We start from the raw sequence: 72,089 nt of genomic DNA, 5'->3' as shown, positions 1-72,089 counted from the left end.
ACAAATATGTCCTTTAGCTAAACGCTGAGACTAGATGAGTTTCCCGAAGAGCATAACTACGTCGAGATCATGCTTTCCAATTGCTTCATTTAGATGTTTGGGGTCCATATAGGACACAGACTTATGATAAGAAATAATATTTTGTCACAATTGTGGATGACTATAGCAGGTACACTTGGGTCTGTTTGATTCAATATAAAACAGAAGTGTTGGTTGTGCTGAAAAATTTCCTTGTTATGATTCACACACAATTTGATGCCAAAGTCCAAACCTTGAGAACTGATAATGGAACAGAATTCCTTAACTCTCAATGCAAGGAATTGTTCACTTCTCTTGGTATCATTCATCAGAGAAGTTGTGCATACACACCCCAACAGAATGGGGTGGTAGAAAGGAAACATAGACATATTCTAGAGGTAGCTAGGGCCTTGAGGTTTCAAGCATCCATACCTATTAGATTTTGGGGAGAGTGTATCAGGACTGCTGTTTATCTCATAAACAAACTACCAACTGCTGTATTGAAAGGAAAATCACCATATGAACTACTCTATAACAAGGTAGCAAAGATAGATCATTTAAGAGTTTTTGGGTGCTTGGTATTTGCCTCAGAGTTGCCTAGATCAGACAAATTTGCCCCAAGAGCCAAGCAAGCTGTTTTAATGGGATATTCAGAAACACAAAAGGGTTATAGGTTATTTGACCTTCACACCAAGTCCTTTTTTATAAGCAGAGATGTTACATTTAGAGAATCTGAGTTTCCTTTCAACACTGATCCTATGGAAACTGATGATATGTTTCTTCCTATCATACCTGTGACTCCTGTCCTCAATCCCTCACCAAAGACATGTCCACCTTGACCCTTCTACTCCTGAGCATTCTGTTGCTGCTGACTCACCTAATGTTGCAGACTCATCTCCTCCTCCTTCTCCCTCAGCTGACTTAGATCAAGAGATTGACATGTCTAATCTTATACCAGCAGAGATTGAGAACAATCACATCCCTCCTATTCCAGAACCACCACCTGCTGCCATTGAACCACCTCAACCAATCCTTCAAGAGCCTTTGTCAAATCCTAGAAAGACATCCAGAGTCATCAAACCTCCAGTCTGGCATAGTGACTATATCACTCTCACAACCCAAAAGTGCTCATACGCTATGGCACATAGTCTCTCATATGTAGGTTTGTCCCATGCTTGCCAAGCTTACTTGAGTGCTGTTTCTTCATCCATAGAACCAACCAGTTTCAAGGAAGCTTCTCAACATCAGCATTGGATTGATGCCATGAAGGCTGAAGTAGATGCCTTAGAACAGAATCACATCTGGGAGGTAGTACCTCTACCACCTGATAAGAAGGCAATAGGCTCCAAATGGGTAGATAGGATTAAATACAAGGCCAATGGTGATGTTGAGAGATATAAGGCAAGATTGGTTGCCAAAGGATACAATCAACAGGCCGGGCTTGACTACCATGATACCTTTTTCCCAGTGGCCAAGATGGTCACTGTGAGGACTGTTATTGTTGTGGCTGCTTCTCATTCTTGGCCCTTGTATCAGATGGATGTCAATAATTCCTTTCTCCAAGGTGATCTGGAAGAAGAGGTCTATATGGAGTTGCCTCAGGGTTTCCAGAGGCAGGGGGAGTATGTATGCAAGCTGACCAAGTCCCTCTATGGTTTGAAACAAGCATCAAGGCAATGGAACCTTAAACTCACAGAGGCACTACTTCATGCTGGCTATTCTCAAAGTGCTTATGACCATTCCTTATTTACTAAGAAGGAAGGGACAGAGATTGCAATCATCCTAGTGTATGTGGATGATTTACTCTTAACTGGGAACATCAGCAGATTACTAATGAAGGCAAAGGCATCATTGAACCAAAACTTTAAAATGAAGGATCTTGGAGACCTCAAGTATTTTCTTGGAATTGAAGTGCTCAGGTCCAACCAAGGAATCCTACTAAATCAGAGGAAATATGCACTTGAACTAATTTCAGATACTGGACTAAGTGGTTCTAAACCAGTCAACACCCCACTAGAAGTTAATGTGGTGACAACGGTTTACTGTGATGAACATGAAGGCAAGATCCCGATGACCCTTTGTACCCGGACACTACCGCATATCAAAGACTTATTGGGAGATTACGTATCCGACCATTACAAGGCCGACATCGGCTTTGCGTGCGGGTGTTGAACGAATTCATGAAACAACCAAAATTGTCACATTGGGAAACGCCTTGAGGGCCGGTAAGATACATCAAGGTCGCCGGATCGGGAATACTATTGTCAAGCAATTCAACCACACAACTTACGACTTACGCGACTCGGATTGGGCATCTTGTCCCCAACACAAGATCGATCCTGTGGATACGTGATCGAAGCTAGGAGACTCATTAATCTCTTGGAAATCCAAGAAACAAGAACAAACGTAGAAGTTGGTCGAATATAGAAGCATAGGCAGGGCGCTTTCGAAAGTTATTTGGATCATAGTGAGTGTTGAGGGAATTGAATGAGGGCGATGGTGACACACAGCGACCCGCATTTGTGATAGCAAAGCAAAGAATTCAAATTGCTCGCTAATCCCATATTTCATGAGAGGACCAAGCATATAGACATAGACTGCCATTTTGTCAGGGAAAAGGTCGAGAATGGTCTCATTCAGCCTTCCTATGTCAACACCAAAGTTCATCTTGCTGACTTGCTTACAAAAGGGATTGGAACTACTCAACACCACCTTCTCCTATCCAAGCTAGGTGTGTTAGATGTCTTCTCACCCTCCATCTTGAGGGGGAGTATTGAAAGGCAAGAACACAAGAATAGAAGTGGTAGTTATGCTCAATTGAAAGTTAGTTAGATGGAGGGAAAGTTAGTTGGTTAGTTAAAGAGGAAGTAGAGGCTCGGCATATGGTAATGACACCGTACACAACAGTACACACTTGAGTGGAACTAGTATGATTGTATAAAAGGATCTAGTTGATCACATGTTTTGTATGAGAAAATAATAATAACTCCTTCACCATTTCTACGACTTAGTCACTGTTCCTCTCTATTAATCAACATGAGTTCATCATGATGCAACATATGTAATGCTGCATCGATCACAAGCATTAGTGCATCTAATCCATTACTTTTCAAGAGTCTAGATCCTTATGGAGTGGTAGAAGACTATAGCTAAGAAAGGCTATGGAGGAATCTAGATACCGAAAAAGAATTCTACAGAAGGCCTAAATGTCGAAGGACTTGTATATATAGGGGGTCATTCGTTTATAACTTGTCATTGAAGCAATCAAGCTCTCTATAGTATTAAAAAGCTTCCTTTGGGAATCTCTTATGTTGTATCTAGTGTTCCCTTAGCGGTTCTTGGTATCTTAGATTTACTTAACACAGCAAAATCGTACGCAAGTTGTACACAATTGTGTGTGAGTTGTCAATTTGCGCACAATGCGCTTAATTCAAGACTAGGGACATGACATTAGTCCTCATTTATTGGCACTTAACAAATGTTTGAATTTTAGTTGTTCAAATTTCAGTAATTAAATGCATTCCTTTGTTAGATATAAAATTTAATCATTTAGCTCTCAACTATTAAGTGCGTTTATTTTATAGGATGAAAATCATTTTCACCCCCTAATTTTGCTTTAAAAATCAAACACCCCCTTCAACTTTGAACAATAGACATTCTCCCCACTTTATCCTATGTAATGTCTATTTCGCCCTTGTTACAATCCTCCACTTATGATATATATATATATATATATATATATATATATATATATATATATATATTATTCTTTATTGTCTATATAAATAAATAAGTTTTGTTAGTCATTAAAGGAATATTTTCTAAAATTATAATTTAAAATTCATTTACAATATATGCAAAATATTTTTAAAGATTTGTCTTTTTTTTTTTTTTTTTTTGTATTATTTGCACTGGAATATATTTATAAAGTTATTATTATTTGTTATTTTCACTTGTATAAATAGATATTAGAGTTTGATTGTTATTATTATTATTATTATTAAAATTAATTTTTTTATTCTGCTAATTTATTTCATTGTAGAACATTATTAACTTATATACTCAATTAGTATTTCTCACTTTTTTCTTTGCCCAAAAGATAACATTTATTTATTTTATAGGAAATTTGATACATAGATTAAAAAAAATCATGATTTTAAAGAAGCAAAAAATGAAGATAAAAGTTAATAACGTAAGGGTAAATTGGGCATTTATAAAAGTCAATTAGGATAAAGGGGGAAAATTGTCTATTGTTCAAAGTTGAGGGGGGAACTTGATTTTTAAAGCAAAGTTGGGGGGTGAAAATATAACCACTTAATGAGTAATCTAAACAAAGTCAATATCATAAGATGTTATTTATTCAGAGATTTATGCAAATATAACTTTTACGACGACTTCATTCACTTTTATCTCTAACTGTCACCCACCATTATCAACTACCATCCACCACCCACAGCCACTAACGCCACCGTCAATCACCACAATCGAGCGTTACCATTATTAGCTACAATTTACAATCATCACTACCCACCACCATTACCAAAATAGCCCCCAATCACTACGGACAATCACCGGTACATTCCTATCACTATATATCAACAACGTACCACGATCATTAACTATCACCAATTATCCATGCCAATCATCACCAACGTCCATCAACCACGACTGTCAATCACTATTGCAATCACCATCACCACTAGTTACTACAACACCCACGATAATCAACCAACAACAACACCACTAGCAACTACCACAACCGCGATCATCAACCAACGCCACCAACCCAAGTTGTCACCTACATATTCAAATGTCTTAATCATATTATATATTTTAATATTCAAATATGTATTCAAATTTAAACATCCTAATTATAAAAACACAAAGGGGCCTCAAATCTACACGAAGCCCATCCAGGACACGTTCAAATCTAAAACTGTCTACTATCACCCTCTTAAGATATACTTCCTCTGCTTCAATTTGTTTGTCTTATTTTTCTTTTTAGTTCGTTTCAAAGAAAAATATCTTTTTTTTTTTGACAACTCTTTAATTCTAACTTTTCGCATGACATGTTTAAGACCACAAGATTAAATGACATTTTGATACATTCTATATATTTTTAATTTAACCGCGAGATTCAAAAATTTTCTTTACTTTTTAAATTCTGTGACAAGTAAAATCCAAACAAACAAATTGAAACTGAGGGATTAATCATTTCTTGCGTTATGCCACAAGAAGATAAATCTTTTGAAAAATGTCAGCTTGAAAAGACAGAGTATATTTTAGTTTTTAGAGCTGCATATATTATTCGATATACTTGGACCTAGCTTCAATGATATACCGAAACCAAGGGGTATCTTACATTCTTAGGAGTTAGGACCACATTCCTCATTTTGATGGTCACACGACTTTAAAGATTGACCCGAACAAATTCAATTCGTATCCACGTCTATTTAAAAAGAAAAGAAAAGGAAAAGGGTCAAAAATACCCCTCTATTTTATTTTAATGGTTAAAAATATCCCTCGTTATAATTTTGGGTCATTTATGCCCCTGCCGTTATGAAAGTTAACAGATATATATGTCCTTCATATGACGAAAATCCCCAAATTGATTCAAATAACTGATTTCATAAAAAATAACTCCCTCCCCTATTTTATCTGTCCCGACCCGCCTCGTAAAGCAGCCATCTCCGGTGAACCACGTAAACAATGAACTACCACGGAGAAGGAGCCAGTGTTGTTGATTTACATTGCCGGTGAAGATGACAAGCGGCACCGTCTTCTTAAGTTTTACATTTCCGTCAAATTAAGAGCATATTTATTTATTAACTTTCATAACGAAAAGGGCATAAATGACCCAAAATTATAACGAGTGATATTTTTAATCATTAAAACAAAGTAGAGGGATATTTTGACCCTTTTCCCTTAAAAAAAAAAAAAAGTGGTACTTCACATTTTAAGATAATGAAAGGACCCAACTTAGCATCATATATTAGTGATTAGTAGTTGATCCAGGCGAAATATGCAATGTTGATATCATCAAACGAGTGAGATTATTTTAAGACGGACTCTATAAATAGTACTGTCATAGACTAATGATTTAACTCTATGCCATCTTTACGTTCATTTTGACCATGAAGCACTACTCTCAAATTATTTTTCATGATTATTAAAAATAGTTATTCCAAATTATTTGTCATGATTATTAAAAATAATTATCTCAAATTATTTATCTTTTTAGGAGTTCAAGACACAATGAATTATATTTTCCACATTTTATCCCTAGTACAATTTTGTTATTAATCGAGATCACACATAAATAAACATTTAATGAAGAGAGATTATAACTTAGACATAAATAAGAATAAAATCAGTTAAATACCATTCCTAATTAATATTTCTTAAGAGCATGTAAAATAAAAAAATGATAAATAATTTGAAACGGAGGGAGTATATTAAATTGGAGACAGGTACCGTTAGTTGTCATTTTCGGCTTAGAGCCTTAATTAAACAATTAATTACGGAATGCTCAGCGCTCACGCCCGAATCACCTTATAATATTCGGAGGATCCACAATGGATAATCATATTATACAGAGCAATCACTACTTTTAAACTTTTGTGGACTAATTAAAGTTACTTTTTAAGTAATATAAGCAACGGCAAGAGTATCTTAAACATGTACTTAGCAGATTATTTTATGGAGCATTACATAAAACTGCTACTACTGTACAACTTAGATAATCACATTCCTTTTGGTGATGGATGGACTTCTGTTCTAATTAATTAAAGTATGTGTACATTATAAATAATACTACTCCTCGTGTTAGTTGGAAATCCCAAATTATCCAAATATGAAGTCATATATTAGTGTGTCTTTATCAGGTCTATCTTTATCTTATTATAACCAATAATGTTGTGGATAATAATGTTGCGGATACACCGTACATATGCTAATCACGGCAAGGCCCCACCAAACAAATCAAACAATTTTGCATCCAAATAAATCATTTGCTCTGTCATTAAGCAGTTCCAACTATGCTTACATAATCAAATTAGAAGAATTATTAAATTTTAGACGAGCTGACTCTAAAAAACCAACACAAAAATTTAAGCAGTTCTAAATATGATTACATATAATCAATTTAGAAGAATTATTAAATTTTAGAATAGCTGACTCTAAAAAACCAACAAGAAAATTTAAGTCGGTTCTCAGGCCCAAAACACGCAGTGGCAGATACTCTTTCCGTCCACTTTTACTTGTACGCTATGCTAGAATTAGATGTCTATTTTACTTGTCCATTTTAGAAAATTAAGAGATAATTTATGGGTTAGTGCCTAATTTATCCTTATTATTAACTATAGTTATTTCCTAATGTATTTTTCAAAATATTAAATTTATTACATTCAAACGGTGATACAATAAAATATCATTTTATTAATCACTTCTTAAGAGTTGTGCTAAGCCAAATATGGATAAAAATAGACAGAGGGAGTATTTGTTTTTCAAAAGTCAAAACACATCAAAATCTTTCTTTTTTGATTGATTTTTTAACCAATCAACACATGAGACTTGTATTAACACCTTATCGACACATGAGATTTGTATTAACACCTTATCATCACTCCTTAATTAGAAGTAACACAACAAAGTTACTAATATAATGCAAAGTTCCCACATCCTTTTCACATTTTCTCAAAATAATTACTATATCAAGTGCTCATTATTTAGACTCGGTATCATAAGTTCAACCACTTCTGCTTAATTAAACATTTTGTACCGTCGTTAATTATGCGAAGAAAAAATCCAAAAAAAATTATTTCTTCACAAATTTGAAAGTCCATTTTGGCCAAAAATGTAAAAGATCCCAATTTGTAAGAGACGAGAAGAAAGTAGTAGTAGTAGTTGATGATAAGCTGCTTGATTGAAACAGGTGGGGAAATGTGTTTATATGATAGTGAGAGAACTGTGTCCTATGCAATAGTGTCAAAAAACAATTTCGTCTTTTTCCTTCATTTTTATTCGAAGATTAAAAGCATAGGAAAGAGGAAGAGAAGGACCTTATCTCTCTCTTGCAAAAGGACATTTAACAATAAAGGCAAAAACCAAGAAAGAAAGAAAGGAAAGAACAGAAAGAGGAAAGTACTCATACCCAAAAAATCGCCCACCTTACTCCATTTTCAACCCCAACCAACATCAAATCACCTAAGTTGCTACAGATAAAAGTACCTTAAAAAGAGTTACCAAAAAAAGCTGTCTTTTTTTCAATCATTTGGAGTTTCAGTTTTTTGTGTGAGCTTTTGATTTGGTAGATTTAATTTATGGACAGTGTTATTAAGCTCAAGTGTTACGGTGAGTTTGGGAATTGTTGTTGCTGCTGTGGCCGTACCTGACGACTGTGGCGTCGATTTGAATTTATTTATCTTTCTTGGTAATTTAAGCACAATGAATCACTCTGTTCCTGATTTTGATATGGATGATGACTACTCTATTCCTACTTCTTCTGGTCTTACCAGACCTAAGAAATCTGCAATGTAAGCATCCCGCACTTATTCATATTCCTTTTTTATTTGAACAAAGGCTTTAATTTTCTGATTTGTCTATTTCCTCTGTTTCTTAACGAAATAGATGAACGAGTTTAATTTTTTTGTTTTTTCGCAGGGCGGAAGAGGAAATCATGGAACTACTATGGCAAAACGGTCAAGTAGTTATGCAGAGTCAAAATCAAAGATCTCTGAAGAAAAGTACTCACATAGGCAACCGTGTTGGAGGTGGTGCTGGTGGTGATGCGGTTATTCCTTCCGATGGAAGAGAGATCCGACATGTAGAGGAAACTACTACTACTCCAGTACAACATTTATTTATGCAGGAAGATGAGATGGCTTCATGGCTACACTATGATGATTCTTCCTTTGAACGTGATCTCTACGCTGATCTCCTTTATTCTACCCCGAGTTCCACTGTAACCGCTGCTGCACCGCCGCAGCAGCAGATCCATCCTCCTCCTCCTCCACCGCCAGCAGCACCGATCGCAACGGCTGCTCCTCGGCCGCCTATACCTCCTTCTAGAAGGTTCCAGAACTTTGGACACTTCTCGAGATTGCCTAGAACAAGGTTAGAACCTGCAAATTCTAGCAAAAGAGATGCAACGGTTGTGGATTCAAATGAAACTCCGATTACAGTAGGGCAGGAATCTAGAGTTTCACATATAGCCGATAATGTAGTACCAGCTCCCGCCGGAAATGTAACTGCGACTACATCAACTGCAATTAGCGAACCCGTGCCGACATGTGAGGTTTCGGTGACGTCATCACCAGGTGGCTCGGGAAATAGTGTAAGTGGAAGTGCTGAACCACCACCGCCACCAGCGCCGCCGCATAAGGAGGCAGATATGGCGGCGGCAGGGGATGATCGGAAACGTAAAGGAAGAGAAACGGATGACGGGGAAGGAGGTCAGAATGAGGTGAGCAGTTAATTTTTCCTTTTTTAGTAATTCCCAATTCCTGAGCAGTTAATTGTTGTTTTCTTCTTTTAGTAATTCCCAATTCCTGAAACGTTACCGTCCCATATTAGAGTTAAATAACTTATCTTCTCAATGTCATATTCTAATCCACAGGAAAACGTAATTTATTTTTATTAGAAACCGTTAATTTAATAAACTTCATATTGCATGATTAATTTTTTAATTTATGTGTTTTTTACTAAAGTGACACTTATTTATAGGATGGAGGGAGTAACTTAAATTTTTAAAAAACTACACGAAAAATATTACAAGTTGCAATTATGCTCATATCAATATGGTCAAAATATTGGTCAAAATTTATATAGTTTGACTTTTAAAAAAAGAAAGTGAACGAGTAATATGAGACGGAGAGAGGGGTTAAATATTACTTCCTCTATTTTAATTTAAGTGTTTTAGTTTGACTGATTATAAAATTTAAGTAAAATAAAGAGTTTAAATCTTGTGGTACTGAATTAATATATGAAATGTATGAATATTATAGTTAAGTAAACTTAAATGTGGTAAATTTAAATTGTCAATTTATTAAAGATATTTTTTTTTTTTAAAACAGATTAAAAAAAAAAGTAAGGCGGGGAATAAAGAATATTTTTCATTTTTTCTAATAATGAGGTGAGCAAGTTAATTGTTGTTTTCTTCTTTTGTAATTCCCAATTACTCGCGCTTGTCTGTCATGCGCTGTCGTTTTTTCGTGACTCGCAAGAATATCTAATTACGGTGCATTTTAGTGTTACGAGGGATATTTTTCCTGGCACGTCACTAATTTGTGCTGTGACGTGGCTACGAGCCGGCATTTGTGGCTGTGATTCGGTTTGGTTTCAGGACAAGTGTGAGATGACTAACCACAAAAAAGAAATGCTTTTATACTATTTTAGTTATGAGGTGAAAAAAAAAAAAAAAGAGCATCAACTAGCGATCGATACTTATTCCATCGATTTTTAAAATAATTATTTCAATTATTTGTTATTTTAAAAGTTCATATAAATAACTTTTTATTTTATTTTTATTTTTACTAGTAATTATTCCTGAATACCACAAACAGGTCAATTGATGAAATGATACATAAATAAAAGAAATATTCAATAAAGAGAGATTGTATTCTAAGATATAAATAAAAACAGACAGGCCAGTGGATTAAGCTTCAGCTATGTACAGGATCAGAAAAGAGATGGACCACAAGAATTTGTTGTATGCTTTTTAAGTTATAAATAAGAATAAAATAATTAAAAATTCCTCCTAATTATAATTTGCGTAAAAGAGAATCACTAGAAATAATTTGAATAGAGGGAGTAATAAGAACACTCTAGATCCTTCAGCAAGGTTTTTTTCTTATATGGACTATTTGACTGTTTCACTTTGTCCCATTGTCCTGTTTTAACCATGCAACAGGGCTTAAGGGCGGTTGTATGTGATCTCCTTGGGAATGTTTTCCTGAAATCAGCATAAATCCTATAATTGTGCTGAGTTCTCTGACAGTTTGGCAACTCAACAGCTGCAAATTAAAATCATAGTGTTATATGAGGATGAATATTCGTGTTTGGTTGAAATAAAAAAAATAATCTTTTATTTCGATTGTTTCATCTTATGTCGTGGATAAAGAAGTAAATCAGAAAGTATCTTAGAACTCATAATTTTGAACCTGTCATGTTATTTTCATGGATATAAAATTATTTTATTAATAATAAGAAAGTTAAATTAAATAATGTTAAAATGTTTCAAATATAGAAATGTATCATTCTCGTTTAAAGCGGCTAATTTCATTTAAGAAAATAAAATAAATGGACCTTTTAAGATCTGATTTTTACTTCTTGTTTTTCCTCCGGCGTTGCAAATACTTACTAGTAATTCTAAAGAATAAAATTGAAGAGTTAGTTTGACAAGCATGGAATGGATTCTGGATGGTCTTTCCCAAAACGGAAAGAAATGATATGCTGGCTGGTTACCTGAAGTGACTTATTAGAAGAATTTTCAGCAGTATTAAGATGATGCTCCTTTTTTATTTTTTTCAATGTTTAAAGACTAAAAATAATTTATTTACCCAAAAAATTATGATGTGTAAGCAAGGGAAGACGTGAATTGCTTAACTATTTGCCTTCAAATTCCGTGTTTGCTATTGCATACTGGATACGAGTTCTCGCTATCCAAATTAATAAAGAAGCATCTCATATTCTGAACTCTCTTAGTACATTGTATTGCATTCCCTAAAGGACCTGAATATGATTGAATAACTCTTTGAACAAGATATATACCTCAGTACCATAATGTTTCATCAGATGAGACCCACCTCATAGTTCCTTGCTACTTTGCCTGACCCTAGTTTGTATACAGGCACACCTTCCAAGTTGCACCAGGTCAACCTGTAAGTTACTTCAATATCTATTTGTTCCTCTGACATGATCACTAATCTGTTTCAAGTAGATTTTTTCTCGATGTATTAGTCACATTGAATCTCTCACTTTCCTCCCTTTTGCTTCAGTGTGATAATTAGCAGCTTCCGTGACATAGCACTTGATTGGACTTTAGAGAATAATACAAGGAGTAGGGTGAAAATGAAGTTGATTTCTTTTTGCCATAAAAAAAGAAAAGAAAAACAAAGTGTATTAAACAGAGGAATTGCAGTGCATTTAAGACTAAATATTCTCTAAGGTTATCGATGAGTGTGAGCATGGAAAACTCATGAGTATTTAGAAAATGTCATGGTTTTTTGATGTACATATGTAATAACTACCAGAAGGTGGTAGACAGAAGTTTTCAAAGTGGTGGTGCTTAAGGGACACCGGCAATTGCTGTCCCACTTTTACCTTCCCTTCTCACCAGAATGGTATATGCGATCTTACTTTTTGGTAGATCATGTGAACTTTTATCTGGTAAACTGTTAAACTCGACTGTGATGTCTTGTCTTCCGGGATAAAGAAAAGAAACACTGAAAGTTGAGAGCAAATTCTTCCTTTCTGTTGAGTTTTCCACATCATATATAATTGCATAACCTCTGAAGCAGTCCCGATGTTATCACGATTCTTATCTTTTATCATTTGAGATTCTGCTCCAGATCATTCTGATGACCCATATTTTACTGTTAATGCTTCATTAACTTATGTCTCGTTTGCCCTAGGATGCTGAATTTGAGTCTCCTGATACAAAAAAGCAAGCACGTGGTTCAACATCTACAAAGCGATCTCGTGCTGCAGAGGTCCATAATCTTTCAGAAAGGGTATGCATTGTGAATTGTTGATTTTTAAGGTTTTGATAATTTAACTGCTTTTTTTCTCTTATGACTGTTTAATCAATATGGTAATGCTGCAATCACCACAGAGACGTAGAGACAGAATAAATGAGAAGATGAGGGCTCTGCAGGAACTCATACCACGCTGTAACAAGGTTTTGGCCTCTTCTTTGAATTTCTACAATGTATACAACATATAGTTTACTGTTGTATTTAAGTTAATCTTTTGTTGAATTTCAGACAGACAAAGCTTCAATGCTAGATGAGGCAATTGAGTATTTGAAATCCCTGCAATTGCAAGTACAGGTATATAGTTAACATCTTTTTCTTGTATTGCCTCTTGACACCTTCCAACACTTTTTGTTCAATTTCTTTATAGTGAAGGAATTTGATAGTCCTTTCTGAAGTGGGAATAATCTATTGCAGTCCTATAAAATATTTTCCGCTTAAACACCATAAAATTGGATAATTTTACCTCTAAAGAAGCTCATTTTCTTAATGCTTGCAATTTAAATATGATAATAGAAAGTCAAGATATTACTAGAAATATTTAAAGCTTCTTTGATGTGAAAATAACATTTTAACGCTGTCTGAAGTCACTGCAGGTCATTGCTTTATTTTAAAGTTTACGTATGATCAAATCCTGTTTTTTCTTTTAGTAAGTTATGAGAATGTCAACAACATTGTCTATTCGAACTATAGCTTTTCTTTTGGCACGCATAACACACTTTTTCTCATTTAAAGCATTAATAGGAAGTAGTAATTGTAACTAGATTATTCAGAGCGCCAATTGGGTCGATCAGAATATCCTTATTTCACAGCTCTACACATTCTCAAGTAAAGTACAGTCTGACAAAGTCAAATAGGGCAATCTATGGGATCTAAGAAATATAGAATCTGACTTACCAGTTTTTGTAATTCATGCATTTGGATATTGTCTAAATTTTTGAACTTGCATGTTAGTCAAGTATTTTCTACTTTTATTGTCCTATGGAACACAAATCATCTTGTCGTCACTTCACAGCCAGATTCTCGTAAAAGTGAAAGCAATATCACGTGGCTTCCTATGCATCAAATTACATTATGTTTTTCATATATTTTATATATATGTACAAATACCTGCACAGTATGAAATTATTATTTTCTTTGTGGTATAACATGTTCAAATGAAGTTGTGACCGCTGCTTGGGGTTCGATTGGACTTGTATAATCATAACTCTGGTGCTATACTCTCATTTGTGCTATTGATTCAAACCTTGTAATGTACACAGTATAATTATGTTCACTACATATCGGCAAACTATTCAGTTTCCAACAATTTACCGCTAAAATATTACATTTGCCCTCTGTTGAAGGAGGAACTATAAAGTTGTAATCGATGAAAATGGAAGCCGTTTTACAAATGAACAACAAATCCTCAATGCTTTATTTGCTAAAGTTTTCAGTGTCTAGACTTATTAAGTTAATTCTACAACCGTGTTGTTATTATCATGGTCTTCTTCATCTTTTATCTATCAGATTGACCAAAGTTTAATGCTGCCTTACTAAGGGCCGGAACTGGGCCACTCTAGGCATTCAGCGTTTCTTCCCTAAAAACCGCTTGGCAGAACTCTTTTGGGCTCCATTAGTGTATATTCTTTCCCAGTTCCATTATTGATCAAAGAAGATGTAAATTTAGTCTTTTCATTTGTAGAAATTATAAGTACTGCTAATCAAATTCTACTGTATGGAGTTAAGCGGGTAATTTATTTGTAGCACACTCTTGATTCAAATTCCATGGAGGTGCTCAATTGTTATTATCAAATTTTAGTGGGACATGAATGGAAAATATAACTTCATCTCTGGAACAAGAAACCAATATTACCTTAGCGTATTTGAATATATAGATAAAATAGATCAATGCACATCTTCAGTGTTACAGCGTGAATACTAAAGGTTTACTCATCATATTCTCACTGCCTTCGACCTCCTCTTCCAAAAGTGGCATTCCGTGCTTGTCTCTAAAAATAAAGGCCATTATTCACTTTATTGACCTGTGTCTTCAGCTCGGAGTTGGTATGTGGTTTACATATGTTCAGCGTCATTGAAGTTTTGATGAGTATCTTTTATTAGAATTTCTCAACTTATTTCCGGTTGTGTAATATGCATGCTGAGCTTAGTTGTTGATATAGCCTGTTTGTTCTAATCTTAAATAGGATATGTATTCACACAGCAGAATGTAGTTTGATCATATCTGCTTGTCTGCAGATGATGTCCATGGGGTGCGGCATGGTCCCAATGATGTATCCTGGAATGCAGCAGTACATGCCGCCTATGGGAATGGGCATGGGTATGGGGATGGGTATGGAGATGGGCATGAACAGGCCAATGGTGCCATATTCACCTCTATTACCAGGTGCAGCGATGCAGAATGCAGCTGCAGCAGCACAAATAGGTCCTAGATTTGCTATGCCGCCATTTCATTTGCCACCAGTTCCAGTACCAGATCCATCAAGAATGCAAGCTTCAAGTCAGCCAGATCCAATGCTAAATCCACTTGTCGCACATAATCCGAACCAGCCTAGACTTCCGAATTTTAATGATCCATATCAGCAGTTTTTTGGTCTCCACCAGGCGCAAGTCGCATTACAGCAGGCAAGTGCTTCCTCTTCTAGCTGATCCTTAACTCATATCACAGTGACTATATCAATGTAGAGACCACCATGAACAAGTCTTCTTGTTGCTTATCGTGATGACTATGTCCATGTACAGACCGCTGGCTACAAGTTCACTCTTTGCATCGTGTGTTGAGGATTTACTTTCACCTTAGTCATTGGTCAATTACACTTCATAGAAGATTTTGTTGATAGATTGAATTTCTGCTTCAAAAGAAACAGATACTCTTGCCTGCTTCTTTAACTTGCCAAATCGAGTTTTACTTAAAATGAGTCTGTAGGAGGATGGATGCAGTTTGAAACAGTCCACCAACCCTATTTTTCCTTTCGACGTGCTCATGTTTTCTCTAATGATCTGTCATTTTTAAAACTTAGCTTTTAAATGCAGAATCAGGCAGTAGAACAGCCCAGTAACAATAAATCTGGCAGCAGCAAAGAAGTTGGAAACTCAGGGAATCATCAATCTGGTAAGCTTACCATTCAGATCTTATAGTTTATATGCCATAATGTAGTGGCTCTTATACAACAACTGGAGAGAGAAATTAAATAAATGCCCAATAAAAAGTGCATTGTATGCGGTTGTTGATATGTTCTAATACATGTGTCTGACAACATTATTAGAATAAGAAAGCATAGAATTCCTTACACATGTCGTTAATAATTTTTTGCAATTGGACATTGGCATGTTTGTGCAAGTGGGACATGCAATATTTGAATGGGCATAAAATAGAAACCTCATTGACTTTATATTTATTTGCAGGTTGATTACCTGGAGGCCGGAACGTTAGTAGCTCCCCAGAAACTAAATTTTGTAGTGTAAGAGGAACATCAAGTGCAGTCTAAACCGGCTGGCTGATACAAATACAGCACCACTAACTTGTAATTATTACTATAGAGTCCAATTTTGCTTTTTACATATTGTGGGCCTGAAATCTCATTTCCATTTTGGTATGTATGGATATAATTTGAGGCCAGTGTTTAACGGCATAAGTGATCTTGAGGGGTTTCAAAACATCTCCCAGGCTTATGATTCTTCATCAATCCATATTCATGATAATTCTCACTCCGATGCACCAAAATGAGGTGCACATCAGCTGCGTTGCTTGGTATCTTTCTGTAATATTCTGTGCAAATCAGTATAGACGCTATCCCATCAATTCACTGTAGCAAGTCTTGACAAGTGACTACTCCAGTTTGTCACTCACATCCATTTTGTAGTGGCTAGTAGCTATAACGCAATACTAGCAAAAGAGCTTAATGTTGGGAATTTATGAGTGGGTGTGAATGGGAAGTGGGCCATTGCACCTTTTCATGGAAAAGGTTTCGCGCTCTTCACTTTTTTACTTTGTTGGTTATAAATACTCAGTCATTTCCATCAGATTTTATGGACTAAAAATTCTCCCATCTTCTCTGCATTATTTTTCCAGAAACAAAAATATCGTAGTGTTGTGTGATTTGTTATCACCGTTTGAGTTAGCTGAAGTTTTGCAATTTGCATTGCCACTATTGCAAAATAGTTTTTCGTTCTATCATGGGAGAAATTAGTTCATTAACCTTGGCAATTGTGAGGGGATTAAATTTTTTAAGGTCACATGAGAAACTTGCGGGTTCAGAAATTTTCTATTTCATCTAATTTCTGTCAACATTTTTCTAGTTTTACAAAACAGAAACTGATTTTAGATAATTACTGGAAAGTTACTGACTTTAGTAAATTACTATTTTTAGTAAAGTTCTGGTCAATTACTAAATAACATGCTCAAGTGTCTTGATTGGATGTTCTCCATAAATATGGTATGTGTTGATTCGTCTAGCTTCCCGACTCCTAGTCCAAAATATTTGTGACATATTCTAAAATCTATTTTTTGAATTGTGCGTTTGAGCATTAATATCGTGTTATGTGATGGGATTTCTAAATTATAATATTAAAGAGGCTGATTATATGTGAATAGAGTAATACATTATAACATCATTCCTTCATATTGTGAGCATGTTTTAGAGAGTTATATTATTAATAAATTTATTAATAACGGAACGGAACTTTACGTTTTTTTTTTTTTTTTTTTCGCTTTCTGTTTTATGAATTCTTAAAACAGAAACTAGTTTTGTTAAATTATTGCTTTAAACACTTGGGAATAACACTTAATAGACCAATGTAGAGAAGATTACTGCCACAAATAGCGGTAACTTTGATGACAGAAAGTGGAAAGAGAATATTCAGCAGTAGTGTTATATCATCATATACTATGAAATTATGGATTAAATTATCGGCCATTTGTAGGCAAAACAAGAAATGAATTAGCACTACTAATTTATACAACCTGTTTCTCCATGTAGAAGAATGTCTTACCATCTGTATGACAGACTTTAATATTTATTATTTTACTTAGTTATATCATTTATTCAACAATTGTTGTATAAAATCTCCATATAGTAGCTAATACCATACTGAGTGTGGTTGGAGTTCTACCCCAACTCAGATAGCTTTTGAACAATTGGAATATATTCCTTTTTTATAGCATTGTCTGCTGCAGCATTCATGTTCCTGAAAAAGTCTTCATTGACTAATAAAAATACTCATAAAAACTGCGGTCTTATAAAATTAGGAAGTACAGAAAGTAGGCGCCATGGTGGTTGTATGAAGTGGATATCCTTTTCTTCGGACAAGGTGAAACGGAAGGATGAGTCGACTTGGACGGTACATAAAGCACTATTGTCCCAGCATTTCAGCTTTTCTCCTTTTTATTAGGCAATAATCTCCGGGCAACTTCCAAATCCGCTTTTGGAGTCAAGATCCTCAGTAGCACCATATTTGGGATTAGTATTCGTTACGATCATCTTGGTATTCTTGAACTTGGAAGAGAAAAGATGAGAGGTAGAAATTGTTCCACGAAGCGTGCTATATTTGTAATATCAAATTTGTAATGCCAAATGCCATTCCTAAAAATTAATAATTAAGACAAGAAAAAAGCGATAAGTAATAATGTCAACTCAAAATTTCGCTTGTTCTTGAATTAACGGACTAACTTGTTGGTTGAACTTGATCACGAATTCGGAGCTAGGCTTGGTCACAAATGCGGATGTATGAAAGATTTGCGCATCACCACCCGATGAAAGCTTTTTTATCTGCAGAAGACTTCTTGATATGTGAAAGACTTGCAGATCACCACTGGAGAGGAAGAATTCTTGATATGCAGAAGACTTGAGGATCACTATTGAAGGAAAAACTTCTTGATATGCAGAAGACTTATGGATCAGCAATCGGGTTGAAGGCTGCTTTCAAGAAGTTATGGATTCTCAAATTCTGAATGACTTTCAAGAGTTACGTAATCCCTTATTTATAATTGTAGAGGATAGGTGATAAGAATCGGGTTACTTGAACAAAACAAGATTATAATGCGGAAGCGAAAATATGAAGATTAAAGACCAGAATGTAAAGATAGGCGAAATTCAAGAATAAAATCCCCAAATTTCAGGATTAAGTGATAAGAACCCTAATTGGTCTTAGTATTCAAAATTAGCGGATTAAGACTAATTAACACACTAATAGAGTCAATTCAAGAACTTATATCAAAAGTGATCTAGACTCCTATTTCGAAGAAATTAGAGACAATAATTAGTATAAGACTAATTACCTTCTTTAATTTACGAATAAGAACCAAAGATATCAAGTACGAATTAATCTTACCTCTTAAAAGAATCGTTCTTATAAGGTTGCAAGATAAATCTAAAGTAGCCACACACAAAGGTGTAAAGAAGAGAAACTCTCAATAATAATAATATTTGTCTAATGAAAATAACAAAATCCACCCCTATATATAGGGGAAACTTATCCCAAATAGAATGGGATTAGAATCTACTTTAATGAAAATAATTAAATACTAGAACCTAATAAGGATTAAACTAGGAAAGCATGTAAAATAATTGCCAAAACTATTCCCTATCAAAATAGGAAAAGTTGCCTAATTTGGGGCACTTCAAACGTGAGTTTGTTTTATTTTTGGGCGAATTTCGGCCCTTTCATGGTCTGATTTTCAGCTATTTGGGCTTCCCCTTGGGCTCCATGTGGGCCCCAATCTTCCTCCTCTTGGGCTTGGACTTGGACCATAAAGTATGTGTAGCATTTAGCCCATTCCTTTTCACAATTCTTAAACTCGTTCTTAGGCTTTTCTTCCATGATAAGTATCTTCTTGATTTCCAATTGAAGTCCAGCAACCTTGGCTTGCATCTCCTTAACTTGTGACCTTGACGACGATCTTCTTAGGGCTTCTATAGCGCCATCCTTGCCCATGGAGCTATCATCCCCCTCTTCTTGAAAAGAATTCGTCCTCAAATTTAACCCTTCATCAAACAAGGACAAGTCAGCAACATTAAAAGTAGCACTTACTTGATACTCACCAGGCAGGTCCAACTTGTAAGCATTGTCTCCAATTCGCTCAAGAACTTTGAAGGGTCCAACGCCTCTAGCATGCAATTTAGACTTCCTTTTAGAAGGAAGCCTTTCTTTCCCTATGTGAACCCAAACTGAGTCCCCAGGCTCAAAGATGACTTGTTTTCGCCCTTTGTTTCTTCTCAAAGCAACTTGCTCCTTCCTCCTTTCGATGGCCAGTCTAGTTTGCTCATGTATTTTTTTCATCATCTCAGCTTTATTTGTTCCATCAAGACTAGCAACATTATTAGTAGGCAATGGCACTAAATCAAGGGGAGTAAGGGGATTAAAACCATAAACAACTTCAAAAGGAGAAGACCCAGTAGAAGAATGAATAGTTCTATTATATGCAAATTCCACCAAAGGCAAGTGATCCTCCCAAGAAGTTAATTTACCTTTCAAAACAGCCCTCAACATGTTACCTAAAGTTCTATTCACTACCTCAGTTTGCCCATCAGTTTGTGGGTGACAAGTAGTAGAAAACAACAATTCGGTCCCTAGCCTTCCCCAAAGAACACGCCAAAAGTGGCTCAAAAACTTAACATCCCTATCACTAACAATAGTTCTAGGTATGCCATGTAATTTCACAATTTCTTTAACAAACAAATCAGCCACATGAGAAGCATCATTAGTTTTCAAGCATGGAATGAAACGAGCCATCTTAGAGAATCTATCCACCACAACAAAGACACTATCCTTACGATACTTTGTTTTCGGCAAACCTAAGACAAAATCCGTAGAGATATCTATCCAAGGTGAAATCGGAACAGGTAAAGGCATGTACAACCTATGTGGTAAAACCCTAGATTTAGCATGTTTACATTCTAAACATTGTGCACAAAATTTTTCTACATTCTTGCGCATGCCAGGGCAAAAGAAATTTTCAGCAAGTATATCTAAGGTCTTTGGCACTCCAAAGTGTCCCATAAGACCCCCTTGATGTGCCTCTTTACAAAGACCTCACGCAATGAACATATTGGCACACACAACTTATTTTCCTGAAAAGGAACCCATCACGTAAAGTGAACTTCTCAAAGGGTCCCTTCAAACATGCAGCATAAGCAACCCCAAACTCAGAATCATCAAGATACAAACCTTTAATGTGCTCAAATCCCATTAGTTTTGAAGTAAGGGTAGAGACAAGAACGTACCTTCGGGATAATGCATCAGCCACCACATTGTCCTTACCTTGCTTGTATGAAATCACATAAGGAAACGTCTTAATGAACTCCACCAATTGGCATGTCGCCTACTCAACTTAGCTTGGCCTTTCAAGTACTTCAATGACTCATGGTCAGTCTTTATCACAAACTCACGCGGTCACAAGTAATGTTGCCAAGTAGCCAAAGCCCTTACCAAGGCGTATAACTCACGATCATAAGTAGAATAATTCAACATAGCTCCACTCAATTTCTCAGTAAAATATGCAATAGGCTTAGAATCTTGCATTAAAACGCGTTTCATACCTTTTCCACTAGCATCACATTCAATTTCAAAGGATTTAGAAAAATCAGGTAATTGCAACAAAGGTGCAGAACACAACTTATCCTTCAAGACATTAAATGCATGGTCTTGTTCTTTTCCCCAATTAAAAACCTTATCCTTTTTTATGACTTCAGTTAATGGTGCAACAATTGTACTAAAGTCCCTCACAAATCTCCTATAAAAACTAGCAAGTCCATGAAAACTCCTAACTTCCATCACGCTCTTAGGTGTAGGCCATTCTTTAACTGCTTTAATTTTATCTACATCAACCTCAACACCCTTTGAGCTAACAACAAAACCAAGAAAGATTACTTTGTCAACACAAAACGTGCACTTTCACAAATTAGCATACAATTGTTGCTCCCTAAGCACATCAAAAACTAACCTCAAGTGTTCCACATGTCCTTCAAGAGAGGTTGAAAAGATCAGAATATCATCAAAAATAGACCACAACAAATTTGCCATGAAAATCCTTAAAGATATGGTTCATTAGTCTCATGAAAGTACTAGGTGCATTAGTTAAACCAAACGGTATCACTAACCACTCATACAATCCATACTTAGTTTTGAAAGTAGTTTTCCACTCATCTCCGGGATTCATTCGAATTTGGTGGTATCCACTTTTTAAATCAATTTTAGAAAATATTTTAGAACCACGCAATTGGTCAAGCATATCATCTAGACGGGGAATAGGATGGCGATACTTTACCGTTATTTTGTTGATGGCTCAACAATCCACACACATCCTCCACGTACCATCTTTTTTTTTTGTACCAAAAGCACGGGAACAGAGCACGAGCTCATACTTTCTCTTGCAAATCCCTTTTCAAGTAAGTCTTCTACTTGTCTTTGTAGTTCCCTTATTTCATCAGTATTGCTTCTATAAGCAGGCCTATTCGGTAATTGAGATCCAGGCACAAAGTCAATTTGATGTTCTATTCCTCTCAAAGGGGTAAACCACTTAGGATATCCTCGGAAAAAGACATCGTCAAAATCCTGCAAAAATTTTGAAACAACACTAGGCAAAGAAGGAGCTAAATCGTTAGTGTTAATCATAACTTCCTATATGTAAGCAAGATAATGGGCAACCCCTCTTTTCTTGCAAGTAAACACTCTTTGGCTTTTTGCGAGGCTCACTATTTTTTCACCCTTAGCCTCTTTCTCTCACCAATTCTTTCTTTTTTATCACTCTTTCCCACCTTTTCTTTTCTCTCGTTGCTGCCCTTTCTTCCTCACGCCTCACTTGATTTTTTTCCTCTCTTATCTTACTTTTTTTTTTTTATCCTTCCCCATGTTTCCCCATTGTTTCTTTCAATCGTTGTTGGTCTTCATACACTTGGGAAGGAGTTAAGGGTGCTAGAATATACTTCTTTCCCTTATGTTCAAGAGAGTACTTATTTCTCCTTCCACAATAGGAAGCATATCTGTCATATTGCCAGGGTCGTCCCAATAAAATATGACAAACTTGCATTGGTACAAATCACAGAGAACTTCATCAGAATACTCCCCAATAGAAAAAGAAATCATGCATTGTTTACTCACATTGAGCTCTCCATATTCATTCAACCATTGAAGCTTGTAATTGGTCTTACGTTTCGTGCATGGAATTCCTAATTTCTCCACCACGTATGCGCTCACCACGTTAGCACAACTACCATTGTCAATAATAATAGAGCAAATTTTACCCTTTATCCCACATCGTGTATGAAAAATATTTTCTCTCTGTGCCTCATCAAGCTCTCCCATATTAATGTTCATAAGACGCCTAACTACCCCCAAAAAAGTTCCCTCAGCATGAGGACCCACATCTCTCTCGTCCTCACTCTCAACACCCTCTTCTTCTTCTTCTCCCTCACTTTTTTCACTCTCATATTCCCCGTTATCTTTAATTAAGATAGTTCTTCTATTTGGACATTCAAATGCCTTATGTCCCCTCCCTTGACATTTGTGACATTGTATCGCACTAGAAGGTGTATAAGGAGTAGAAGTTTTTGTGTTAAAAGTTTTACCTCCATCTTTGGCCTCCCATTTACCTTTGCCCTTATCATCTTGTGCTTTAGGCAGAGTTTTCTCCTCATGTGTTGGCCATGGCCTCCTTGGACCTGTAGTAGATCGATTTTTCCATGAGCTAGCTTGTTGCTTCCTTTTAATCTGTTTTTCTACTTTTTCAGCCGACTCTACCAACTCATCTAAGTTTACATATTGTTGCAATTCTACTCTATCAACTATTTCTCCATTTAACCCATTAAGAAACCTAGCCATAGTGGCTTCCTCTTCTTCATTACAATTTGCTTGGATCATAGCCATATCCATAGCCTTAAAATAATCATCCACGTACTTAGAACCTTGCCTAAGAGTTTGAAGGCGTTGTTGCGATCTCTTTGAAAGTGTGATGGCACAAAGCGCTTTCGCATAACCCTCCTCTCATCTCGTCCCGTATGTCGCAACGGGCGGTTCTCATCATTGTCTAGTCTGTCTCTGCCAAATTTCTTCCACCAACTAGCAAAGATAGTCAAAAAATTCAACCACAGCAAGTTTAACCTTCTTACTTTCAGAGTAGTTATGACAGTCAAAGATGGCATCCACCTTTCTCTCCCAATCAAGGTACAAGTCTGGATCTTTTGTTCCCTTGAAAGTAGGGATCTTCATCTTAATGCTACTAAGATTGTCATCCTCAGCCCTAGCTCGTGGTGCCCTTCTTTCGTTCCTCCTTTGGTAAGCTTCCTCAATTCGTCCTCATTGTCTCCAAACCGATCCTCACCTTGTTGGAATTGAGGAGGTCGAACGCTTGTCTCTAACTCCGAGGAACCGGATGTTGTTGGATTCTCCGCACATCGGCTATGTTCACTTCGGATTAGGTGGATTTTGGGTCGTTTCAACACTTTAAGTCGGCAAAGAAATCATTCCGAGTATCTCGACTAAGTTGTTGTTTTGAGTGCCTGCTTCACTCTCCTTTCCTGTTTGAGACATCTCGAAAAAATATTAAGGAATAAATATCTCTCAATTCGGCTTTTTCCCTCAATTGGTCTCACCGTCTGTTATACCCCATTTTAGCCGGGGTTAAATTAGAGTACAACATATTGGGGATTCCTATATTATTTTATTTAAGGAGTCGCCACCTAATTGATTTTAAGGTGAATTAGGGCACTTAATTATTAACTAAGGTAAAACTAACTAAACCTCCGTTAATGGTCTGCTTAATTTTTAATTCTAGGTAAGGGTTCTAATTATCCTAAAGGGAAGGGTTAGGCATCCTCAGATCCGTTAACTACGGTTTGCTTGCCAAACTTAGGTTAATTAATTAAGGCTAAATGAGGTGCCTAAATTTTAAGAAAATTGCCTATAATATTACTAAGGTTTTAGAGAAAATATAATAACGTCGTTTGAAATAAGATTTAAAAAAAATATGCTAAGGCTTAAAATAAAAATGCCATTTTAAAACGAGACTTGCACGGAAAAGGGACTTCGAATATTATTTAAAGTAAACTATAAATATTGCTAAACTTTAAATAATAATGTTGTTTTGAAAATGAGACTTGCAAAATAAATGATTCGCATATAAATAGAAGCTTTTAAGAGAAGATCTAGCCAATTTAACTTTACGATAAAATTACATTATATGAGTATAGGGGTGTAGAAAATCTAGACTTATTTTATAAATAGAATGCAAAAGATGATGAGTTTTCTTTTCCCTTTTTTTTTTTACTAATTTATTTAACTATGCTCGGCTAAAGATATGTATAATAGGATGAATCTTGAAAACAACGTTTATAAAATATACTCAAGTTTATACTTGCGTATTAGTGACGTTTTGAAATGTTTGTGATAGTAAGAATAAAATGTGATTCCCTTTACTTGAAATATATAGTCATGCTATTTTGCAAATCAATTATTCCAAATAAAATAAATATTAGATATTACAAATAGTTTTCACATGAAAAGAAGAGAGTAAATTTATAGAATTGATTGTTAGTCTTCCTTAAACTAACTACCCATTATTAAAACTAAACCCACTAATTCATTAGGATTTATCTAAACTAAGAAAACAAAACAAACAAAAAGTTAGTTGCATAATTAAATACACAAAATAAATAGAGAAGTAGAAAATTTAAATGGGCTCAGCCCATTTTTAAAAGAACTGCTGCAATGGGGCTGCTATTGGGCTTTGGCCCAATATCTTCTTCTAAGACTGATATTCTTGCGGTTATGGGCCTTGGCCCCGTTTTTTTACTGTTGATGGACGGGCTGACTCGATAAGAGTGTTTCGTTGGGCTTTAGCCCAACATCGAATGCGGAAGGAGACGAGTCCCTCGGACTCGCACGCGGTGGTCATACATAAAAAATGAAAAGGAAAAGGATTAGTATATAATCAAGAAATAAGGTCAAACATACAAAATGTAAACTCAAAGTAGATAGTAGTAGCAAAGAAAAAAAAAACAACTCAATGGGTCATTGGGCAATGTCCGATGCAGTAAGTATTTAGCAAAGCAGTGGATTTTTTCCCGACATTCTACTGGATTTGTTCTTTTATAAAGAATTGATTTTTCCATTACCATCTGTAAAAAGAATCATATGGCAAAGGATTTCCATAGGTCTTAAGTGGTTAAAAAAGACAACATTAACTTGCTTATCTTTCACCATAGCATAGTTCACCAGTCACTAACACGAAATGAACATAAAGCAATTTAAAAGGATTTGAAACTAACAACTTCGTTGTGCACTTTAAAAGGTTTCTTGGTCAGAATAGAGGCCTGGTAGTAGTTGTTGTTTCGAAAGGTGACTAAGAGTATTCAAATATCATAAACTAAAGGGGGATAGGTATTAATCTCTAAACAAAAGATAAATAACTAATATCAAACAACAACTTCCACAAATCAGAATTCAGTTAATTACTTCACACTTTATCAACCCAAAAGGGAAGACTTCCAGTTAAAACACACTCTTATTTCATACAAGTTTAAAGATAGAAAGATTAAAGAGAATGGGTTACTCTAACTGGGATTAAATTAATTTTAGTGACTGATCAGCCCTCTTCTTCCTTATAACAGTGTGCTAAATGCTAGTATTATTTAATCTTAAATCATCATGCTTAGTTTAACCGAGGAACAAAAGCAGTTCTCTTAAGGAGATGCTAAGAAACTCAAGATCAGATAAGCATATAAGAACAGGAACTTAAAACACTCCATCATGGTGGGAGCAAAAATAGGAATTTAACTACTCATACACCATATAGACAGATAGCGGACATAACCAACAAAATAAGGTTCCTAAATAGACATAGCAACAGACTTAACTAAAATAAAAATGAGAGAAGTGAGGGAGAAGAGGATCCTTTTAAACTGTTTGGGAAAATACTCACCATATGTGTGTTTGAGAGATTTGAAAGATCAATTAGCTTCAAAAATACGTTTAAGGAAGTATAACCAATTCTTTGAATTATTTAGTTAGAAATGAGAAAGAGGGTTGAGGTTCAAAACAGACCTGAATTAAAACTTAAAGAATACTTAGATGTTTTAATATCTCAACCGAAGCACCCACTTGACCTTTCACACATATATTTCATTCAACTCATGTGGAGACAACAACAGGTTTCCTATAACAGATTGTTTTTATGGAAGCAGACTACTCATTCATAAGGTGTTTATCTAAAAGAAACTTGTCAATATACAAATATAACATCCCATATTTCGCCTACTAAGTCAAAACTTCAAGAAGAAGTGGGACGACATGGAGGATTTGACTGAAACCAAGACTATGAACATACATACACAAATGGATTTCAACAACATCATAACACAATTTTTATATCCTAAACGAATCCATAATGCGACAAACAAGCAGTTTCATGCTTCATACATTACACAGGGAATCAACTATCAAACAATAAACTTAACATACAAATTAAACTAAGCTAATAACAAAACTGAAAATGCACAGAACTAAAAGTAAAACGAGGATGAAAATTACTCCACACTAAATACAAACAGCAACCTAAGTCCAAACACCAACCAAAACCACAAACTATAAACAGAACTAAAATACTAAAAGCTACAGCGAGGAAACGAAAATACTACAAACTACATCAAAACAAGAACTTAGAAAAGAAAAGGAGGGAGAATTACTTTTTCCGGGTGCAGCGAACTGAGGCTTCGGGTCTCGGATCATAAAGACAGGCAAGCGTAGGGGCAATTTTTGCGCGAAATGGGATGGGCAAGGTCTGGCTTGGCTGAGTCGCGACTGACAATGGGCGTGAAAATGGAAGAGAGAGGGAGGAGGGTGTTGTCGGCTGAAGAAAATTAGGGATTAGGTTTTTCTTTTGTTTGTTTTAGACGAAATGGAAGAGGGGCCGAAAATGGGTTTGTATTGTTGGGCTAATAATGGTCCGGTTGGGCCTAACAAATGGGCTAGCCCTTTTAAAATAATTTTGTGGGTTTCGAATAAGGATTTACATCCTTTAACAAATGACATATTAACAAGTGCTTAAGTGAATAAATTATGCAATGCAAAGTACAATTATTAGTAGTTATATGGCGGTGAAAATTATGCGATATCATAATAGTTACGCGATAAAGTTTAAAAGTAAATAAATGCTATTGTTTAATTGTATAAAATAAATGCGATGCGTTTTATGCAAGACGACAAATAAAAAATGTTAAAACTGATCACGACGATCATAATATTAAGTGATTGCAACATAATGAAAATAATAATAATAATAATAATAATAATAATAATAATAATAATAATAATGATAATAATAATAATAATAGTAGGTAATGAAAATGATGATAGCCAATGACTATAATTGGATAACAAACGACGATATTAATGAAAGCTAAATTGTAATAAAATGTCATATAAACAATTGTTCCTAAATTATCAAAATATTAGAAGCGCAAATAGATATTTCGGAAGAAAGACGGGACAAAATTGGGTGTCAACACCGTCTCTTGCCTTTTTCCGCTCAAATTACTACCTTTGGCTGGTTCCTTTTGGATTTATATAGAAACCCTACTAGTACAATCCTTTAGAAGTAAGATGTAGAAGAAGAAAAAAAATTACCAACTCCTAGACGGATTGGGTTTGGCGAGACAAGAAAAAAGACCAATTTGTATGAAAAAAAAAAATCCCAAATTTCCTTGTTCTTGGTTTTCCTTCTTGATGTTGGAAAAACAAGAAACACAATAACTATGGAGTTTCTTAATTTTGCAAGAATTTTTTTTCTTTTTTGGCTATATGGCTTTACTATTTTAAGCTACTAAAAGAAAAAGAGAATTTTTGTTTTGTTTTTTTTTTTTGTTTTTTTTTTTTAACGAAACTCCCAAGATTATCAAGAATGGAACCTTGATAGCACCGCTCTGATACCACTTGATAAGAATCGGGTTACTTGAACAAAACAAGATTATAATGCGGAAGCGAAAATATGAAGATTAAAAACCAGAATGTAAAGATAGGCGAAATTCAAGAATAAAATCCCCAAATTTCATGATTAAGTGATAAGAACCCTAATCGGTCTTAGTATCCTAAATTAGCAGATTAAAACTAATTAACACACTAATAGAGTCAATTCAAGAACTTATATCAAAAGTGATCTAGACCCCTATTTCGAAGAAATTAGAGACAATAATTAGTATAAGACTAATTACCTTCTTTAATTTACGAATAAGAACCAAAGATATCAAGTACGAATTAATCTTACTTCTTAAAAGAATCGTTCTTAAAAGAATCGTTCTTATAAGGTTGCAAGATAAATCTAAAGTAGCCACACACAAAAGGGTAAAGAAGAGAAACTCTCAATAATAATAATATTTGTCTAATGAAAATAACAAAATCCACCCCTATATATAGGAAACTTATCCCAAATAGAATGGGATTAGAATCTACTTTAATGAAAATAATTAAATACTAGAACCTAATAAGGATTAAACTAGGAAAGCATGTAAAATAATTGCCAAAACTATTTTTATCAAAATAGGAAAAGTTGCCTAATCTTTGAGGCAAGAAGAACGTGAGTTTCTTTGCCTTTTTAGAGCAAAATTTCAGCCCTTTCATGGGTCTGATTTTCAGCCATTTGGGCTTTCCCTTGGGCTCCATGTGGGCCCCCATCTTCCTCCTCTTGGGCTTGGACTTGGACCATAAAGTATGTGTAGCATTTAGCCCATTCCTTTTCACAATTCTTAAACTCGTTCTTAGGCTTTTCTTCCATGATAAGTATCTTGATTTCCGGTGAAGTCCAGCAACCTTGGCTTGCATCTCCTTAACTTGTGACCTTGACGACGATCTTCTTAGGGCTTCTACAGCGCCATCCTTGCCCATGGAGCTATCAATAGGCAGTCCAATTACATATGAATTCTCTTGGTTGATTCTGATTGGTTCATGTGAGCCATATCACAAGCTATGTGATAAGGTTGCATGTAATTGATCAAGATATATCATTTTAGACACTCAAAAACTTTTGATTGGTCCTCGTTTTGACTTGATGCGCCATGTTATTTGACATATGTCATGGACCTTGGACTAATAAGCTGAGCTCCTCTTTTGAAGATCAATTCAATGGACTAGTGCAGATAAAGTTGAACATCTAATATAAATCCATGACCTGAAATTAATAAAACACCAAATTATATTAGCACATAATATTTATTTGGCTAATGAATTTAGGATAGCAATCCAAATTTCTGGAATTTAAATGTCTATAATCGGCCACCCAACCATTTAAATTAAAAATAGTTCGCATCAGGTATAATATGTGTACCCGTGTATAATAAGTATATAACCTAGGTATACTAACTAGGAAAAATAAATAATCCACCAGTCTCATTTATGTGACACTATTACCTTTTTAGCCAGTCTCGAAAATAATGACACCTTTCTATATTTAGTAATAATTGAACTTTAAAATACCCATTTTGTCCTCAATGAAATGGTTTATAGCCACATAAATATTCATAGCTCATTTTTTATCCCAGATTTTTCAAAGAAATTCTTTTATCCCAGCCAAACACCATCACATAGATTCGGATGAAGGAAGTAATAAATTTGGTCGACTATTTATGTAAAGACCTCGCAGAAGTTTTCGTGGGTGTGTGGACGTAAAAAATGTGAAATTGGAAAAACATAGTAATTGAAGAAAAGTTAAAATATGGTATATGAAAATTAAAGCCATGTTTTGACATGAACACAATTTGGAAAAATGTTGAATTTTTATGAGTTATTTGGAGTGAAAAAAGGTGAAAATGTTATAATATAATAAATTAAATGCAGAATATTGTAGAGAAAGAGAGAAGGGAGGAGAATTCTTATTTCTCTTGTTTTGGAATGAATTTACATTGAAGGAGAACCCCTTTATTTATAGGGAAAAACTAATTTGGTCTCAAAGTCACTAACCCTAACTTTCTCTAAACGATAGACATCAATAATGAATAAATATTATTTATAACACTCCCCCTTTGATGTCTATTTGATAGACAATATGCCTCGTTAAAACCTTATTAGAAAAGTGGAAAAAATTCTATTGAAGGAAAAAGAGTACACATTTCTAATAATACGCATTTTAGCTGCCTCATTAAAAACCTTCCAAGGAAAAATCCAGTGGGATAAAAACCTTAGAAGGGAAAAACAGTACATCGCGTATTAACTCCCCCTAATGAAAACATCAATTCAAAAATTTAAATTTTCGCATCCCAATCTTGTGCACCATCTTCTGAAAAGTTGCAGTTGGTAGTGACTTGGTGAACAAATCAGTTATATTATGACTCGAATGAATTTGTTACACGTTGATATCATCATTCTCCTGGAGATCGTGTGTGAAGAATATCTTCATGAAATGTGATTTCTTCTATCTCCTTTTATGAATCTTCTCTTTAGTTGGGCTATGTATGCAACATCTTCAGTTTGGATAGAGTTGCACCATAGGCATATAATATTGTTGAAATCACGCCAAGTGCATTCCTGACTTGATTTATAAACAAACGTTACCTTTATATGATCTGACTGTCATGTAGAATAACATCGTGTTACTATAATTCCTCATAGTCATAGCAAAATATATAAATGCATCAGTTACATAAAAATGTGACATTTTAGGACCAAAGAGTTCTGCATGCTTCTCATTTCAACTTCTTTCAGCAAATGGTCTACTGCTTTTAGAAACTCTTTAAAAGTTTCAATAATATTCATGTCATCAACTTGCACAACAATATGAAAGATTGTTTTTCATAAAGATATAAGGGTAAACTAAGTCATTTTTGCACCCTTCATTAATGAATATCCACTAAGGTGATTAAGTTATATCCACCTTACTTGAGTTAATCTATATAAGGATTAGGAACAAGTATCCTAAAACCTTTATATGCTTTAAGCATTTTATATTCTTCAGGAATTTTCATATAAATTTTGGCAAGTAACAATATTCAATTAGTATTTGAATGTGAGACACTTCTGGTGTCTGGGCTGCAGGTCCAACAAGCTTGGCTTATCATGATATATCATTTCAATTGGTAATTATTTCTACGTCAGCATGCTTTAAGAGACGTAGAATTCAAATCTTCACAATCTTTTACAATATTGCGCTATATTGTATTAAATATATAGTCGACGACATATTATCTTGTATCAATTCGCAATAGGACATAACTTATTGAGATCTCATCACTTCCATTATTTGTAGATACCTAAACCTCTCATGAGGTTTCATGAAGTATTATGTCATAGGCTCTTCATGAGCATATTGCCTCCTTAATATAACATTTTTGATTATTTTTCCCTTCTTCCTTTCAAGGACTATTGCATTTGGAATCGATTGATTTACCATGCTTCAAGCATGTTGTAGACTCTGCCTTTCAGGGACATTAATTTTAATAGGAGCATTTTGCAGCTGAATTTAGTTTTGGGTCAGTAATGCTTCTGGCATTTAACTTGAATTACTTTTTGAATGAGGATCATACTAATAATAGTTCGCAATATATTTTCCAACTGTTTATTTTCTCCCCCTTATGTTGGAGAAACTAACATATATCCCATCTTCCTTGAGAGAATCCATCTTTTGTGCATCATGGTAAATTATCAATCATGTACCACACATAAAAACTATTAGATGGAAATATTTGGTTCCTAACCACAACCAATTGTGAGGAGAGAATTTATCATAATTGTAGGTCTTGCAGCATACAATTGATATTGTATACAATGTATCATATCTCAGACCAACATATGAAGTTTTGTTCTCAAAAGCAATGATTTAGCTATTTATTGAAGGCATTCAACGCCAAACCAACTTGGATATGAACCAAAGATTATCAAGATGAAATATTTTGATTACATAATATAAAAATTGTGCTTTGTACTCAATTATTTTGAGCAAGCAACTTTACATATGTCAAACTGCGGTTGATACTGTGACTGTCTTATCGATGCATCTATTTAAGATACCACGTGGAAGGTGAACGGGCCCATATTCACCTTTGGTATGTTCCAAAATTTAGGGAATTCAATCCTACCATTAGCTGGTATAATCAACTCATCATGAGAACAAGCAACACAAATAAATTCTTGAAGAATCTTCTAGTTCTTCAATATATGTCAAATACTCAACTTGCACATCATATTTGAATCGGATGGCCAAACTGCTCATGCCAACTGATTAAATTATATATACTAGCAAACTTCAAGTTTACCATGCCATGAGCTATTTGTTTTAGTAAACTTCTGGTTTATTATGACATGATTTTTTTTTTTTTAACAATAAACTTCTGGTCATGTGATTTCATCATGCTTATATTTGTGTAGTACAATTTGGAGAATAAAAATGGTAACCATTCACATGCATATTTTGTCACACCCCAACCTTGGGGAGTGTGGCCGGCACTCGGCACCCGAAGGCCCGAGCGAACCAACCATGGCATCTATGACATGTAATATGAATAGTAGGCCAACAAGGTTGCAATATGACACTAACAAGAACCAAATGTATAATCGCACCGCGAGAAGAACCCAACAACAACCTATATATATATATATATATATATAGCTAAGGCAACAAGACTATATAGTCATGCCAGGCGTAAGGGGGGCCGACAAGGCCATGCAAAACATATATACACGACAACGATCCGCAAGCCTAAAAGAGCAACACAATATCAACAGATCGGGATAGGGCCCCGACATACCCCAAAACTATACATATACATATGCATCTGTACCTATAGACTCACAACCAGCAACTCCGAAGAAGTGGAGTGCGACACTTAATCGCTGATCTCAGTGTCTTACTGCGGAGGCACGCCGGCCTGTCTATCGGCTTTTGTGGGCATGAACACGAGCAGCACAAAAGACGTCAGTACGAAATATGTACTGAATATGTAGGGCGGTAAGCACAAATAATGTAAATAATATGAGAAGAGATTTACAAACAACTTGAAACTCTGTTCAAAGCCACTGAGGGCGACCATAACCACAACATAAATGTAAATGCATGTCCGTAAAATCATTCCTCACTGTGGAGGCATATATCATATCATATAACAATAATAAATCCCTCTGTGGGGTGAGCTCATCATCATAACATCATCTCGCCTAACGATCGGTGGCGATGCACGGTACGTGCCTACCCAGCCGCCTACAGCACGGCTCGGTAAAGAAGAAACATGTCTAGGTGCACATATAAGTGCTTACCCGGCCGACTATAGCGCGGTTCGGTAATGAAAATAAACACACATATATATAAGTGCAATGCAAGACCAACCTCAGAAGAGATATCATGACAAGAGTCTAAGTAACCTATCGTCGTTATCCTTCGACTATCGTTATTGTCCCTACGTCCTTTGGTTTCCAACTATGAGACAACCAACACAAGAAACATGAAAGTTACGGAGTACGGATTTGTTTAAAGTAGACATCATGTTCAAGCTATCAGTAACTATGATCAATATGAACGTCGGAAAAAGAACGAACAAAAGAATTTTAATTCTCTTTGAGCGACGAACAAGGAAGGTTGAGAATACTTAAATCTTCTTCGATGTGAGTTATTCATGAGAAAAGGGCAGATTTAATCATATTTATCAATTTGAAGTGGAGCAGTTCGAATTCGATGAAACAATCCAATAAACGTTCCTTCGAGTTCTAATCATGCCGAAAGATATAAAGAAGGACCTTACATACCTCGTTGATAGAGCTACACGCGACTTCCGGGTCCTTGAATACCTTATGAAGGATTACCTACACAAAACGAACTATTCAAGATCAAAATCAAACTCATAGCTCATGAAAATCTTCACTTATACATTTAAGCAAGCAACTCGCGGGCATAAGTTTGTAGGCTCTTTTGTAGCTCAATTTTCCCGCAAAACGCTACAAAATTTTACTTTCCTACTCCCCCTCATCAGTACCATCCTATCCGTACCACCATAACTCCAAGCAACATGTTAAAACTATATAAAACAACCCAACAATCAACCCAAGTCCATAAGAGTTCATAAGAATTGCAAAAGCTTATTCTATGGGGGTTTCTACCTAATTTCTAGGTTTAATTACTTGTAAGGCTCAAAAAGATGAAGAGAAGGTTAAATCATACCTCGAAAGTTGAATAATACTCTACAACTTAATTTATTTCAAGATGAAGCTTTCTTAGAAAATCGAAACAACGAGAAATCTACGATTCTATGATTGTCATGTGATTCCTTATGTTGTAATCACTTGATTTGCCTTTGAACTTAGTTGTGATTGATGGAGAATGAATTTGGGAGAGTATAAGGGCTGTTCTAGGGCTTAATATTGATGAAAATGAGGGCCTAAAACGTTGGGGCCTCTATTTATATCACTTAAGTTGGGCCCACCGCTACTGTGGCGCTTTGCGCCCTTGTACGGAAATGCGAATTTCTCTATTCGGATGTCGTATCGATAAACGGTTAAATGCACTGTAAACTAGACTCGTAGACCTTCTATTTGATAGGTGGATCACCCCATAACTCCAAGTATATTGAGAGAAAAGCTCTTTCACATCTGACCCAAATTCGGTGAAATTTACAAACGTAACTTGCGACGACCTTTGTCGACTTCGTATCACAACTCATTTGACTTCAAAACTTAACGTACGACTATCATACTATTTAACTACCTCAAAAAAAAATACCTTCTTACCATGTTAGCAACCTTACGATACGACAACGCACGAAAACACGAGGTGTAACATATTTCTTACCAATTATGATTCTGAAGATATTTAATCCTCTTATCATGTATAGCTTCAATATGATAGCCATTTACTTTAGTAAACTTCGGGTTTACTACAACTTGTGTTTCGATAACATCTTTGTATATTACAATCTAGAACGAATTACATAATAGTATATAAGCTCTTCAGCAACTTTTAATTTATTCTCCATAATCACATATTGTCTGGACACTACTAGTGCCATGATCTTCTAGATAAATAGTTAGCTCTTCTGGAGCCCTTAATTGATTTTGTTGCACAACACTGTTGGTGTCATGACAGAAAATTTGATGAGATATTTAACACAATAGTATTCTTTTATTTCTTCTCAATTATTCTATTTCTTCTGGAGGTGAATTGTGATATCTCCATAATCAAGTACACATCTGTGTAATGTTGTCAAATTTACTTTAGGGAATAGATTTGTATTTTGTAACGTCTAGTAAGAGTTCTCATTCTTCAGGAATAAAACATAATCATCTGAACATGTCTTAAGCATATCAAATTGTGATAACTTATAACTTATTTTAAGAAATTGCTACTTTAGGAGTAAATTGAGGCATACACATGATGTAGAGAACTTTTCTCTAACACATCTTCAGTTGTAATCACTACAAGCCTTTGAAAATATTACCACTTTTTGCGGTTATAGACATAAATGAATTTAATCATAATGAGATTTAAGAGAGATTATCACTTCTGGTAATCATGTATTTCTTGTAAACTTTTATTCTTAGCCATTAAGGAATATAAAATTATTATCATAATTCCTCTTAACAATATTGTTTTTCAGGAACAAATTTAAGGAATAAATAGTCCGAAACCAATTAGATTCCCTTAGATCGGATGAATCCAATGGAGTGGATATTATTAGTATAGCAAAATTAAAAACACATGGAGTAATAATTTACTCACCTTGGCAAAAGCCGTTGTAAATTTCAGTGAAAACACCTTTGCTTTCATGTCAAATTTAGAGAAGTTTGGGTACACGTAACATAATATTAAGTCATTGAGGTCGCAAGAACAGGGACTTTGACACTTTGTCCTCATCTGCTTCCTTCTCTCGCTTGCATCGATAATTCATACTATATATTTCTGATTAGTTCCATTAGAACCAAAAACACATACATCTGGAGTAATATATTAATAAGAGTAGATCCATGATAAGAAAGCATTAGTTTTAATTTCTTTTTATCACCCATAAAAGAAAAGAAAAGAAAAGAAAAGAAAAGAAAGAGAAGTTCTCACTCATGATATTCAGTAAAGCATCGTATACTAGTTTGTGCAATATTGTGGCTTCAACGAATCCCTCAATTCGGTGATTCATACTGTAAAAAATAAGCTCAGCTAGTTAGAAATGATATTGTATTATAAAATAATAAACTAAATGCAGAGTATTGTAGAGAAAGATAGAAGGGCGGAGAATTCTTATTTCTCTTGTTTTGAGATGAATTTATAATGAAGGATAACCCTTTATTTATAGGGAAAAACTAACTTGTTCCCAGAGAATTCTTATTTCTCTTGTTTTGGGATGAATTTATAATGAAGGATAACCCTTTATTGATAGGGAAAAACTAACTTGTTCCCAAAATCACTAACCCTAAGTTTCTCTAAAAGATAGACAGCAATAATGAATAAATGATATTTATAACAGAAAACATGTATTTGAAGTTTTTCAAATTCCTGAAAATTATAACAATTTTATGTTCAAATATGATTCTAGAATCAAATTTCGAAGAAAATGCAAAAATTATCCACGACCCGAAAAAAGTGAAAGTTATCCATGGCCAAACGGGTCCTTAGGGATCCAGTTCTAGCCTCCCTTTCTTGCCTTTTAGCCTACTTGGGCTTTGGTCCCTGATAAAGGCACCGGTCCACACAGCCCCTTAACTTTTTTTTTTTTGCGTGGATTGCCCTTCATTTGGGGTGGTCTTTAATTTTTGCCCTTCAAATTGGTGAATGCTTTAAGTTTTGCCTCTCGCCTAACACTCCGAGGTTGTGGGTTCGAATCCTAGCTCAGTAAGAAAAAAAATAAAATAATCGCAAGGCAGAACTTTCGCGAGGCAGAAGTTGCAAGAATTTTGCAAATCTGCCTATGCAAATTCTGCCTATTTGGACCTTGACGTAGAATTTGCATGGGCGCAGGCAGAATTTTCGCCCTGCCTCTCGCCTAACACTCCGAGGTTGTGGGTTCGAATCCTAGCTCAGTAAAAAAAAATAATAATAATAATCGCAAGGCAGAACTTTCGCGAGGCAGAAGTTGCAAGAATTTTGCAAATCTGCCTATGCAAATTCTGCCTATTTGGACCTTGACGCAGAATTTGCATGGGCGCAGGCAGAATTTTCGCCCATGCAAGTTCTGCCTGAAGGGCAAAATTTAAAGACCACCATTTTGAGGGATAAAAATTAAAGACCACTCCCAGCAAGAGTAATCCTGCAAATTGACCCCCTTTAACCCGCAACCCAAATATCAACAGTCCAGTCCAGCTCCAGCCCATTAATACCCATATTTATACCATCTCTCAATTAATCACACTCTAATAACATTTCTTCTTCAAAAAGACATCCCAAGAACTCCCCAAACCATTTCCCCCTTTCTCCACACTCACACCATCATACAATCAAATGGGTCAAGGAACACCCGGTGGACTCAATCGCCAACTCCCAGGAGACCGCAAAAACGACGGAGACAAAAAGGAGAAAAAATTCGAACCCGCTGCACCACCAGCTCGAGTAGGCCGTAAACAGCGCAAACAAAAAGGACCCGAAGCAGCAGCCCGACTCCCAACTGTTACACCCTTAACTAAATGCAAACTCCGGCTATTAAAACTGGAGCGTATTAAGGATTATTTGTTAATGGAAGAAGAATTTGTTGCTAATCAGGAAAGATTGAAACCTCAAGAAGAGAAAACTGAAGAAGATAGATCTAAGGTTGATGATTTGAGGGGCTCGCCGATGAGTGTTGGGAATTTGGAGGAACTTATTGATGAGAATCATGCTATTGTTTCGTCGTCGGTTGGACCGGAGTACTATGTTGGGATCTTGAGTTTTGTTGATAAGGATCAGTTGGAACCTGGTTGTGCTATTTTAATGCATAATAAGGTATTTGAATGTGTTTGTTTTTAGTTCATTTTGATGTTTTGTTGGTCGTTGCTTACTTAGGGTTTGGAGTAGTTGGCCTAGGGTTATATGCCGAATTACAGAGTTGTGAAGTTAAGAATTGACATTGGTAAATTCCTTTACTGTTTAGTTATACACATACTAATGCTGGGATTAGTTATGCTGACATTATTTTATAATAGGAATAGTGCTGGTATTAGTTATACATACATGAGTTGAAAAACACTACCAAACAAGGGATTTAATAATACCAAAGCTAATACATGTATTCCCTCCGTCCCAATATATGTGATATAGTTTGACTAGGCATAAAGTTTAAGAAAGAATGGAAGACTTTTGAAACTTGTGGTCTAAAACAAGTCATAGATATTTGTGTGGCCCTAAATCATTTCATTAAGGATGTTTTAAGTTAAATTATTTATAAATATAGGAATGTATCATTCTTTTTGGGACAGACTAAAAATAAAAGTGTATATCACATAAATTGGAACAGAGGGAGTATTATTTTCTCGAATACATTCTACTAAACGATCCCTTATACTCCTAACTAGGTAATAGTTTGGGAAAATTTGGTATTTGAGCTTTTAGTAAGTTAAGAATTGGGCTTTGAAATGGAACAATAGTTGGATATGCTTCAATCAGCTCCTTCTTTTGTGTTTGGAAGCATGAAGCTTTAGGTCTGTGATTAGTTATTGATAGTTCTTGTTAATAATGTTTAATTATGATTTACTGCTTCTAAACTTGGAGAGTGTAAGGATTTAGTGCATTTAATTCCACAAAGTATATCCTATATTCAGCAGCATGTGAAGGTTTCATCAGGATATAAACATGGCTAACTGAGGGTTTTCATGTTGTTTGGTTGGAGCGATTTTTATGCCCATTTGAAATATAGGGAACTTTTCTCTTGCTTTTTATTTTTTATTTTTATTTTGTATGATATTGGCATGAGACGGATTTAATGGAGAAACGTGGATAGTGAGGATTCATATATACTCGATCCCAACTTGTTTAGGACTGAGACGTAGTTGTTGTTGGGTGGAACAATTACCTTGTCAAGAGGTGCTTTTCTGAGTTGTAATCTTTTAAGTGGTCTTTTATCCCCAGCCCACAGCTAGTTAATAATTTGATGAGCCTTTCTCAGATGCTCTGCCTTTAGATGTTTTACATAATACTTTTGAGCATTGGCTGTGAAAATGCTTAATCAAACATTTTCCAGGGAAGCCGGTCAACTTCTTAGGTATATTAGGCTTTAGCTTTGCCGTTTTAAATGAGTCGATGGATTTTTGATTGTTGGCGGCTTGTAGATCTTGTGAAGAATTTTGCGGTGGTTTTGATAATATCATTCTACATTTGATTAGATTTTCTAGTGCTGTAGCAATTTTGACCTTTCTTTTTCAGAACCCATATGGTCTCTATAGAACCCATATGGTCTCTTTCTCTTCGCGCAGCCCAACCCCCAAATTTACCTTATAAATGCAGCAGATATGCTCTTTTACTTCCACAACCTTTCTTGGTTAGGTTGTGTACATGGGAAGCTACTTAAAGTGTCAGTGAATTTGTACAGTCACGCAGCTATCATTTCAGCTGCTTTCAAACTGCTCAGGGATAGTGTGATATGACTGCTTTGATTAGTTTTCCTGCTTCTGGAAGTCAACTTTTTGAATGTTTGTAAGGTATGGCCCAACCAGATTACAAATTAACATCGTGTAACGTAATAACTGATAAAATATTTAGAATTCTAGTATCTTTTTGACTTGCCATTGTTGTATGTCACGTAGAAACTGATAAAATATCTGAAGTTTGTAATATCCTTTTGAATTAACATTTTACTGTATCACCAAAAACTGATAAAATACCTGTTTTGATATCCTATTGAATGAACATTTTCTTTTCTTTTTGACAAGTCTTCTGGATTAGCATTTTCTATTACCCAGATTTTTATGCTTTGTGAGATTATCTTTGCCACATTACTTGAGAAGTGATGGAGGATAAGTAAAACGATTTCAATATGATTGTCAGTTTTTCTTTTGTTTAGTTGGGGAAGGGCTTAGTCGTTGAAAAAATTCCTGTGGCTAATTGATTCACCATGCCTCGTGCGTTAATGGATCTATTTTCTTAATCCACACATTATCATTTTATGTTTAATTTCTAGCAGTAGCTTCTCAGCAAATATCTCCATCTTCTTCCTTTATTTTTGTAGAAAAAGTCTCCACTGTTGAGGCTGCATCACTTTTACTTATGTATAATCTGTCTTCTTCCTAGCAGTACTTTCTCAGCAAAGATCTCCCTCTTCGTCCTTTATTTTTGTAGAAAATTGTGTAAGTTTGTGTGGGGGTCATTTTGACTTATGTATGTTCTCATTCAGGTTCTATCGGTTGTTGGGCTTCTACAAGACGACGTTGATCCAATGGTCTCTGTCATGAAGGTTGAGAAAGCTCCTTTGGAATCCTATGCTGATATTGGTGGATTGGACGCTCAGATTCAGGAGATTAAAGAAGCTGTTGAGCTTCCTTTGACTCACCCTGAGCTGTATGAAGACATTGGTATAAAACCTCCTAAAGGGGTCATTCTCTACGGAGAGCCCGGCACTGGCAAAACTTTGCTTGCGAAGGTTTGTTTCTTGTGTATAGTGGACTTAAAAATACTGTCTTTAAGCCTCCACTTTGATCGCCCTTGACTGGAATGAAAGGTCTGTAATTTGATTGAATAAAGACAGAGAGGGTGAGCAAGTGAAAACTTCTTTGAATTTGACCAAAGAGCAAATACTGTTTCCTGTTCTTTGAAATTTCTTAAGAAAGAGCCACTCCTGTCGAAGTATAATCCCCAGACATGACTTTCTAATGTCAAACTGGGTTTGGTAGAAGCCATTAAGCTTTTGTGAAGAAACATAAATAATGACAAATGACATGAAAGGTGTAATCAGGTAGAAAGTCAGGGATATCCTAAAAGGGCCTAAGTTCACTTAAACATACATTTGACTGAAGTATTTTTCGGGATAGATTCATATGCTAATGAGCAGATTCTTTAGACGAGTTGAATGTCGTTCTCTGTTTGGATAAGATTTTGTACATGTCATGGCATGTAGAGTTAATTGAAATTAACATGTGATACCTACCAGGATGGTACTTGGGAAGTTCATTGGTAGTGCCCACATCAATTTTTTTTCAGGAAAATCTGGTTTTTTGGATGCATTTTATGAGTTTGGTTTTCATTAACCTGTTTAGAGTGTGATGCTATGTCTTTGAGTTTTGAGGAATGATTGGTTCGTTGGAAGTATGTTTTGGGTCTGGCTGCCATTAGCCCGTCCGAATGTCATGCTATCTATTTGTGTCTGTGTAAGAAGTGCTAGCAGTTACGTCTTCCAGTCCATGTTAAACTTAAATGGCGTTTAAGGTTTTGGCACATCCTTTATGAAAACCATATAATACCATTAATTATAAGCGGTTATTTGACTAAGTTACCCTTTATATCACTTCAAATTACCCTTTATCTATTCTCAGACTGTTTAGATGATCTATTGGAGCATGGGTAGATTTGGGAAAGATAGTTGATGCCTTTGTTTCCTAAAATGATACTTATTTTGGACGAAATCTAAACGGTTAAAACTACATTTAAAATCGACCAGTAGTACGGTCTTTGTCGAGTGTTTACGATTTGTTGTCACAGTAATAATGTCTTTGTGGGTATACAAAAGATAAATTCTGTGCTGTGTTACTGAATTTTGTTCAGGCAGTCGCAAACTCCACTTCGGCAACTTTCTTGCGGGTTGTTGGAAGTGAACTGATTCAGAAATACTTGGGAGATGGGCCTAAATTGGTGAGGGAGCTTTTCAGAGTTGCTGATGATCTCTCACCTTCTATTGTCTTCATTGATGAGATTGATGCAGTTGGTACCAAGAGGTTTGTCTCTGGCCTCAGTAACTTGAAGATTGGAATTTTGTGGATTTCTGTTGATATTAGTCTTCATCTGCCAGGTATGATGCCCATTCTGGTGGTGAACGTGAGATCCAGAGAACCATGTTAGAACTTTTGAACCAGCTAGATGGTTTTGATTCCAGAGGAGATGTTAAGGTGATTCTTGCTACAAATAAAATCGAAAGTCTTGATCCTGCGCTGCTGCGACCTGGTAGAATAGACAGGAAGATTGAGTTCCCTCTTCCTGACATTAAAACAAGGAGGCGCATTTTCCAGGTTTGATGTTGTGATGTTAGCAAAAATTATTGAGTGATGAATCGTGGATTGCCTCCTATTTGCTGACAAGAAAATCTATTTTGGATATCAGATACACACAGCAAGGATGACTTTGGCTGATGATGTCAATCTAGAAGAATTTGTTATGACCAAGGATGAATTTTCTGGAGCTGATATCAAGGCAATATGTACTGAAGCTGGATTGCTCGCTCTAAGAGAACGGCGGATGAAGGTAAGACCTTAAAATGGAAAGTTAAATTTGTTTTAGTAATGAGCGATTCAGTTTGGTCCCAATTTGCACCCAAATGCTCAACTTTGGAAATTGACTAAGTCCATGTCTTTGTTCATGTGCGGGGTTGTCTGTTGCTTTGTAAATTGACCAGGGAGCATGTTGGAATCGGTTCTTTAACTTGCGTTCTTGATAAGACAAGTTGAATAGTTTTGTTCTCGAAACTTGGAATGCAGAGCTTAACTTGTTTGGAGGGCATTGTTTGGGCTAAGTCAAAACTGCCGATTTTAGCTTCTTTTTTTGGGGGGGGGGGGGGGGGGGTGTATTGATCTATGTCTTGAGTAAGTAAACTAGAGGCATAATATGTGATTTCGAATTGTAGTCCTATGAACTTACAAGGGGGACAGAAACCAAGTGTTTTCGGAATTAATTTGATTTCAACTTCCTGAGTACCTGATCTTGTTCATGTCCCATAGGGGTTTGCAAAAATCATGTTGTGATGGAGGTAGAACTTCCGGAGCTAATAGTTTGCATTTTGCTATAGATGTTGACAGATATTTTCTGTTCTCTACAGGTGACCCATGCAGATTTCAAGAAGGCGAAAGATAAGGTGATGTTCAAGAAGAAAGAGGGAGTGCCAGAAGGACTTTACATGTAGTAAATTACGTATCGCTTTTCACTCATACCTGTTCAGCATTTGGTTTAGTTTGTTTTCATTGAGAATAACATTAGTTCTCATTTTGTACGGTGATGTTTTCAATCATTTGGGAAAAAATTACATTCAGAACATCTGGGTTGGTTACATCAACCGTTTTTATTGTGTGCTAAATTCGCTTTCCACATTATATGACTCGAACCTTCCTACTTGCAAATCACGAAAATTGCTGTTGTAGTAGTGAAATACTTTTTGCTCTACACAGCATTTTATTTGAGACACAGTTTGCTCTTAAGGTTAAACCAGAGTAGGTTTTTGATTTTGGCACTAGTAGTCTAGTACAAAATTGTTCGGTCACCCTGTGGAACGGTAAGCGCTACTTGTACCATTTGTAGAATACCTCTATATTCTCTCTCTGTCCTACAATATTTTATGGGATTCCTGCCATTTTATGTCTTAAAGACACTATTACATTTATTATTTTATACAAGTTTTACAAATTTCAAGAATTTGAATTTATATAGCTATTCATAGTAACGTTTCTTTATCAGATTAATTTTGGCCTGTGCTCAGATTAATTACATTTATACGGACTCTCTCTTCCTCAAAATGTTCTTGCTAGACAGCTGTAAACTCTACTAAGTGATAATGATATACAGCTGTTGGTGTCTAAATAAATGGGTTTAAAAGAAGAAAGGAAGAGAAGGTTTACAAGGTGAAATGCAAGCTTTCTAATACAGTTCAGTTTTTAAGGATCCAATTTCTTGTATACTTAAAAGTAAATGGATTTGAACTTCATCTCAAGTCGCATCTCATCTCAATCCTTATTAAGAATTGATTCCTCCTCGCAGAGAACATCTTATGCTTTAAAATTTTGAAGTTTTAAAATTTAAAAAAGAAATAGGAGTATTAATCACAAAAAATTCAAATATACTAAAGAGAAAGATGCATGTCAGAAGCGTGAAAGCAGGTTCAACCTAACTGGTTGGTGAACTCATTTATGAACTTTTACTGTGAGGAGTAAATGGAATCTATGAACTTGGTGGTTGTTGGTAACAATTACGTACTAATTTGGAAAGGTGTAATTCTTTTCTTAAGAAAAATCATGGAACTATAACGTATGTTTGGAATCTGTGAAAATTTAACATCTTGGACAAAAAAATTAGAATATTTTAAAAAATTGATTCGATATAAAAATAGATGACGTATGTTTATGAGTCGATATAAAAATAGATGACATATGTTTATGAGACAAGGTGGGGGATATAGGGTATGACAGCAGTTTTTTTTTTGGCGATATTTTATTGTTGAAGGATAAAGATAATGTTTAAGTGCTGGTTGAAATAAGTGATATAGGTTGGGATTAATTTGAGATGTTTGTCCAGAAAACATGAATAATATCCATAAGCGGAACTCATGCTCCTCTATCTATTAGTGAAAAAATATACTAATAGTACTTTTCTTGGGGAAAGCATTTCAATAATTCGTCGTAATCGCACAATTGGAAGTGATATTTACCGAGGATAATATTTTCCAGGAAAGCAATTTATGCCTTACTGGACACCAAAACTTTTATCCATCTTTGATGTTTTAGAATAAAAAAGAAAGGCATCGTTTCTGATATATTATTAGCGTACCTATCGAGAAGTTGTCTCATTATTTTTACCCCAACTAAACCTCCCAGAGAAAATGGTTATATTAAATTACTGGTTCCGAAGTAATTTTGGCTTAAACTTTGTACTTGTATTAGAAGTTAATATAATATGTATGAATAATCTATCTGAAAACTTACCACGTAATTATAGTCCAAACCCATGATTAAATTTTATGGCTCCACCTCTATACTTGCTCGAGTTTAGTCCTTATATCTAGTACGCTTCACTCTTTGGCTTTCTTTGCGTTCAAATTTCAAGCCTGCTAGAGTTTGCTTATACCACGATATATCTAGGCTCCGTTTGTCCATAGATATCAAAAAAAAAAAAAATCAATTTGTTTTTTGGAATTTTGGAGTTGGAGTTGTGTTTGGCCATAGTTTTTGAAATTGTAATTTTTGGTGAAATGTAGTTGTAAAAAAGTGAATTTTTTTAAAAAACAAATTTTTTGAGTTTTTGGTAGTCTGAAGTTGTATTCGGAATTCTCATGGCCAAACGTTGATTCCGAAAAAATGTGAAAATTTTTTCTGGAATAAAGTGAATAATTCTTATGGCCAAACGGGGACCTAGAATGTTTTCCCTCACTTTTACATGTGTCAAAAAAAAAAAATTATAATATTTCAATTCTTACGGTCTTGAGTCATCTATGTTTTTCTTTTCCAAGTACAGTGTCTTTTAAGTGGCATATTATTTTCTTTTCCTCCGTGAGTTAAAATCACAAGAGGATCCTCAGTGGCGCTGCTCGCAACACAAAATCAAACTTCACAACAAAAGCAAGAAAATAATAAATTAACATTACGACTTCGTCAACCGTATTAAAGCAAGCAAAAGAAACAAAGTGAGAAAAAAAAGCGTTAAACTTTGAAACACCTGACTTTAATTAATTAAAAGAAAGAAGTGCAACAAACTTACATAACATTACACTATGGATGAAAACAAACATCAACAACAAAAAACAAATACGAAAAAAGAAAAAAGTTACTCTTTTCTCGCCCTAGATGGCAAAGTTACCGTGCATTGCAAATATTTTAATTTCAAAATTTATAGAGTTTCCACATTCAACAAGTAAATTGGACAGGGAGTGTACCATTACCTTGAATTATTATCTGATTTTGATTCTTCACTCTTTGGCTTTCTTTGCGTTCAAATTTCGGAACTTGCTACAGTTTACTTATATATAATCTTTTTTCTTTTCCAAGGATATTTTAAGTAGCATATTTTATTTATTTATTTTCCTCCAGATATTTTTTTTTCCCAGGCTTTCTACCTTTTCTTGAGTTAAAATCACAAGAGAATCCTCAGTGGTACTTCTTGCTATAGTTCGACGAAACATATTAAAGTAAGCAAAATAAACAAAGTGAATAAAAAAGCGTTAAACTTTTAAAAGCTGAAATACAAACGCTCAAAAGAAAGAAGTACAACAACTTACATAACATTGCTAACGGGGAAAACCCCGTAACATTACACTATGCATGAAACCAAACATCAACAAGGAAAAAAAGATAAGAAAAAAAAAAACCTCACTCTATTCTCACACTAGCTAGGCAAACTAACCAAACATGCATGAAACAACGTAAACTAGTAAACATAATGAAACTTATATGAAAGTGATAAATCTTCATGGAAGTGGAAGGTTCCCTGCACCACCACCACCACCAGCACCACCACCTAGACCACCTAGACCCCCCAAGCCACCTGGACCACCAAGACTCCCAACACCACCTATTCCACCACCTCCAAGTCCTCCACCAATTCCAGCTCCAACACCAACTCCACCCCCAACCCCACCAACATCGGCGCCTACTCCACTTACAACTCCGGCAAAAGGCAGGCCATTGTTACCAATGCCACCGAAAGTTCCAGTGCCTCCAAAAACATTCTTTTGGTCAGCAAGATCTTTGTCACTTGGCATTTCTCTTGCTGCTATGGTATGAACCACTACCAAAGCAACACAAAGGATAACTATGGACAACTTATTGGCCATCACTTCCTCTCTTTCTCTCAATATGCCTAATGTCTCTTTCTTGACCAACCTTTTCTTTTCTTTATCCTATATCTTTACACCTGAGTGATGAAGGGTGTTACCTTGAGTCTCCTTTTATAGGCAGAAAAATGGGTTGGTGGAGACCGATACAAACATTAAATGAAATTCAATGCCTCTTTATACGTCTTTTTAGGCTGTATCCATTGGTTCATGGAAAAACCTTTTGGTTTGTTTGCCAAGGAAAAAATATTCATTTTGAAAACATGTTTTCTTAAAAAAAGAAAATGTTTTTGCAAAAACTTTGACCAACCAAAACATTTAAAAAAAATATATTTTCTTCCATTCTAAACACATTCTTTTTCCATATTATTTGTCTTTTAAACCTTTGGACACCCTTAAAAAACACATTTAACAGTTTTAGTTATAAGAGTATTTTTATAAAAACTAAATTACTCCTCTCTTAAACGTCTCGTTTAATTAAAATTTCACTAATGGAAACAGTAAAGATAATGTAATAAAATCACTTCATGTTCTCTTATAAACATCAAATATTTTGAAATAAATTAAAGTTTCTAAAACAATTATTTAGGGTAAAGGGAGTGTTTGTTTTCGTCCTTTCGAGTATCACAAATTTCTCTTTTCCTTTTTGGGGTCATGCTTCAGAAAGGTGTATCGGTCAAAGGAAAGCGTTGTTTTAAATGGATGGTCAGTTAGTCGTTATTGAGCTACGGTAGCCTATGGACCCGCTCTCTGGAGAGCCCGAAACTTTTGTAATCCAAAAATAAAATTTTGGAATTAAAATAACTCATTAAAAAAATAAAAAATAAAAATAGGTTTCACGCACAGAATATGTACGTAAAAGGACCAAAGTACATTTACACTTAGGTTCTTTTACGCACAGATTCTGTGCGTAACCCTCAAATAAAACGTCCCCTTCTTCCCCACCACTGGTCCCCCAATTCAAAAAGAAAAAGAAAATCAGCCATTAAAGGTTGCGTTTCGAGGTCCCACACGATCAAAAACATCGTTTTCTTGTTGATTTCCAACCCGAAAGTCAATATTTCTGGTATTGAAGTCTAGGAACAAGTTTCTTCGCAATAAAGCGGGTGTATAATTCAATTCAAAAACTCAAAATCAAAGCTTCAATCTAGGTATTTTACCACGATTTTTCTATTACATTATTAATCTAAGCATTATTATTGTGCATTATTTGCGGATATCGACAAAAAAAAAAAAACTTTTACACACTTCTTTTGTGCGTAAAATGGGGGCTGTTTCCACTCCCATGGACAGCCCCCCTTTTTTTTATATATAATTTTTTTTATATTTGTTTATTTGTTGTTAATTTGTTAATTGTTTATTTAGTATTTGTTAATTGTTAGATTAACGAGTTAAGTATTTGTTAATTGTTAGATTAGTTATTTCATTGTTAGACTAGCTAATTATTTATTTAGTTTTTGTTAAGCCAATTGTTTATTTGTTAATAATTTGTTAATTGTTTGATTAGTTAGTTAATTGTTTATTTATTAATTATATGCTAATTATTTGCTAGCTAATTGTTAATTATTTGATTTGTTAATTATTAATCTTTATATCTTTAATTGTTAATTTATTTATTTTCTGATTAGAAATTGAAAATCCTTAGTTTAGGATTCAATCCTTTGTATAATTTCTCGATTAATTAAAAAAATAATGATTAATTTAAAATGCGTAAAAAATATACCACTTTAATCCTTACTTCACGTATTAATGATTAATTTAAAATGCCTAAAACAGATAGGACATCTCCATGGAGCCGGGGCCCTTCGACAACAGAGGGTTACTTTATCTACAAAAGAAAGCATCGTCCCGGTTGTATGGGATGCACCCAGATCCCATAAGTAGAGTAGTCCGTACCTGTTCGAGGGAGTCAGCATGGGATATTCTAGAGGCTATTCCCCCACATCCTGGTGTCATAGATATACTACGTCGGGGCGGTATCTACAGGTGCATCGAGGTTGGTCGGCTTGTACACGATAGGGCTCTAGTGACGGTCATGATTGAGCGCTGGCGACCGGAGACCCATACATTTTATCTCTGCACTGGCGAGGCTACCATCACCCTGCAGGATGTCGAGGTGATTTATGGTCTACAGATTGATGGACATGCATTGTATAGAGTGGAGCCTCCGCAGATGCTGCCGTATCGCCAAGAGTTGACTAGGCTCACTGGTTTCGTGCCTCAGGAGAGAGATATACGTGGACAGAGTTAGTTGTTGCGGTCCTCCTCCATGCTTACTTGCGCCTCGTAGATTTGCAGGATCCAATTGCCGAGGCGACGCCTCAGGCTGATGTTGACCGACTTCTCGCTTATAGATTCTCATCATCTTCGGGGGCATCATGTTCCCGAACACTTCGGGTGCGGATATGAACATGAGGTATCTGCTCTATATTGAGGATCTCGACCAACTGGATGTTACAGTTGGGGCGCCACTGCATTTAGCCCTTTTCTTCAGGTAATATATTTAAGTGTGTGTAATAAAACACTAAATATATTTTTGCGAAACGACGACTAATAAATAATTTTTTTGATGACTATGGCAGATATGGGTGTGGATTAGGTTGAGACCTTTTCAGCCCATAGCTGCTCACCCTCCTGATGACTATGTTGATGAGGATATGCCATACGCACGGAGATGGTCGCGAGGCTTATTCCGAGGTGTGGAGACGCACCATGTCATTCTCCCGTTTAGGGATCAGTTAGACCGCATGACGGAGCTCGAGGTAAGTTTTTTGATTTAACATTAATTTGTTTTCAATCAATCTTCTTTCTTTTGATTTTATTCTCGACTGGTTCTGAAGGCTGGTTGATATTACACTACGTCAGTTAGTTAAGATTCGATCCCCTGGAAGACTAAAAGAATTTCGCTTTCCTGAAAAAAGTAAACTTACGAAAGCATCTATCGGCAAAGTGTAAGGGTATTCATATTACAAACCTTACTAGAACTGCTCGTTTTTTATCAGAAGCTTGTGATTCAGTTTTTGTTTTTGTTAGTCTTTTATTGTTAACTAGTTGAATTCTTTTTATAGGCTTTCATATGGACGCCGTATGATCGATTTTGGTTACCGCGGCGTTTTGTGGTCAGCGAGCACATGTGGATGGCACGGTGTCCATTGATCCATATGGACATCGTTGAGCATCACGCGCCCGACCGCGTCTTACGGCAGTTTGGGCATGTACATAACATACCCGTGGCTACGCGTTGGGAGCACGCCCACTATACCAGGGACGAGCGTTCGATCAGCAATGCTGCATGACGGGAGTGTATGCACCAGGAAGTCGATGCATGGAACACGAGGATGATGACTCTAGCGGCGGTCGGACATAACACTCCGGTCCATGAGTACATGACGTGGTACATGCCCTCGACGCCTCGTCCTGATGGCCGAGGATAAGCATTACTCTCAGGAGTGTATGATGTGCTGGTAAGTTTTATTAGTCTTAAACTTAATCCATCGTCTTATTATGTATTACTTTACGAATTTATTCAATTCTTAAAATTTGCAAATATATGCAGCTACGGATGACTTTGATGATACACCGTGAGAGCATTCCCCTTACGGAGTCCCCCGAGCCCCGGATAGCGGAATATACAGCACATATAGTTCAGCTTACCGACACTGGTATGACACGGGCACAGGAGTGGCATCGTATCGATGAGGATATTCTAGAGCCTGTACCAGAGGGCGTTCCAGATGGTGTTCCAGAGGGTGGTAGATGGGGAGGCGTGTGAGCCGGACGGAGGTGGTCGGGGCGCGCAGGTCTAGTAGATGAGCCTAACGATATAGCTCGTCAGGATCCGTCGGCTACAGATATCCGGTCGACTTCTTCTTCCAGGTCGTCGACTTCACAGGACCTGGATATACGCCAAAGATATTAGCGCATTATGATCCTTGGTCATCATTTCCACAGGTGCCAGTTAGTGATCTACATGTGGGAGACGGACATGAGGACTTAGACTTGGGAATTATTTTCGATGAGTACTTTCTTCGTCCTATAGCCAGGCCTACGACACCATCTGCATCTCCGGTTCCGCGGGCCGCTCAGGAGCCCGTCGACACACAGGTTTGTATTTTTACTATAAAATAAGGTATTAATTAATTATTTTATTAATCTAAACTAAATTATTTACATGTATTATAGGTTCATTCTTCTGCGCCTGTGGACCCGTCTCCTCTTGTTCAGATTGACCCGTCTCCACCTCCGATTCTGCATGCCTCGGGTAGCGCTCAGGAGACCGTTGAGGAGCCAGCTTAGGAGCGCTCTGACCAGCCATCTCAGGAGGCCGTCAACACACAGGTTTATTTTTTTACAATGAAATAATTTATTAAATAATTTTTATATGTTATTTCATGTTTAGTTTATGATAAATCTAAATTAAATTGTTTATATGTTATTTCAGGTTCATTCTTCTGCTCCTGTGGTCCAGTCTCCTTCGATTAAGTTATCTCCTGAGGCATCTAATGAGGCTACTAAGATTTCGACCGCCGCCGTCTCCCACAGGAAGCATATTTTTACCCAGGGCCTAAAGAAGGAAACAAAGGATGATCATGACATAAATTATCCTGTCATTAAGAGGAGGAGAGAGGATCCTGATGATAGTGAGGGTGGTGGGGTTGGCCTTAGGCCTTAGGAGATTGTGTATTTGTAAATAAAATGTACATTTTATGTTAATATTATATATATTTTTCGGTATTATTTTTTAATAATAAGTAGTTATTTTAGTATTTATTGTCGATTAATAATAACTCGTGCGACGTCCTATATTAATTAGAACCCTATAAAATATGACAATTAAACTTAAAGATAACAAGTTTCCAAACTTACTTCGGAGCACTTTATAACCCCTAAAACGACGATCCAAACATATATGTATACCTGATGTAATGAGCCGATATTATTGTACGCTAAAAAATATATTAAGTTCTATATAGAATATTTATATTCTGAAGTTTAGAAACGTGACAAATCTTCGGTCAAATTATGGAAAAAAACTGAATTTTGAGTGATTTTCAAATAACAAAGGCTGGAAGAAGGACGGGGGCGTGTTATTTCAGTGCTTTTACGCACAGAATCTGTGTGTAAAAGAACTTAAGTGTAAATGTACACTTTGGTCCTTTTACGCACAGATTCTGTGCGTGAAGCCTATTTTGGTTTTTTTTTTTTTTTTTTTTTAATGGGTTATTTTGATTCTAAAATTTTATTTTTGGTTTACAAAAGTTCCGGACCCCTCTCTGAAAGCAAAAGTTACACTACATACAGTAATACTGATCTGATGGATATACATTCTTTGGTAGCAAGGATTGGATCCCAGAATTGAGGGACCGCGTAACATGCTAATGGTGCATAAGGTTTGGGATTTTTTTTTGTGTGTGTGTATGGTGGGGGTGGGGGAGTGGTGTTTTTTGAATTTTTTCCATTCATTAATTATAGCTTTGCCTGGGGTATACATGGGGGAAGGAGCTTTGGTTACTCGAATTATACGGTGGCTCCACCTCTGCCTCGTAGCATATTACCAGGTTAATTAAATTGCTCTTAATGACAGAAAAAATAAACCCAAGTTTTGGTGATAGAAGTTTTTTTTAATACAATCATGCAAGAGTCCTGGCGTAATATGTTTGCCATTCTTTTTTACTCGTCTATTTTAGTACATCAAGAGATAATTAATTATATTTCTTAATTTTATTCTTGTCATTAAGTAATCATTTTCAACTAATAATAGTTTCAAATTTCCTTTATCTATTTTTGATGTACCCGTTTTTCAGTTGAGTGATAATTGAGAACACACCTTATCAAAAAAAAAAAAAAAAAAAAAAAAAAAAAAAGTACTCCCTCCATCCCAAAATATTGTCTTAGTTTAGCTTGGTACTGAGTTTAAGAAATAAAGAAAGACTTTTGAAATGCGCGGTATAAAACAAGTCTTACATATTTGTGTAGTCTTAAATCATCTTATAAAGTTAAATTATTTTTAAATAGAAATGTGTCAATCTTTTTAAGACAAACTAATAAAGAAAGTAAGATAATCTTTTTGAGACGGAGGAAGTAATCATTTTCTAACCTTAGTCCAAGGGATACTTATGATTTTTCCCTAAAATAAATACTTAAGTAATATTTTTAAGGGGAGTACAAAATATAATATCCACAAATGGAACAGAGGGAGTATTAAAAGCTATTATTGTGTGATCGAGATTACAGGTCCAAACTGTAAAAGTTAAGTATAATATTGATCCAATGCGATTCAGTTCTTGAATAAAAGCTTAGAGGTCACACTGGATTTGATGTATTAGGTGAAACAATTGCCGTTTGGTATTCGGGATAAGCTGGAATATCTCGGGATAAAATTTGGAATAAAATTTATACCTTATTTGATTGAAGGTATAAAATACGTTTAACCAAACAAAATATAAACTTATCCCAAACTTCGTCTAGGATAACCCATCTTATCTCATCTAGCTTGGTATTATTTTATCCCATCTCTCAAGTGGGATAATTAGTCCGGGATTTTATACTCCCAGGAGTATAATACCGGGATAACTTAGTCCGTGTACCAAACGACCCAATATATAAAAAATAGTATTGCATTATATAATGTTTGGTTTGTATTTAAATCTTGTATAACTAATCATTGTTCTATAATTTAGTACATCAAAAGATAAAATTACTCTTTATCTTTTCCTCAAGACTATCAAGTATACCCTTTCAACTTTATTAAGTTTTAAAAAAAAATGAACTCATATTTAAATTTTGCCCCATATATCCCATTTTTAGTATATATAATATCCGATAAAGAAAATATTTGCGTTACAATCTTTCCCTAACTTGTTTCCAAACCAAACAACCCCTTAATTAATGCAATGATTTAGTGAATACAATCTCGTGTAAGTACAAGGTAAATTAATGTGGTCCATAGCCAACGCTTAGTGCATTCACTGCTCTTTATAGAGACTGGGAGTATTTGGTTCCAATATTTGATTTCTGAAACCAATTCCATAAAAAAGATTTCAATGGAGGATGCCCAAATATCAAACACATTTTTTCCGATCCGTTGACGTCAAGGAAATTAAGCTGACCATGCCAAACTGGTGAATTGCATTGTATACAGATTAATTAATCACTTCTTCTGTCCCAATTTCTGTGTTACCATTTCCTACACATGAAGTTTAAGAAAGAAAGTAACACAAAAGAAAGGAACACTTTTGAACTTTGTAGTCTAAAATAAGTCTTGAATATTTGTACGGCTATAAGTCATCTCATAAAGTTATATAGAAATATAATACTCCCTCCGTCCCAAAAAGATTGTCTTAGTTTAACTTGCAAGACAAAGTTTAAGAACAAAGAAAGACTTTTGAAATGTGTGGTCCAAAACAAGTCTTAGATATTTGTGTGGCTGTAAATTATCTCACAAAGTTAAATTGTTTCTAAATATAGAAATGTGTCAATCTTTTTGGGACAGACTAAAAAAGAAAGGAAGATAATATTTTTGGGACGGAGGGAGTATTTTTTTTGGTATAAACTAAACAAGAAAGGGTACCACATAAATTGAGAGAAATGAAAGATTACTATACCACTTATTGAAATTTATGAGGGGGCAGAGGGAACCAGTTCATCTGATGACAATATTTCTTCGTCTGAGAGAGCAAAGAAATAAAAATGATGTTGTTGACAGCTTTGCTTTCTTTACCTTCAAACCTAACAGTAAATGCTCATGTCAGTAAGTTGCTAGCTGTTAAATTTTGCATTCACTTCTTTCTCCGGTGCAAATAAATTCTATGCTGATTATAACTCTTCATATGCATCATGGGCCAACTACATACACCTAACGTATCCGATCCTTTTTTCTAGATCTCTTTTTATTTTTCTCAGGTACACACCTAAAATGGGAGTCCTCTTAAGGTTAAAGTCTCTTCATAAATCTAACAACTAACATATCCTCGGTCGTAAATTGGGGCGACAGAATTAATTAGTTATTTATAGTAATATTTGTGGCAGAGTGGGGATTTGTTAAAGAGATTTATAAAATAAAGAATTAAATATAAGACAAAAATTCTTTTAACCTATTTATATAATATAATTTTTCAACAATAGAATATCAATTGACTCCTCTTAAATAAAGATAACCCCGCGTTAAGTAACACACAATATGATTTTCTCGTGAAATTGCCTAGCCCAGCACCTGATATAAGTGGAAGCTAAAGGCCATAACAAGTTGAAAAATATTGAAATAATATTATTGTTGCCAGTGTTGTTATTCCACTACTGCTAGTTATAGATTTGGTCAAAATATATATATGGGGTGGCCTATGTGGCTGATTGAAACGTGACCTTATATCTTTCAGTTAATGTTTCAATTTTTGGACATAGAACACCTACAACCCTATTAAATATTATTAGGGCTAGTTTGGTTGTCGCACAAAATTATGCAGATTATAATGTACATAATATAAAAATTATTAATCACAGGTATTATATTATTTTGGAAGATTTTTAATTTTTTATTCATTATGTTTAAAAATGAAATATCAAAAGAATAGCATCAAAGTTCCCAATTTTATCCTTGTTTTCAAAGTAATACAAAATAAATGCGTACGAAATTAAGGTTATTTTTATCTTTTAGGTGTTCTATTCGAATGTAGCTAGTACGGGGTAACTTTTATAAGCTATTCCACGATGCATTGGTAAAAAATAATACTGGAATGACATTATAATTTATATGGGCATTGACCATATATTAGAAACAAAATATCGACTAAATATAATATAAAATAATTTAATACAGACATAATTTTTATAATTCGTGGCCAAATAGCTAGTAGCTAACAAGATATTTTTTTTTAAACGAAGTTAATGAAGTTTTTGCATGGATTGCCCTTCAAATGCAACGGTCTTTAATTTTTTCCCTTCATATATGTGGTCGTTAAGTTTTCCCCTACTGCTTATTTAATGAAAATATCCAAACTTGCTCCGTTCGGCATAAGTTCTATAACAATTTTGTCTTTAGAAATTAAACTTTTGTCTCGCTCGGCACAAGTTCTGTAGGAATTAAGCTATGCGGCATAAGTTGTGTAGTATTTTTAAGATTATGTTGAGTGTTAGGAAGTTTTGCCGTGTCCGCCCTAACTCGTGGGATGTTTTGAACATATGCCGAAGCTAAATGTAAACTTTGTCGAGTGAAAATCTAAACTTAAGCCGTTTTTCAAATTATGTTGAGTATTGAAAGTTTTACCATTTTTGGCATAACTTGTGGGATGTTATGATATATATGCCGAAATTATATGTAAATTTTGCCAAGCGAAATCTAATTTATGCAAGGACAAATTAAAGACCGCAAAATTAAGGGACAAAAATAACCCCCCCCCTCCCCCGGCCCGAAATAGGGTATATTTGCGAATGAACCGAAGTTAATCGGGGAGACTTTCGAGAAAGTTGATAGTTTGGAGAATTTGAACAAAATGTAATAGCTAGTTTCTTTGTTTTTTATTAAGAAAAAATCGGTGGAAACCCTTTCCATTCTCTAACATAAAAAACATACGTAAAACTTTTTGGCATTCGGATTGTGGTGTTTCAAGTCTGATTGACTTTGCCTCAATTTCTAGTGTGGTCAATTTGTTTTCTGATTTATTGCTAAATGTACCACACGAATATTATTTTTTATTTTGTGGCTATACATTTATTGATGTTATTTAAAGATAACTTTGTCCGGATAAACAGTTTCTAAATTCTAATGTTGAAGAAGTCCCACATCGATCTCTTTATATGGCTTGTGCAATCCTCACCTATTGAGTTAGGCCAAGATTCATTTCTTTACATGGTATCAGAGCAGACCCCTCAATTCTCGTTCACGATTTTGGTCCCCCTTATAAAAATTGTTCACGCAACATATGTCCAGCCTGGGGCGTGAGGGGGTGTTGAAGAAGTCCCACATCGGCCAATTAAGAATGTGTGGTCTCTTTAAATGGCTTGTGCAATCCTCACCTCTTGAGCTAGGTAGCTCTTAGGGTTGAGTTAGGCCCAAGATTCATTTCCTTACACCTAATTATAACTATTTAGTGTATTTACACTTAATTACAGATATAACAATACTTTATCAATTATTATAAATTAATAACAATACTTTATCAATTATAATAAAATAATAGGAAAAATAAGGGACGGGGCTCCAACCTTTCCGATTTTAGGCTCTTATCTTCCTCTTTTCTCTCCCTCTCACCTCTTACTCACCAAATAGACTCAAAGCTGGAAACTTCACGAAAAGCTTCATTGACAACCATTAAAAAGTTTCGAAGCTTTGAATTCAAAAATCATGTTTTATAAAATTGTTATTTGTTTGGATTGAGTGTTATTGCATATGATTGAGAATATATTTGGAGTTTATATGTCAATTTTGAGGTGGCTTACTGAAGAGAGTTGGTTTTGATTGGAATTGCAGATTGAAACTCGAAAAGGAAGAAGACAATAAGTTGTATATGTATTTTGTATGTCAGATGCACGTTATTAATTTGTATGTCCAATGTCTTAGTGGACATACAATTACATACACAAAACACACAAGATACATATAACAATATAATTGTTTTTTTTTTTTTTTTTTTTTTTTTTTTTTAATAAAGTTCCCAGCTTGAACTGGGTAGCGTTGTATTAGCAAAAAGTTACGGAAGGGGGGCATGCATGACCTCAGTTACAACACTCCTTGGTGATATAATCACCTTCGAAAAACCAGAAGAGGCCAAAACAGCCAAGCCAACTTCTGGTAACCTATGCCTCTAACTAACAAAAAAATTAGCTTGTCAAATTTGGACCTAATACTAGGCATTTGCCACTTATCAAGTTGAAAGGGGCCTTTCGAATTCTTGTGAAGTTCAAAGAAAAGAGTATAGAACCTGGTTCTGGTCACTGGACGACGCAAGTTTGGCCAAGCTGTCCGCAACCTGGTTGCCTTCTCTGAAGCAATGCTTTACTTGAAAGTTGGTTTGTCTCTGGAGTCGTAGCAGGTTGTTTACGATCTGTTTGAGCTTCGCGTTACTTGAGTCTTGCTTGTTGATCATGTTGGCTATTACCATGGAGTCAAGTTCCAGGATGAAATTAGCGTATCCCTGTTGGAAGCACCATTTCACACCAAATTCGGCTGCCAAGGCTTCAAAGACTATTGTTGCTGCTGCATTGAACTGACTTGGAGAAGGCCATAATCAGCTCCCCTTGACTATTTCTCACTATGCCGCCTATACCTGCTCTGCCGCTGTCTAGTAAGTAGCTCCCGTCCGTGTTTACTTTTATAGATCCCGGCATAGGATTTTCCCACAGGACCTGGCACCATTTTCTGATAGGCTTCAAACTTTCTACTATACTGCATATAGTAGGCCAATGATTAACATCTTTGATGGGGGGATATAGGTTGCTCAGAGCCGCTTTGATAGTCCAGATCCCTTGATATTGCATCTTGCCCATCAAAATTTGCCTTTGATTGCCATATTTACAGGAGCACCTCTGCTTCCATAGTTCCCAGCAGATGATAGCAGGTGTTATCTGCAAAAGAAGTTTGTGCACAATGTTAGAATTGTTAGTATTCCACCATCTGTTGAAAATTCCCACCATAGGTTGGATAGTGTGCTGAATTCCTAAAGGATTGCCAAAAAAATTCCAAAGTTTCCGGCCAGCTTCGCTTTCAGCAAAAAAATGTTGGATGGTCTCATATGTTGGTATCCTGCAACAGATACACATAGATCTTATATTATTGCCAAATCTGCTAATGACATCATCGAAGGGAACTTTTTTTTTTTTAAATTCTCCAATTCAGGAATGAGACTTTAAAAGGTATTCTATTATGCCAAAGATTTTTATAAAAACTGTTTTTGGGGCCCCTGGCTCTTATCAATTGCCAGGCGCTTTTGTTGGAAAAAATTCCATCCTCTGTTGGTTGCCAAATAGGGAAGTCTGGCTCCTCCCGGTCACCAATGTCGACCTGTGCTATATCCTGAGCTACCTGCAAGGAAAAAAAAGTGAGAAGTTTAGTCATATTCCAAAGATTGTTGGTGAAGAAAAAATTAATTGGGAGCTTAGCTGATCTTCCTATACCAGGGAAGATTTTAGCTAAGGCTCCATTACCTGTCCAGTTGTCCCACCAAAAACTAGAATTACCCGATTGGATTTTCCATATTATGTGAGGTTCAACTTTGGATTTGATTTTCATAAGGCTTTTCCAAGTATGTGAATCCACAGAACCAGCAACTTTGGCAACACAGTGGGCTCTTTTACAATACTTGTTTTGGAGGAAATTGGCCCAGAGTGATGGCTGAGTTCTCAATCTCCACCATCTCTTAATAATGTGATATTCTGAGATATCCTCCATCTTCCTGACCTCAATTCCCCCCTCGTCTTTCGGGAGGCAAAGATTTCTCCAAGAAGCCCAATGATACTTATTCTTTCCCTCAGAGGTACCCCATAGGAAATTAGCAAAGTGTTTTTCCATAAGAGTGATAACTCCTTTCGGAGGATTCATAGCAGACATGATGTAAACTGGAAGAGACTGGAGAACATGTTTGATGAGGATCACCTTCCCCCCAAAGGAAAGCATGCTACTCTGCTAACCATTCAGCCTCTTTATAATATTAGCAAGCATACCATTAAAATGACTATTAGTTTTCCTTCCACAATAAATGGGGGACCCCAAATAAGTGAAAGGGAAAGATTTATCCATGTATCCTGACATCCTTCTCATCCTATTGATTCTGAATGCAGAAGTATTAGGCGCAGTGAGGAAGAAGCTTTTGTTGTCGTTGATTTTCTGGCCTGATGCTCTCTCATACCTCTGGATTTGGTGCTTGATTAGCTTTATGGATTTATTGTTACCTCCGCAAAAAATAACAATATCGTCCGCATATGTAAGATGATTGATAATGGGGCCTCTCGTGTCCATGGCAAATGGACTAAAGTGGCTATTTTGATTTAGCCTGTTGAGGGATCTGGAGAGAACCTCTGCACCTATAATGAAAAGAGAATGAGAAAGAGGATCACCTTGTTTGAGACCTTGGGTGGATGTGAAGAAGCCATTCCTGTTGCCATTAATAATAATAGAATACCATACTCCAGCTAGTAAGTTCCCAACAAACATTAGCCATTTATCAGAGAACCCAAATTTTTTCATAACCGCGATAAGGAAGTCCCATGACATCCTATCGTAAGCTTTAGCCATGTCTAGTTTGATAACCATGTTCCCACCCTTGTTGTACTTCTTAATGCCATGAACAATCTCTTGAGCAAGTAAGATGTTCTCTGTGATAAGCCTGCCCTTGACAAATCCACTCTGATTCTCAGAAATTAGATTATCCAGCATGGGGCTGAGCCTATTCGAGAGAATCTTAGAAATAATTTTGCAAGAAAAGTTAGTGAGGCTGATGGGTCGAAGATCGAAAAAACTGGAGGGGGGTGTGGTTTTTGGGATGAGCACCAGGCAAGTATGAGAATAGAATTTGGTAAGCTTTTTGCCATGAAAGAAGCTTTGAACAAAGTCCTTGACATCATTGCTAATGATATCCCAACACTTCTGATAAAAAGTACCATTGTAACCATCAGGCCCCGACGAGCTTGAAGCACTTAAGCTAAAGACAGCAGTCTTAATCTCCTCCATATCAGGGATAGAGGTAAGGATTTTGTTGTCCTCAGCAGTAACAATCTCCGGTATGCAATCAGTAATGTTGGTGTCATTATAATGGTGAGGAATGTTGAAAAGATGCTCAAAATGACGGACGACAGCATTCGCAATTTTGTCATCTCCCTGAATCCATTTGTCGTGATGATCTTTGATAGTGTGAATATGAAGTTTCCTTCTCCTCTCTCTAATGACACTATGAAAGTATCTTGTGTTGCAGTCACCTTCCTCAAACCAATCAACTTGAGATTTCTGCTTAAGTAAGGACTCTTGGAGACCCATCCATCTAGTGTATTCAGCCTGCCCTTTGTTAAGCTCTTCTCTGGACAGATCACTGTTTTGGTTAATATTATATTCTTCCAAATGATGCAATTTATCTTCCCAGTCTTTTACTTGGTCATAAACGTTGCCCACAACCTCTTGGACCATGTACTGAGGTTCTTACTAAGAATTTTCAACTTGGACTGAAGTTTCCACATGGGATTGCCGATGATGTCGGAATTCCAGGACTACTGTACTATCTGAGTGAATGTAGGTTGGTCAGCCCAAAAATCTAAGAATTTAAAATATTTTTTACCTCCCTCGGAATCATTATAGCATGTAGTAAGAAGGGGTCTATGGTCTGACCCGGTCCTCACGAGATGCTTCACCCGATTGTGCTGAAAGATCTGGGCCCATTCATCATTGATAAACATTCTGTCAAGTCGCTTCCAAATTTTTGTCCTTGGCTTTCTGTTATTACACCAAGTGAATTTTGGACCTACGAAGCCAAGATCAGTGACCCCGCAAGCGTCCATGCAGGTGCTGAAATCAAAGCTGTTACCCATCCTGTGAGGTTTACCACCTAGTTTCTCGTCTGGATCCAGAATAACATTGAAGTCGCCTCCAATGCACCAAGGACCTTGAATCTTATGATGGACATTGATAAGGTCAGCCCACAAATCTTGTCTTTCACTCGAGGTGCATTTAGCATACACAACAGTGATAAACAGATCACAATTTAAGGGACTATAGAATTTTTTAATCGTAATTTGCTGGTCAGTACTATCAACCACCACAGTTTGGTGATCGCCATTCCAAAAAATCCATATTTGGCCATTCGGATTGGAAATACAATGTTGATATCCTAGATACTTCATGTATCTATTGATTTTGTTCATGCTAACAAAGGGCTCCATAATAACCGTGAGATCCACTTTGTTGATGTAAATAAGATTTTTTAGTCTTTGGATGGATTTCTTGGACTTAACCCCTCTGATGTTCCAGAAAATGGAACTGATCATAGAACATACGGGGGGTCAGTTTGTGCTTCCTCCCTTTTTGGAGGAGTTATGTTTGCCTTTGTTCTTCTTGTTGTTCTTTCTCTGTTTGGATTTGCTTTTCACTACCGGGGAAAAACCATCATTGTTGTCTTTGTCTGTTGCTGCAGTTTGGAGTTGATCTTCAGGTATCATGACGACCACTCTGCTAGGAGAGGTAACTTCAATCTGCTGCTGACTATGTATTTGTTGTGATTTCTCTTGTTGTAGGTCCTTCTTGTTGTTTCCATTTGTCCGAGGATCCTGAAGGGCATCCTCCTCCGTAACGTCATTAAATATTGGTCCAGCATCAAGATCCACAACGAGGTTAATAGCTGGTAAGTTCCTTATATCGGGAGGGACCCTGGCAGATTCCCCTTCAAGTTGTTTGGACTGTACTCCAAGTTGTTCGTTACCTCCTTGTCGTATAGCCTGCATATTGCTTGATACATGTACAATATTATTAGGGCTGTCTTGATCATTGGTTCGACCATCATTGAGACACGGAACCTGATCTACAGCCGTGTCCTTAGCATCTGTGATGGAGTGTGGCTTAGAATTCCCAACTTCATTCTGTTCTTTGCTGAACTGACCTCGTTCTTGGGTCTTCCGAGCCTTCCTCTTTTTGTTCTTCTTTTTAGTAGATTGAATAATCTTCAGAAGAACACTAGGTTTCCTGGTGGGCATACTCTTTTTTTCTATTTTTTTTCTCTTTCCAGGTTTTGCAACAGAGGCAACTGCCAGAGCACCCTGTTCCTCTTCATCTTTGTTGTTCTTGTCTCTTTGTTGATCCCCCTTGTTGTGGTTAGAGACAGTGTTTGTGCTGTTGTTGATATTTTGCATCACAGGCGGAACCTTGTTAACATTTTCATCTCGATTGGATTGCTTTCCACCGATGTTGCTGCCCACATTAGCACCCTCATTTTTGGTTTGAGCAGCCTGTTTCCGTTCAAGGACCCTGCAGTTAGCTAACACATGACCCAGCTTTCGACAATGTTTGCAATACTTGGGGATTCCCTCGTATTCAACCTTTTGGTAGAAGCCTTTAAGAGGGGCATTCTCATATTCCATACCAATCCATACTTTATCCGGAAGAGTTTTAAGCAGGTCTATCTCGACCCTAATCTTGGCCATGCTCGACCTTGTTCTGCTTTTGGTGGCCATGTCAAGTTCAAGAGGAGTTCCAATATTACTAACAATCTGTTTCATGTAATGCCAGTGGTGGAGATGAAATGGGAGAGTGGGGAGCAACTGGCAGGTCCTCCTCCGGCTTAAAATTCGGAGACCACTTTTGTAACCACATCTGTTGGCCTTCGATGTCAATCACTCTCCTAAACCATACTGAGTTGAAATCCTCTTCATTGTAGAAGTCAATGAAGACATTGAAGGTATCGAAGACTCCAATTTTGGCCGTCGTTCGTAGAGTAATCAGCTCTTTGAAGCTTGATCGGAGACGGTCGATTTGGGGCCTAGGTTTTAGGAAACGCCCAACAATGGTGAATCTACATTCAGCAGCCATGTGGCCATAGTATTCAGGGCCTTTGAAAATAATTGCCGGAACACAGTTGTGGGTGGTTTGTTTTGCCTGGATAGCTTCCCTCCCATGGCGGTTAGGGTTCAAGGAAGAAGAAGGGGGTGTGGAAATTGTGGTAGCATACGAAGCTTTGTCAGAAATTTGTTCGTGGGTGTTGTTCGCAGTGTTGTTAGGGTGAGTTTGAACATCCAGACGCGCCGGAGTGGCGCCGTCCGGCGGTTCCATAGGGAGGCGCGTGGCCTGCAGTTGCTTTTTCTTTTTAAAGAGCCGTTGAGAGTAAATTTCTAGAGAGAGAAAATGACTAGGATGCTTGGCTTAATTGTATGTTATTTGTATGCCAATTGTATGGTTTTACCGGATTGGGTATTTTTCCACTAAACCAGAATGTTTTTACCAGATTGTATGTTATTCCGCCAAATCGGGTAATATCACTATAAAAAAAATGGGTAATTTGTGGAGGTTAAAAGTTGCAATTCGCGGAGGTTTTAGCCTCTTTAGTAACTAGCGGAAGCTAAAACCTTCGCGAATTGCAACTTTCAACCTCCGCAAATTACAAATTTTGTTGTAGTGAATTTTGGCCCTAATTTTGTATACTTAGGCAGAAGTCCCTTCTTTAAAACCTTGTTGGTGAAAAACACAATTACGGTTAAAAAATAATAATTTTTACGCCGAGACGCATATATCGCACGCTCTTAAATGAGATTCAAGACCACTACAGCAAAGTCTTTAATTACTGGTCCGCAGTGCAACTCTTGACTTGTCTCCCCCTGCTACAAATTACAATAGCCCGACAACATTTTATATGACTTGAACAAACTCTGAACTGGTCATCGTTCAGAGTTCACCTCACTAATTTATGTACTTGCGGATCCCGCTTGCCCAAAATCTTGAATGTGGATGTTCAAAAATCTTATTTATAGCATTTATGCGAAGCTTATACAAAATTTGAGCTCATTTTGGGTTGACTTGAAGAGTTGCTATAAAAATATGTAGTTGGTTCATCGAAGAAGATGAGCTGAAGTGCAGTGCATATTTATGCACACATGGTATATCCATATATCCCGCCTGCATATTGTGTATATCATCCCTGTATACACAATAAAAAAAGATCCCTGTATATCTGTGGATTTTATGCATACAATGTGTATTTGTGTATATTCATGTAGATCTTGTGTGAATATATACGTTGACTCCAAACCGGTGCATGTTACCTCTAATCTTTCTCAAATTTTGTATATAATTTAGTCTAGGTATTTTCGATGAATTCTAACCCTACCTATTCAAAAAACAGCTACTAAAGTTTTTGGATTCCGAATTGAAGCTTTAAATGAGCTTTAGTGATGGTTACGTTTCAAAACTTTCTTCAACTATTCACAAAATCAGAGGGTGTTAACACTAAATTGGTATTTTTGGAGATTTAAGGAGAAAGTGGGTCTGTGTCTCATCTGGATGAAGAATCAGATGAAGGGGGATATTTACAACGGCAGGGAGTTGGGTGTTATTTTTAATTAACTATTGAGTGTAAACTAGAGTTTAGGGCTATGCAACGCTGAAAAAGGTTCTTAAAACTTGTACATTTACGAAAGATCCCTTTATATATTTAATAAAACATCTTATAGTTTAGGGAGAATCTCTTTCCATTTATTTTTGTTCATTTTTAGAGATCGGATGGGTTTTGCTATAGTATGTAAAATCTTTTTTCCTACCATATGATATTCTAAAAACTCGTAATGTTCCCGATTAACGTTGCTAGTTACGAATTTTTCTCCATAAAGTATGGACTTTTATGAATAGATATCTCAATGTAATTTCTAATTCAGTGATGGGTTAAGTTAGAATATAGAATATATGTACAGTGACAATATATATAGGGTTATGGTTTCCACAGCATATGTAGAAATTATTTTCTGATATCCATCGAGTAGATAGGGAATTATAGCAAAATCATACATCTAGCTTTGAAAGACCATAACCATAAAATGGAAGGTTTTCATCAGTGCTAATGGATTTAGGTACAGTTCAAATCAAAAGAAAAAGAAAGAATCAGAATTGACAGATAAAATTTTCGAAACAAACGAAACATCTAACTTTTTTCTTGATGATTTGGCAGGATAAATCTTGGGATGATGGTTCGCAGTTTTTCTCTTAAAGTTTGGTTCCAACATTTTATTCTAAAGGAAGTTATAAAAAATACAATTTAAAAATTTAGCTGATCAAATAGTAGTATAATATTAGAAACTTAGTCCGATTGGAAAGTTTGATATAGATTAAAATTAAAATAAGGGAGTTAAATCGCAGATCACATGCATGGATATCAAACCTAAGGAGGTCTCCGAAAGTTCTTTCTAAATATTAATTGAACATATTATCTTTATGTTGCATTTTTTTTTTTTTTTCATCAATCAACCACTCTAAACGAGTGGCTCTTTTATTCTATTTCATTAAAGCCCAACGCAAAGGAGAGCAACCTCCCTGCACCTACCTTGAATGGACAACTCCCATGAGGAAATGGTAAGATTTCAGATAAGCTTACAAAAATGTGATACAGGAAGAGTAGAATCTCTTCTTCTATACAAAATGCATTAAGGAACATCAAAAGAGTAAATCCTATCCAACCTCCTATCTACAACAGTTTCTAGTAATATTATTCCGAAATGTAGGTAACTGCATTCTATCCACGTTCATTCATTATGAACTACCACTTATATAACTCATCACGTTATTAAACTCTAACATCACAAAAAATTGCTCAGTTCTCTCGTTCATGTTTTTTATAATTGAAGTCACAACAATACTACTTGATTTTATTGCTAGACTTGACAATAATTCCGCATTTTCGAGGACTTCTTTTTGTTGTTATAATAAGTAAAGAATTATATATACTAAGGGTTGAGGGTATATATTATGTTTTCTGTCAAAGTAATTGTTTATTTTAATCTTTTTATAAATTATGTCACTAGGCATATGTTTTATAATAGTAGTCATCAACTCAATAACTAAATTGTGCAGAAAAAGGATGACAGGCATCACTTTGTACCTAATGTTCTTAAATAAAGTAATTACTGAATACTCCCTCTGTTTCAATTTATGTGAACCCATTTAATTACAGAGCACAAAGTTTAAGAAAGAAGGGAAGACTTTTGAAACTTGTGGCTTAAAACAAGTGAAAGATACTTGCGTGGCTATAAATCATTTCAAAAAGTGAATTTGTTTTCAAATTTAGAAAGGGGTAATTATTTTTGGCGTTGACTAAAAAGAAAATATGTTCACATAAATTGTACGGAGGGAGTAATATTTAATTAAATGGTTTAAACTTTTATGGGATTCCCGCATGAAATTTCACTTCTAAATTAATGATTAATTTGTAATTACATTCATTATATATCTTCTTATTTATTTTTGCAGACAAATTAAAAGGAATTAATTAGTGGTAGGGAAGAAGAGAGCGATCCGTACATTTCTATCGTAAGCTTTTGGTGAGCGGCAACTTAAGACACGAAAAACAGGCAAGAAATTATAACCTCAAATACTGGCTCAGCTCAAGGGACTCTAATCTCTCTCTTCCTATTTATATATAACCCTTCCAACGAGTAGAACAAATCAAGAAGAACAATCAAATCAATTTCAAGAATAAATAAATAAATAAATTATAGAGAAATGGCAAGCATGACTCTAATACCTACTCTAACAAAGCTCCAAAATGCAAGAGCTATCATAGGACATAACCCTTTGAGGACTAGGGTATTTGTTGGTGCAACACCCAAACCTTTCCAGGTGATCATGCTTAATAGTAATGTTTTTTTTACAATATCTGATTTAACCTACAATATAATACTATTTTTGTTTTATTTTTTAAGTAATTACTAGTCTCACCTATTATGAGTGGTTACTTGCGATTACATTAACTCCCCGTGTCCCAATTTATGTGACACTTTACATTTCTCGAGAGTCAGTTTGACTAATCTTTAATTTGAAGCTAAATTAGATAGATCAACTCAATATTTTAAAATTAAAATTTAGATATTAAAAACTATACTATAAGTTTCAATTCTTGTCATGTCAATATGATGAAAAAATACATTTTAAATGGTCAAAATTTATATAATTTAACTCCTGAAAAAACGAAAAGTGTCACATAAATTGATACGGGGAGTAAATGATCTAATAGTATACATTAAAAGGCATTTACTGGCAATGCATGTTCAACTTTATTTTTAAGAAAAAAATATATTTTAGAAGTATTATGTAATTAGATAAATGTGTGGGTAACAGGTAAGTAAACGACATCTAGGGATGGCATTTAAAGATGAGGCTCGTAACGCAGCTGAAAAAGGTGTTGATGCAGCGAAACAAGGCGCTGAAACAGCCAAAAAAGCCGGCCAAGAAGCCAAAAACGAGACTGCCTCTGCTGCTGATGAGGTAATTAGTAAGACTCTAGTAATATTTATACTAGGGCTGTTAAATGGGAGGACTGGATTGAATTTGAGCAGGTCAAAATGCGCTGAGTTAATTGATCCAATTGTTTCTTGGGATGAAATAAACTAAAAACCGGGTCATAACCTAATCCATCCAACTCAACTAAGTTTTAAATTCTTTATTTGTTTTCTAATAATTTGTTTACGTACCTAGTAGAACTTTTTTCTTTTATTATGGCTATATATGACATAAAAAAGTGTCTTCTTAATATTGAGACAAAGTTTATTATGGGTTAATTTAGGCTGTGTATCAGTCCTATTTTTAGTTGAATTGGATTGGGCAGGTCAAAATGAGTTGAGTTGTTTAAAGGGTTTTTTTTTTGCCCGTTGGTCAAATTAATCACGAGCGCTAAAATATATAAACCAATTATGTATATTATATGTATATTCCTATATACAATATGTATAGTATGTGGATATTTAAGTATACTATATGTGTATATTTATACTTAAATATGCAACACTAATATGTTTGCTGGTTATTTTTTAAATTAGAACTCCGAATAGGATTTGGACTGTAATTATATCTTGATTGATGTCATGATTTTATTGGCCGATTTTTCTATTCCTAGTTTATATAATTTGTTTGTTTTTCATTTCTGATAAACATAAACGGGTACTAATTAATGAGTATTCGTTTAAACTTATGTGGCTAACTAATTAAATATGCATATATCTATGGTGTATATGACAGGCGATGCGGAAAACAAAGGTAATGGGAGATAAGGTGGCGGATGCAGCACAAGACATGGCTGGAAAAGCAAAAGAAACAGCCCAAGAAGCATGGGGTTCAGTTAAGGACACTACCCAAAAGATGAAAGACACTGTAATTGGCAAGGCTGAAGAATCCAAAGAGGCTATCAAAAATAATGTCAACCACAACATGAACAACAAGAATTAAAAAATTTATATTTTGATATAGAGACATTATCTCTCATTCATGTTGACTAGCTATTTTCTTTTTGATGTTTAAAGGCTTAGTTTTCTTTTGTTGAAACCGCAGACACAAGTTTGCTGAGTTTCTATAGTTGGATATATAAATATGTCAACCTTATGTTATTATTACGTTGTCTATAGTCTACATGTAGATTGATTAGAATTTTGCTTCTCAAAGGCTTGTATGACTTCACGTAGGTCACGACCTGTGTGTTCATACTAATTTAGTTAGTTATTTATATAAATAAATTATGCACTTTTATAACTCGATAAGGTACAGAAACACTGCCACATCTCAAAGGCTGCACCTATCAAAAGGAAATAATTTTGGGTCATTCATGTGGGTCAACCCTAAATAATATTCCCTCCGTCTCATAATAAGTGTCACCTTAGCCAAATTTTTTTGTCCCATAATAAGTGTCACCTTAGGAAACTAAGACATAAATTGACTAGTTTTTTTCAATTTTACCCTTAGACAATAAAGTAACATCTAAATGATGATTGGAAAAGCCACATAGTAACTTGGTATTGTTGTATTCCCAATGTCAAAAGGCTTACTTTTTGTGCATGCTCTAATCAAAAGGTAAAGTAATTAATCTTTATTATATAGGGGTATTTTGGTAAACTTTACATTGCATTATTGGTTTCTTAATATGAGTGGTTTTGGCTAAGTTGACACTTATTATGGGACGAAGGGAGTAAATAAATAAATAAATAAAGACGAGGAAATGAAAAAGAGATATTTGTGTGTCATTAAAATAAGAAGTGTCTTGTTTAAATAATGTTTCTCCTTTTTTTCTTATTCAATTACGCAAACAATGTCTGAGTGGTGTTGTATTAGCAAACTGAAAATGGAGTGATGACCGAAGAGCGCAAATTCACACTTGATTTATATGTATGTTCAGTGTAAAGACAGAAACATAATATGCGGAAATATAACAACACAAGATTTTTACGTGAAAAATCCCCCGATTCAAAAGGTGTAAAAGCCACGACCTACTCCTGTAGGATTTGTCTCCAAACTTCACTTCAGAATGAGCCTAAATTCAAAATACAAAATTCTTGAAACCTAAAATTTAACTTTAAGTCTTGACATCATCGGTAACTCTACTGTTACACTTCCCTAAGTCAACTCTGACCTGGAACACACAGTTCTTTACTTCAAGAACATGCAATGGCACCACAATAGTTTTATGAAGAAGGACAAGTTACGTTGAGGTCAAGGTTTATAGGCCCATTCGAGGTTTTGGAGCGTATTTGGGGGCGAGGTGGCTTACAGGTTTGCCCTTCCACCGGCATGACCCGAGTTCATTTGGTATTTCATGTGTCCATGTTACGGAGGTATGTCAATGACGATAAGTCTCACGTCTTGAAATTGGATACGGTTCAACTTAATGGGAACTTGACCTATGAGGAGGAGCGCACATTTGGCCATTTTGGATCGGCAGGTTCGAAAGCTCAGATCCAAGGAGATAACTTAAGTGAAAGTGCAAATCATCATCCGATTGAGTAGGCTACTTAGGAGATAGAGTCGAACATGCGGAGCATATATACACAACTATTTTAAAGCTAAAGTATAATTCTAAATCCGTTCGAGGAAGAACGTTTGTTTAAGTGGGGGAGAATATGTAACGATCAGCTCGACCACTTGTTTTTAGTTAAAACTCTCAAGTTTATAAATTAGCAAGTCATATCGACCATTTAGGACTTGTTTGGATGGTTTCGGTCGGGACTCGAAGGGTTCGAGAAGGTTTGGGAACATTATCTTACCATTTAAAAGGCCAAAGGGCTGAATTAGCAACCTTACCTCTCGATTCTAGTAATAACGCCTTAATTCTTGGTTTGAGGCCTTTAAGTTTACATGATGTTTTTGGACTTGTACGCACGTTTGGATTAGAACGCGAGGTAAATTTGAACAGAAAATTATCTCAGACTAGTGATGCGCTTGTGGTGCATTAAGTAAATTATACTAGTTGGTACAGATTGTGCAGGATCAGACCTCAAACTAAAGTGTTGTTTTCTTATTAAGTTTGATAGTAATAGAGATAACTAATGGCTATGAAGATTAGATTTTGTAGTATGCGGAACTCTATTTTTTAAGTTTAAACATAATTTATGTTGATCATCACAAGATATTTTAGTATTAATTACTCGTATTTCTTTTATAATCTTTTCGGTTAGTTTTTATTTCATCACCATTTTGTAAGTATATACATATATATATATTTTTTAAATGTAGGCGCGATCGAAGCGCAAAGAGTTTGTCTAGTAACTTCTTTTCCATAATACTTCAAAGCTGATAGCGTAAAAATATCTTTACGCTATCAGTACTATAAAGCTGTTAGTGGAATACATTGTGATAACTTACATCCTTAGATTTTAGGTAAAAAGCAAAATGCAATAACAGGTATCACTGCCAAGACAGGTTAAGGGTACAAATATATGTGTATACAGAGGCGGATTTAGGATTTGAAGGTGGTAGGTGCCATAGTTTTCTGCAATATACATCTTGTTATGAACGTGTATTTGGGTTAGGTCCATCTCTTTTGAGTTTATTCGGATCAACTTAATAGACCTTTTTTATTTGCAAATATGAAAATTACATCTCAAAAATAAAAAAAACGAACATAATTAGCATTTTAAACAAAGAATCACACCCATTAACAACATAAATCAACGTTTTCACCAAGGGACTTACATCTTTTATGTATATTAAAAAATAAACTTTCACAAGTAAATAACATCTTTAATAAGGGAATTACACCAAGCAAAATAAGAAAAATAATATAAACTCTTCAAT

At 35.6% G+C, this 72,089-nt stretch overlaps 6 protein-coding genes across 6 annotated transcripts; 4 read left to right on the top strand and 2 right to left on the bottom strand.

The window, feature by feature from the left end:
- Window positions 1-8,038: 8,038 nt before the first annotated feature.
- On the top strand, window positions 8,039-16,405 carry LOC132050105 (transcription factor PIF1-like). Its single transcript, XM_059441168.1, has 8 exons — window positions 8,039-8,552; window positions 8,680-9,481; window positions 12,651-12,749; window positions 12,851-12,916; window positions 13,002-13,067; window positions 15,009-15,395; window positions 15,804-15,882; window positions 16,176-16,405. Exons 1-8 carry the CDS (start codon window positions 8,464-8,466, stop codon window positions 16,178-16,180), a joined length of 1,593 nt encoding a protein of 530 aa, XP_059297151.1. The 5' UTR covers window positions 8,039-8,463; the 3' UTR covers window positions 16,181-16,405.
- Window positions 16,406-38,096: 21,691 nt separating this feature from the next.
- LOC132050096 (26S proteasome regulatory subunit 4 homolog A) lies at window positions 38,097-43,876 on the top strand. Its single transcript, XM_059441156.1, has 6 exons — window positions 38,097-38,637; window positions 41,021-41,266; window positions 42,385-42,554; window positions 42,629-42,845; window positions 42,937-43,077; window positions 43,649-43,876. Exons 1-6 carry the CDS (start codon window positions 38,161-38,163, stop codon window positions 43,730-43,732), a joined length of 1,335 nt encoding a protein of 444 aa, XP_059297139.1. The 5' UTR covers window positions 38,097-38,160; the 3' UTR covers window positions 43,733-43,876.
- A 3,123-nt stretch (window positions 43,877-46,999) lies between these two features.
- Window positions 47,000-47,365, bottom strand: LOC132062521 (glycine-rich protein 5-like). Its single transcript, XM_059455075.1, has one exon. The coding sequence runs from the start codon at window positions 47,363-47,365 to the stop codon at window positions 47,000-47,002; it is 366 nt and encodes a 121-aa protein (XP_059311058.1).
- Window positions 47,366-49,226: 1,861 nt separating this feature from the next.
- Window positions 49,227-49,616, top strand: LOC132062509 (serine/threonine-protein phosphatase 7 long form homolog). Its single transcript, XM_059455065.1, has one exon. The coding sequence runs from the start codon at window positions 49,227-49,229 to the stop codon at window positions 49,614-49,616; it is 390 nt and encodes a 129-aa protein (XP_059311048.1).
- Window positions 49,617-62,344: 12,728 nt separating this feature from the next.
- Window positions 62,345-63,478, bottom strand: LOC132062488 (uncharacterized). The gene has a single exon (XM_059455049.1). It carries the CDS (start codon window positions 63,476-63,478, stop codon window positions 62,345-62,347), a length of 1,134 nt encoding a protein of 377 aa, XP_059311032.1.
- A 3,993-nt stretch (window positions 63,479-67,471) lies between these two features.
- Window positions 67,472-69,459, top strand: LOC132069180 (uncharacterized protein At4g13230-like). The gene is made up of 3 exons (XM_059462619.1): window positions 67,472-67,652; window positions 68,151-68,297; window positions 69,048-69,459. The coding sequence occupies exons 1-3, from the start codon at window positions 67,536-67,538 to the stop codon at window positions 69,252-69,254; spliced, it is 471 nt and encodes a 156-aa protein (XP_059318602.1). The 5' UTR covers window positions 67,472-67,535; the 3' UTR covers window positions 69,255-69,459.
- The last annotated feature ends 2,630 nt before the right edge of the window (window positions 69,460-72,089 follow it).

This window comes from Lycium ferocissimum, chromosome 1 (genome assembly GCF_029784015.1).
Source record: "Lycium ferocissimum isolate CSIRO_LF1 chromosome 1, AGI_CSIRO_Lferr_CH_V1, whole genome shotgun sequence".
NCBI lineage: Eukaryota > Viridiplantae > Streptophyta > Magnoliopsida > Solanales > Solanaceae > Lycium > Lycium ferocissimum.
This window is presented reverse-complemented; position numbering and strand designations above follow the sequence as displayed.

What these genes read in the sequence shown, in the direction of transcription:
- LOC132050105 (XM_059441168.1), top strand. Translation starts at nt 8,464, where the DNA reads ATGAATCACTCTGTTCCTGATTTTGATATGGATGATGACTACTCTATT. An exon ending in AGACCTAAGAAATCTGCAAT is followed by an intron (nt 8,553 to 8,679) that starts GTAAGCATCCCG and finishes GTTTTTTCGCAG; the next exon opens with GGCGGAAGAGGAAATCATGG. An exon ending in CGCAAGTCGCATTACAGCAG is followed by an intron (nt 15,396 to 15,803) that starts GCAAGTGCTTCC and finishes TTTTAAATGCAG; the next exon opens with AATCAGGCAGTAGAACAGCC.
- LOC132050096 (XM_059441156.1), top strand. Translation starts at nt 38,161, where the DNA reads ATGGGTCAAGGAACACCCGGTGGACTCAATCGCCAACTCCCAGGAGAC. An exon ending in CTATTTTAATGCATAATAAG is followed by an intron (nt 38,638 to 41,020) that starts GTATTTGAATGT and finishes GTTCTCATTCAG; the next exon opens with GTTCTATCGGTTGTTGGGCT. An exon ending in GATGCAGTTGGTACCAAGAG is followed by an intron (nt 42,555 to 42,628) that starts GTTTGTCTCTGG and finishes TTCATCTGCCAG; the next exon opens with GTATGATGCCCATTCTGGTG.
- LOC132062521 (XM_059455075.1), bottom strand. Translation starts at nt 47,365, where the DNA reads ATGGCCAATAAGTTGTCCATAGTTATCCTTTGTGTTGCTTTGGTAGTG.
- LOC132062509 (XM_059455065.1), top strand. Translation starts at nt 49,227, where the DNA reads ATGCACCCAGATCCCATAAGTAGAGTAGTCCGTACCTGTTCGAGGGAG.
- LOC132062488 (XM_059455049.1), bottom strand. Translation starts at nt 63,478, where the DNA reads ATGGCCAAGATTAGGGTCGAGATAGACCTGCTTAAAACTCTTCCGGAT.
- LOC132069180 (XM_059462619.1), top strand. Translation starts at nt 67,536, where the DNA reads ATGGCAAGCATGACTCTAATACCTACTCTAACAAAGCTCCAAAATGCA. An exon ending in CAACACCCAAACCTTTCCAG is followed by an intron (nt 67,653 to 68,150) that starts GTGATCATGCTT and finishes TGTGGGTAACAG; the next exon opens with GTAAGTAAACGACATCTAGG. An exon ending in CTGCCTCTGCTGCTGATGAG is followed by an intron (nt 68,298 to 69,047) that starts GTAATTAGTAAG and finishes TGTATATGACAG; the next exon opens with GCGATGCGGAAAACAAAGGT.